Source organism: Colossoma macropomum, unplaced genomic scaffold (assembly GCF_904425465.1).
Source record: "Colossoma macropomum unplaced genomic scaffold, Colossoma_macropomum, whole genome shotgun sequence".
NCBI lineage: Eukaryota > Metazoa > Chordata > Actinopteri > Characiformes > Serrasalmidae > Colossoma > Colossoma macropomum.
In genome coordinates this window covers 34861067-34933155 of record NW_023494800.1, presented here as the reverse complement: position 1 = coordinate 34933155, position 72089 = coordinate 34861067, and the positions used below count along the sequence as shown (strand labels likewise).

Below are 72089 nucleotides of genomic sequence, written 5' to 3'. Positions count from 1 at the left end.
TGATAACTGTATTTTTAATTGTGTATTTTGTGGGCGGAGCCAGTTAGTATAAAACAAAGAGTGTAAAATGTCTTGAAATGGATCATAGAACAGGTACAGCATTTGTTTATACAATGTGCATTTGAAATAAATACATCCACCTTAGTACTGGATTGTCATGAACACATTATTAGTATTGTTATCCTTCATTTTTATTCTTATTATTGGTATTATAGATGCTACTGAATAGAGTTTTGGTTAATTAACTGCAAATCAAGTATCCTGTTCAGGAAGCTAAGCTATGACACTCAAATTGACCTTGCAGATCAAAGATGACGCTGATGAATAACAAAGCTTTCGGTTTTAGGATTTGGGATCTGATCCCACAACCATCCGGGTGCTGGCTTACCTCTGGCTACTGACCACCCTAATGCCTCTAAAAACTCCCTTACAGAAAGTTATTGCATGACATGTTTATGAATACACTGCCTGATGTCTGATACATTGTTTTACGGTACTTTTGAGAAGGTTTTGACCCAAAACCTATTTTTAATTTTATGTTTTTTTCAGATTTTTTACTATTTTACTATCATCAGCACTCCATATAAACTCAGAAGAATCGTGTAGGTTCACTGGTGGTTTTGGATAGTAAATAAAATGGCTATATTTGTGTTGTAGTCATGGCGACCCCTGGTTCCGATCACCACCACTGTAAAGAAATCTGAGCATTTCACACCAAACCACTCTGAATGACTCTGGTTACATCTTAGCTATTTAATTATGCAGACATTTTGAGAATCTCTGAAGTTCCTCTTTAATGCATGTAGCCTCCTGGGTTGAATGTGGGTAGCTGAATAGTTGCTGGCAGGTGTGTGTAACTGTGCAGTCGCTGGGAAAGCGAACATGCCAGGGTGTGTGCGCGTGGGCAAGTGACTCACTCCCTGACATTGCAAAACACAGGAAACGTCGTATCTCAGGTGCATTAGAAGATAACCGGGCATGATTATGGTTTTCTTCTCAGTGCAATGTGAATTTTGGTATTTTCCCCGCTCTATCAGGCAGGTGGGGGTGGGAGCTATTTCACAAAGCAGGATTCCTCAGTAAATAAAATGAATGATAAGACAAAATTGAAGGATTTCCAGTCAGACTTTCTCTGACCTTTTTTCTATGGGAAAAGTTCCCAGGTGATTACTAGGGCCTAATGTGGTCAATTGTTGGACAGCAGCAGTGGAAGTTATGCTGGTCACTAGCAAAACCAGTGTATGTTGTGTTTTGGGTTCTAGCATGCTGGTCAGCAGCAGTGGAAGCCATGCTGGTCACTAACAAGACCAGCCTATGTTGCGTTTTGGGTGCTAGTATTCTCGTCGGCAGCAGTGGAAGTTATGCTAATCACTAGCAAAACCAGCATATGTTGTGTTATGGGTGTTAGTATGCTGGTCAGCAGGGGTGGAAGCTATGCTGGTCACTAACAAAACCAGCATATGTCATGTTTTGGGTGCTAGTATGCTGGTCAGCAGGGATGGAAGTTATGGTGGTCACTAACAAAACCAGTGTATGTTGTGTTTTGGGTGCTAGCATGCTGGTCAGCAGCAGTGGAAGCCATGCTGGTCACTAACAAGACCAGCCTATGTTGCGTTTTGGGTGCTAGTATGCTGGTCACTATCAAAAGCAGCATATGTTGCATTTTGGGTGCTAGTATTCTCGTCGGCAGCAGTGGAAGCTATGCTAATCACTAGCAAAACCAGCATATGTCATGTTATGGGTGTTAGTATGCTGGTCAGCAGGGGTGGAAGCTATGCTGGTCACTAACAAAACCAGCATATGTTGTGTTTTGGGTGCTAGTATGCTGGTCAGCAGGGATGGAAGTTATGGTGGTCGCTAACAAAACCAGTGTATGTTGTGTTTTGGGTGCTAGCATGCTGGTCAGCAGCAGTGGAAGCCATGCTGGTCACTAACAAGACCAGCCTATGTTGCGTTTTGGGTGCTAGTATGCTGGTCACTATCAAAAGCAGCATATGTTGCATTTTGGGTGCTAGTATTCTCGTCGGCAGCAGTGGAAGCTATGCTAATCACTAGCAAAACCAGCATATGTTGTGTTATGGGTGTTAGTATGCTGGTCAGCAGGGGTGGAAGCTATGCTGGTCACTATCAAAAGCAGCATATGTCATGTTTTGGGTGCTAGGATGGTGGTCTACCACCATGACCAGCTAAGCCAGCACCAGACCAGGTGTGTTATTTTGTCAGCAGGGCAAGTAATGTAAACGTATGTCTATAAATTAGCATGGTGCTAACTGCACACCTAAATCATCACACACTTACCTCAAACTGTGTGGAGTTTGAGTTTGGAGGTACGTATCCTCATACAGACATCCTTACTTGGTTTCTGACACTCTATAACATTTTGTTATCAATAAAATGTCCCAAAATAGCACTAAAATTCAGGTTTCTATGGCTGCTAACGCTGTTTTTAGCTATGCTAATATGTTATGGTTCGGTTCTATAGACAGCAGTGTCAGAAACCACATATGTCTACTTGAGGTCACTTAAAAATAACATGGTTTGAGGCAAATATGTGATGATTTAGGCATTCAGTTAGCATAATGCTAACTGGTATTAGCTATTCGTACATGTCTTAGCTAATCAACTACTTATCAGGTAAGGATCAAAATCAAAATTTCCAGCTAGACCTTTCAAGAAAAGCCCACATTCCCAGCCACTTTTCCAGAAACCCCTCCCTTACAGCTCCACCTTGCTGGTGTACAGTTAGAGGCTGTAGCTCATCTGTTGATGCACAATTTGTGTTAGTCATCCTCTAGCCCTTCATCAGTGGTCATTTTCTGACCACAGCCCTTGAGAAAGTAAGGAGCAGTGCTGGGTTGGTCCAGGGCTGGGATGGAGAACTGCTACTCAGCACCTTCAATTTTGTAGTTGAGATCAAAGGGCCATTGCCATGTGCCTGACCACTGCAGTGACCCCAGCTGTTTAGATTTGAAACCCACAAATAAATGCTACGGGACTGTGTTTGTTGGTCTTGTGGGAATGACTCGTTGCGTTTAACAGTTTAACTCCGGCTTGCGGTCCACATCACAAACCCAGGGAAGGAGGAAAGTTCCAGCTCCAATGGACAGAAATGGACATGTTTGGAAAGTTACTGGAAAGGAAACACCTGATGAGGAGGAGGAAGAGGTGCTGGACACTGTTTCAAAGGCGTCAGATGAAGAAGCTGAACCTGTGGGTAACTTTCCTGATGCTAATATTTCCTCCAAGACTTCACAGTCCTAGATGGCCCGGAGATAAACTGGGGTAGTGTTAACATTCTTTCTGGCAAGTTGACTCTTTTGTCAGAAATGACGACATGATGACGTGAGGACACAATCAAGGCATTTTCTGAAGCCAAAACTATCATGGCTGAATCATGACTTCAGTGAGAAGCACAACAAGATAAGAAAGGTTGTTTTACTGTCTGCCTGTATTGTGTTTTAAAAGTAAGTATATTTGATTGGGACTTCAGAAATGTCTGATTGGGGCCTATTTTTGATTGATTTGATTGTATTACCTTATATTGTTTCATATTATTTATTTAATATATTATTACAATTAGATTACTCTATCATACAGCCCCTGGAAACATCCTGGATTGAGACTCTAGAAATGGCTTTAATTAGGGCCCTAGAAATATCTTTGATTGGCTTCCCAGAAATGTCTCTAATTAGGACAACAGAAATGTCTTTTACTGTGGCACAAGAACTGACTTGACTAAGGCCAAAGAAACATCATCAATTGAGATCCCAGAAATGACACTGACTGTGGCCCCAGAAATTAAATTAGTTAGGGCCCCCAGAATTTTTGAGACTCTAGAATGAATTTGATTTGGGTCCCACAGTATCATGTTCCCTAATTTTCTCCCCAGTTTAATCATATCCAATTCCACCCATTAGTTATGACTCCCTCAATCACACGATACCACCAGCGTTAGCAGGGTCAAAGCTGGCACAGGCTTCAGGATCTGTGAAGTGCCACCCTTATTTTTTCGAACTGCCGCTAACGCAACATCATTAGACAGCTGAATGTGCATGGAGGAGAACGTAAACTAACAGTTCTGTTACGTCAGCTAACAGACGGCTAACATGCTGGCTAGCATCGTGCTGGGTGATGGGGAAGGGTCGGGCCATCCTACCCACCCAGAGAGCGAGGCAAATTGTGCTGTCTTGGACTCCCGGCCATGGACGGCTGTAGCATCAGCAGGGATCAAATAGGGCCAATGCTAAGGAATCTCCTTGGACTATGAAGTTTCCCAGGCTGGCTGCTTGAGCTGTAACACACTGCAGCTGTGAACCTGCTTGGGTCGGCTGTTGAAGCCACATCTCAGCTACCTATACGGAAATGATATATGATTTTTTCAAACTCTAAGACACATTTTAAAATGTATTCCAAAGACTAAAGTACATTCACCTTTTTGGCCATTTTCATACATTTTCAATGTACATTTTACATAAATATCGCTGTTGTCAGAAGAAAACCTCGTATCTCCAAAATGATGACTTTACAGGAGAAGGAAAAAACATACCTTACTTTTAATGTAAGTCAATGGAACCAGAGTTTTTTCTGAGTCATCTTTGGTCATTTCTTTTAGTTCTTTCATCATGAAATTTACACACAACGTAAAGAGCAACCGGCATTTTCAAATTATGTAAAAAACTGAAAAACGACAAAAATGAAGATACAAGGTTTTCTTCCGACAACTGCGATATGTTTATGAGGCCTCCCAGACTGAGAGGGATCTTTTGCCCAACTAAGGCCTCTCTCCAGGCTACAAGGTTTCCCGGGCTGGCCACTGAAGCTAAACTACCCTACAGTAATGAAGCTGCCTGGAATAACCACTAGAGCTCACTAGCTACGAGGCCTCCAAGGTGAAGAGGGACCTTATCCCATGGCTAAGGACTCCTTCTGGGCCACAAGGTTTCCTGGGCTGACCACCCATGTGATGCCACACAGCATCTACGAGGCCTTCCAGGCTGAGAGTCTATTAAAGTATATATAAAACAGTATATGATAAATTGCGACAGTCACTTTTTTATCCAGTTTTTCCCCTAATTTTGTTGTGTCTAATTCCCACTCATTAGCTGGGCCTCCTCTTATTATACAGCGCTACCAAGCTGTGAAGTGACGAAGGCCAGCACATTCTTCCTACCGCTAATGCAACATTACTGAACAGCTCAACATGTTTGAGGGAAAGCGCTAACTGCTAATTACATCAGCTAACAGGCGCCCACATTGGCTAGCATCACGCGAGTGATGGGGCAGAGGGAGGACCGTCCTACTCATCCAGAGAGAACAAGGACAGTTATGCGCTCCTGGACCTGCACTTACAGATGGCTGTGGCATCACCAGGGATCGAACTTGGTGCCTTCAAACAATAGGGCCAGTGATTAGATGGTTGTGTGACATTGACTTTTTAATGCCAAAATAAGTTTGCAACGGCAAAAATGTTCGTACAGCAGCCCTCTAGTCTGGAATCCTGGTTAAATGTGCTTTGTCAGAAATCACAGCTATGCTGTTATTTACCGGCTTCAGTCTTCTGACGCTTCATTAAAGTTGAGAGAGGCTAAACTAGGCATGTGTGCTGTGCTGTTTACAGGCAGCTGGCTGCTCCATTTCACACCATGTTTCCTGTTAGCAGTCCGGCACTGGAGGCAAGTTTTACACTCACACATGTGCACACACCCACAGAAAAACATGCACCCAAAAGGCGCTCGAAAGCGCCGTCCCTTAGGCTGTTTTTCAGCGTTAGGTTTACACAAAAGCAGCTTTGTTTTCTTCCAAACAAGTATTGCAATTAGAGTTCAAAGAGGCCCACGAGGGGTCAGGCCCATAAGAACGCCAATGTTTCTGACGAAAAAAACCCTTTTCGAAGTGAGCCGAAATTCTCCCATATTCCGCACTGCTGTGGTTTGACCTTAGAGGAGATTCCTTCCATATTTTCCTCGTTCTTTCTTGCCGGCATCTTCTGGGGAGGAAGGTCCTTCAGGGTGAGGCCAAGGCCGGCGTGAGAGGAGTCTGCATAAATCAGGCTATGAGAAACTGTGTGTACAGCAGGAGATGAGTGGTGAATATCAAATGAGAAGAGAAACAGTCGGCGGTGTGTTTGACAAGGTGCAGAACAGCAGGGTTTAACAGTAGAGCCTCGCAGTGCTGCTGCTAAATGCATCCTTTCCATTGTAATGAATGTGTCTTTTCACATTATTAGAAACCCCAACTTTGCACTTCCACTCACTGGCCACTTTATTAGAAACACCTACCTTGTGCTTCTACTCACTGGCCACTTTATTAGAAACACCTACCTTGTGCTTCTACTCACTGGCCACTTTATTAGAAACCCCAACTTTGCACTTCCACTCACTGGCCACTTTATTAGAAACATCTACCTTGTGCTTCCACTTACTGGCCACTTTATTAGAAACACCTACCTTGTAATTCCACTCACTGGCCACTTTATTAGAAACATCTACCTTGTGCTTCCACTTACTGGCCACTTTATTAGAAACACCGACCTTGTAATTCCACTCACTGGCCACTTTATTAGAAACACCTACCTTGCACTTCCACTCACTGGCCACTTTATTAGAAACACCTACCTTGCAATTCCACTCACTGGCCACTTTATTAGAAACACCTACCTTGCGCTTCCACACACGGGCCACTTTATTAGAAACACTTACCCTGCGCTTCCATTCACTGGCCACTTTATTAGAAATACCTACCTTGCACTTTACACTCTCTGGCCACTTTATTAGAAACACCTACCATACACTTTTACTCACTGGCCTTTTTATTAGAAACACCTACCTTGCACTTTACACTCTATGGCCACTTTATTAGAAACACCTACCTTGCACTTTTACTCACTGGCCTTTTTATCAGAAACACCTACCTTGCACTTTACACTCTCTGGCCACTTTATTAGAAACACCTACCTTTTGTTTCTAGGCACTGGCCACTTTATTAGAAACACGTACCTTGCGCTTTTACTCACTGGCCTTTTTATTAGAAACACCTACCTTGCACTTTACACTCTATGGCCACTTTATTAGAAACACCTACCTTTCGTTTCTAGGCACTGGCCACTGGCTATAGAGCATTCTAGAGCTTCTCTTTTTACTACACATTGCAGTCTTATTGCACATCTGTTGCAGCACAGTTGCTCAGCCCCCCTTCTACTCATCACTGTTCAGTCTCTGACCACAGATCACTGCTGGCCAGATATTATTAGAGTGGTGGACCATTCTCAGCACAGCAGTGTAACATCTTAAAATATGTGTACTGGTCTAGAATCAGTTCCTCTGTCCACATAATCATGTTCATTAAGATAAACAAGTAGCAAAACCAAATTCTTGACCAGGTACCCTCCTCTAACGTCTCATACATGACAGATACCAACATGTTCATTAATGTACTGTTTCCTACCTGCTTGATAAAGAACCAATGCATATGACTTTCAACTATTTATATAATGCCTTTCATAAGACCTTCATAAACCATTAAATGAATGCCGTTACAGCTCATCAGACTGTTTCTAAATAAGATTTTGCAACGCGGCTCCAAAGCCAAATGTACCAAACTGCCACGAATGCAGTAATACGTTTTATTATAAACAGCATGCGCACCCAGACCAAACAGGAAGGACTGATTATGCAAGCTCAACCACTGCGTTGCGAGACGTTTAGCACGTAATATCAACATTAATAGCAGACTGTAGACGCAAAGGCCCCATTAAATTCACTGACTTTTAATCTTGTGTGTACCTCCTTTAATTACAGTAGGATGTATGTTCATACACTCACTGTCAACCAAAGATGTTCAAAGGTTGATTCAAAAGCCTCTGAGGTTCAAGTCCTAGTTGAGTCTCTTGTCTCTGAGCTGCGTGTCTGAGTCAAGTCTTATGTCTTTGCTAGTATAAGTCAAGCCTAGAGTATCTTAGGTGGGAGGCCTAGTCAAGTCTTGAATCTCTGAGGTATGAGTCTGAGTTGAATCTCTGAGGTTCAAGTCTGGGTTGATTCTTGAGTCTCTGAGGTGTGAATCTGAGTCAAGTGTTGACTCTCTGAGGTGTGAGTCTGAGCCAAGTCTGAAATTACTGAGATGTAAGTCTTAGTCGCAAGTCTCGAAGCTCTGAGGTGTGAGTCTGAGTCAAGTCTTGAGCCACTGAGGTGTGAGTCTGATCCAAGTCTTGAGTCTCTGAGGTGTGAGTCTGAGCCAAGTCTCAAATCTCTGAGGTGTGAGTCTGAGTTGAGTATCAAAGCTCTGAGGTGTGAGTCTGAATCGAGTCTCGAGTCTCTGATGTGTGAGTCCTAGTCAAGTCTCGGATCTCTGAGGTGTGAGTCTGAGCCAAGTCTCGAGTCTCTGATGTGTGTCCTAGTCAAGTCTCGGATCTCTGAGGCCCGAGTCTGAGTCAAGCCTCTAGTTTCTGAGGTCCGAATCAGAGTCAAGTCTCGAGTCTCTGAAGTGCAAGTCCTAGTTGAGTCTCAAGTCTCAAGTCTGTTCTGACTGGCTGGCTTGTATTGAGCTTCATTCAAAAATCGGTCAAAGCTGAAACACTCCTTATAACTTCAGCATGAGGGGGCGGGGCTAATCTAAATAGGTAGATACATGTAACTGGATTGTTTTCTGTAGCATCACAAAAAAAATAATTCAAAATGATTTTTTTCTGCAGCTTAGTTTTCATATATAGACTGAAATGGGGAGCAAACAATGACATACTGTACTACATCAAACTGCTTTATTTAAAAAAAGTGAGGAAAATTTGTTTTTCCAAGATAGGGCCCCTTTAACTCAAGTCACGAGTCAGTCAACATGTGACTCGAATGCGAGTCACTGACTTGAGTCAACATGTCTGCTGGGCCACTTTATTAGAAACCCATACGTTGTAACATCTACCGTATAGATCCAATATGGAGGAGTCTAATTGCAGACTATAGCACACCTGCACAATTCATCAACCCCCTCTACCCCGTCCATCATTGGTCAGTTTCTAAAACACATCACCACTGTTGTCCATACATCATTTAAGAGGTCAGAAAATGACCATTAATGAAGGGCTAGAGGATGGCTAACACAAACTGTGTATTAACAGGGCTACTGTCTTAAAGTATACACCAGCAAGGTGGAGCTAAAGGCTAGGTGTTTCTGAGTGGACAAAGTGGACAACGAATGTTTTGAGCTTTCCAATCATATCTGACTTTGACCTCTGACCTCTTTTCTCTCTGTGTTAGCCTGTGTTATCCAGGCCTGGCTCATCGTGTGGAGACTTCGCATAGCTTGCATGCCCGGCTGTCAGAGTCTCTCCACCAACGCCACCCTGCTGCTGGGTAGAGTGCGCTGGGTGTGGAGGGGCATGAGCATAAGCAGATCAGTATTTCTTAAAGAGACAGCGCACCAATTGCAAAGCTGTGAGACTTAGCATGCTGCACTGGCTTTGAATGGGCCTTATGATGGTGAATTAACCTTGCTGTTTTGGAAATGATAGAGTTTGTATAAATTGTGTAATAAGTAGATTTTTATTTTTCATTTTAAGTTTTAATAATACCCTTAACCCTGCCCAGACTGATGCCTCATCCATATTTCTGGATAATTTAAAAAACTTTTCTAAATCTTTATCCATACCAGAGGTGATTTTGAAAATTCTTACGTCCATACGAACACAGAAACAACTTGAAAATGCTCACATGAGCCTGCTAGCCCAGTAGGGGGTGATACTGTGCAAAATATACAGCCGCGAAGCTAAACAGGGAGTTTCTAGCAATGTGATGGCAGCGTATTACAAACACAGTAGACTTTGATGGGCAGGGAGTCTTAATCTGATACACAGGTCGATTCCTGCCAGAAAATAAAAGCTTCAAAAAGCATAAGAAATCTGCCTCCTGCCGTGGGGATTTTGTATTTCCATGGCTCCACCACTATTTATGAAACCTCCACATGGTCTTGATCAGGCAGAGAAGCCTTTTTTAGATTTTCACCCCCATTTGAATTATAAAGTTAGGACATATTTCACTTCTGACTTGGTTAATGACCATTAAGTCATATATCTTTAGAATTATTGAGGTACTTTTTAGTTTTGCAGTCAAGGTGGCACCTCATTTAAAACTGAGCGCTGTCCATTCTGACACCTCTGCACTGCAGTTTAATAAAAAAGTAAAGCCGAATTCAATTATAAACATGATTATAACTTCAAAATCAACCCTAAACTGCTGAGCGCACAGAAACCTCCCAGTCTGCAGTCATATTTCAGATAGAGTTCTGCAGACTTAATAATTGAAAACAGCTAAAGACCTGTGAAAGTTAACACCATGAGTTTTCAAAAGTCCCCACCCGCAGAGCATTTTCAAAAAAAAATCCAGTTTCTATAAACAAAACCAGTGTTTTGTGACGACAAAACACAGAGAAAAAACTATGTTTTCAAAAATATCCAGATATGTCTGGATGGAGCCTAAGTAGCAAAACAGTCTGTTTTTAAATCATTATGCAGTCACCACTGTTGTGATGTCACAGCCATGACCAAATGTGACACAGTACTGTGCAAAAGTTACAGACCCTTCATTTGTTTAATTTAACAACAACTAAATATAACATCAACTTTTCAGTATTTTCCAGTATTTCTTTTCTAGAGACTCACTTTCAGTTTTTCAAAGAAATCTGCAGGGATATTTTTCCACACCTGCAATTTTCAGTCTTAGAAGTGTTGCACTTTCTGCTTCTCATGATCCAAACAATCCCAATTAAATACGGTTGCATTTTAAAGTGTTACCAGCAGATTAAACAGTTCAAATTTCCTTAGTTCCATGAATTAAAGTATGTTTTTATATCTTTTTATATTGTACTTGTATTTATTTGGCTGCTTTCATGCAACGTTGCTAATATTGCTACTCAGGTATATTAGTGAGCATAGTGGTCAGTTTTCACTGTTTTAATGTCATTTAACATTTAGTTCCTAAATCCCTTATTTTGGGTGTATTTTCATTTGCTTGTGTTGGTCCAGCTCCTGAACTGCTTTACTGACCAAAGGGATCCAAAAAAGAGAGAAACAGAGCACAACAAACTTCAGTGAACCAGAGCAAGTGGCAGCCACCACACAGCCCCCCAACCAAAATTCAGGCATCCGAGTGACCCAACACAGTCTGACCCCAAGTCCCAGAGGTGCACAGAGTCCCAGCCAGCACTAGTGCCACGGGGCTCTCGCTCCTCAGCACCTTCCAGCCATCCACCTTAAAGTACTTTGAAGCCCCTTTCCACTCCCTGCTGCAGAGGGGGGCGCTATCCCACTTCTGACACCAAGTGTAGCATCTCGGTGACACAGAAGAGGCCATAATTTCTGCTACGAGAAGTGCTTTTTATTTCTACCAGCAGAAAAGGCACATAACAACAGCGAACTGGAGCAAGTGGCAGCCACTAAAATACTTAAGTACATTAATAGTATACTTGAAGTACACAGAGAATACTAAAAGTACACTTATCTTAATAGATTTAAAATCTAAAAACTAAGCATCAATTTAACGTAACTCATTTTAAATAACACTTTAATGTTTTTAATATTTAAGTGTCATTATCTTGAGTGTGTTATTTAAAGTATTATTTAAAATTATGACCTAGTAATGACTTAAAATAATAACTAGTTATGAAACATGGTTATCAGCACACCTGAGCGTAATAATTTTAAGAATTTGAAATAATATGTTTCAAATGTAGTAGAATTTGTGTAGTAAAACCTGGTTAACTTCATTGCAACATAAATTGTTCCAATTTAGAACAGAAAAAACAGGTATAGATCTCGGTATAGAAGAGGTATTTCAACATTACCTAAACATAATTTAAGTACATATAAATTGTGGTTATTTATTCCAAAATACTACATTTAAATGTATGCTTAATTATGTTTCACAAAATACACTTAATGTATGTTTTATTTTTGTTTATTAGATGTATATAAACGCATTAAAATCTAATTTAAAATGCATTTAAGTGCATTTTCGGCAAGTGAATCCAGCAGTACATTTATAATGTATTCCAAGTGTAATAATAATTATGTCTATGAATCACGTACTTATATCTATTTAATCTACTTAAAAAAGTGCTAAAAGCACAACTAAATGCATTTAGTATATATGTAATCTTAGCCTAATTATAATTTAAATATTCCAAAATAATACATTTACCATGTTTTGAAGTTCATTTGAAGTGTAAACACTAGATCTATGTATTTTTCATATTAAAAACACTTAAACGCGTTTGTTTTTCGCAAGCGTGTTTTGCACACATTGTGTTTTTTTTAGTAGCTTCCTTTACTTCTGCTTAAGTCATTGTTTAATTGCAGTTTCAACACTTGTTGTGGTTTTAGCTCCTCCACCCACCTCTGGCATTTCATTACGACAGCTCTTCGTGATATTCCTTTACGACACATAAAAGGCAGACATTGCTGCTGTGGTTAGTGTGAAATCTCAGGCAGTGGAGAAAGTCTCTTAAACGTGTGTGAAGAAGTTTACAATTGTTGTCTGGCAACCGCAAAAGCCTGCCGAATCCTTTCAAGTAGGCCGAGATGGTGGGATGTTGACCTTTGGGCATTTTCTGTATGCTTAGTAATCTGGGTTATGAATAAGTGAGCAAAGTCCTCAGAGTGGTGAGTCACAGATCAGCGTGCTGGACCGTAACTTTTCCATCCTGACCCCAACCTGCTCACAAAAACAAAGAGCAATAACTCCTGTTAATATTTAAATATTAAACGAAATAGTCTTTGTCGTCAGTCATCAGCATTTAGGCTCCATGCAATACATAACAGCAAAACGAGTGCACAATATACACCAATCAGCAATAACAGTAAACCCACCTGCTTCTATATACACTCATCAGCCATCGGCTCCACTGACCATATAGGAGCACTATGTAGTTCAACAGTTACAGACTGTAGGCCATCTGTTTCTCTGCATCTGTTTTTTAATGGTCAGGACCCCCACAGGACCCCCTCAGAGCAGGTACCATTTGGGTGGTGGATCATTCTCAGCACTGCAGTGACACTGACGTGGTGGTGGTGTGTTAGTGTGTGTTGCGCTGGTACGAGTGGATCAGATACAGCAGTGCTGCTGGAGTCTTTAAACACTGTGTCCACTCACTGTCCACTCTATTAGACACTCCTACCTTGTCGGTCCACCTTGTAGATGTAAAGTCAGAGACGATAGCTCATCTGCTGCTGCACAGTTTGTGTTGGTCATCCTCTAGTCCTTCATCAGTGGTCACAGGACGCTGCCCACAGGACGCTGCTGAATGGTTCTCAGTCCAGCAGCAACACTGAGGTGTTTAAAAACTCCAGCAGCACTGCTGTGTGTGATCCACTCGCAACAGCACAACACACACTAACACACCACCACCACATAAGAGTCACTGAGAATGATCCACCACTCAAATTATACCTGCTCTGTGGTGGTCCTGGGGGTCCTGACCATTGAGGAACAGATGCAGAGAAACAGATGGACTACAGTCTGTAACTGTAGAACTACAAAGTGCTCCTATATGGTCAATGCAGCTGATAAAATGGACAATGAGTGTAGAAATGAGGAGGTGGGTTTAATGTTATGGCTGATGGAGATCTGAGATCTGATTGAGATCTGAGTCGAGTCCCCAAACAGGGAGATATTTAGTTCAGGGAAGGATCAGATTTATTGCCGTCTGCAGGTAAAGGAGCAGCAGCGATGTTGCAGTGAGAGGGAATCAGAGGTGATACAGCAGGTTTGACTAGTTAAACCTTTACCCTCATTATTTCACAGGCCACATGCTCAAACTACAGGTAACCAGCTATTGTTCTTATCATTAAGTGTCGTCAACAGCAGTTGTAAATCACGTCATCGTGCTCTTGTTTTTCACCTGAGCAATAAAGAACATTCAGATTGTGGCCTTGTAGGGTCATAACTGTGGAAGCCCCTTCCATGCCAGGTGGAAAAGAAAAACATGACCTAGGTCTCTGGCAGCAGTACTTCTAAATATTAATGTAATATCTCAAAATAATCTCTTATTTTCTCAAAACATTTACTTTATATCTTGAAATATGGACTTAATATCACAATACTGACTTACTCTGAAAATAATGACTTATTTTCTCAACATACTGACTTACTATCTCATAAAAATAACTTATTTTCTTGAAATATTTACTCGTAATCTCAAAGTAATGACTAATTTTCTAAACAAAAAATGATTTATGATCTTGAAATAATTATCTATTTTCTCAAAGTTTTGACTTGTAATAAAATAATGACTCACAAAATATTGATTTAGTATCTTAAAGTACTGGTTTATTTGCTGAAAATTTCGACTTTGATTTCAGACCTCAAAATAAGGACTTATTTACATGATGTATTTATTTATTATCTCAAAATATTGAATATTATACTAATAATAATATTAACTTAATATCTGAAATGTTGAATATTCTTCTCCAAATTTTTAATATCTTGAAATAATGACATTTTCTCTCAAATCTTTGACTTGATATCTCAGAAAATTACTTATTTTCCCAAGACTTTCAGACACTAATTAAAAATAATGAGGTTTAAATTTCAAAAAAGTATGTAATAATCTTGGACAAAAAGTCAATATTATGGGATATGAAATCTTTATTTTGACATAGAAAGTCAGCAATTTGAGAGAATGAGTCATCATTTCAACATAGGAAGTCATTTTTTGTCATTCACAATTATTTAAGTTGTTGTTTTTTGTTGCTTTGTTGTTGCAATAAAAGTACGTTAGTATCAATATGATGAAATGCTGTCAGTGTGTTGAAACAATATTGAGATAAACCTTGATAGTCTTGGTCACTGAAGTCCTGCTCATACTTTTTTCTAACCCCCAATTTGAACCACTTCAGTAGAATGACCCATTTACTGCCTGCCAGATGCCTCAACTGCATATGCATGAGGCTGAACGCACCTATACAGACAAATGAAGCGGAGTGCCACGCCCCAGGTCACGCGGTCTTGATTTCACAACCTCTAAGCATTGCATCATAGCCAAGGCATGAAGGATTAACCAGTGGCTTCTCTCCTAACTCAGGAAATCCCCTCTATACATACAAACCCCCTTCATTCTCATATCCAAACTCAAAAATGCAATGCGTCCACCTATGAAATCGTCACTGGGAGGTGGATCCAACCCCCAGTCGCTTACTCCCCAAACACAGAACTGGACAGCGGCACTCACTGAAGGAAAAAAAGGTACATCAGTTAATAAGCTCTTCATATTTGCAAGGCCAGAGGCCTAAATAAGATTACAGTGATTAAATTAGACTAATAAGTATAATAGTCAGGGTAAGGTTCGGTAATTATAGTGACCTTAAACTCACTCCAGGCTCACTGGAGACACTTGGGGACAGCAATTTGTCTATAAAAAAATAGCCTGAAACACAACCCCACCCCCCAGTCCATTTTATCAGAAAGTACTTCCACTTATTGGTCACTTTATTATAAACACCTACCTTGTACTTCCACTCACTGGCCGCTTTATTAGAAACACTCACCTTGTACTTCTACTCACTGGCCACTTTATTAGAAACACCCACCTTGTGCTTCCACTCACTGGCCCCTTTATTCTGCGGTGGACTGTAGTGGTCAGTTAATGATAGGACAGCTAAAGATCACCCTGTTCACATTCAGTGTGGCAGTTTGAATCTGGGGCTGGTTGACACAACAGGTTGTGTTTTTGTATCACTTACTGATGTGGCTGTTTTGAATCATATGAAGATGGACAGCAAGAAAAAAAGAAGGATTCAGTGACATAAATAAAAATATTAGATATATCTGAGCACATGGACTGTGAGAAATGCTGACAGGACCTTAGCAAGCTAACATTAGTTTGTAGCATATTGATTGTCATGATTATGTCACATTCAAAACAAAAGTTTTCTGCAGTATCCATTTTATCACTAGGTGGCCAGTTTGGTTACATCAGTATAGAAAATAAATGGGAGCAAGAAATGAAGAAGATAAAACGCCCAGATTTGAAAAAAGGCAGTTTGGAAACCTAATTTTTGATTTTTAGAAATGAAAGGAAGTGGGTGGATTTAGTGTAAGCCTTTCACACATCTTTGTTTTTGTAGAATATAGGGGGGGGCTGGTCTGCATCATGTAACAAGTCCCACTGCGGCCCTGGCTGCTACTGTTACACCTGTACCAGCACCACACACACTACCATGTCACTGTGACTGTACTGAGAATGATCCACCACCCAGGTAATATCTGTTTAACACAAGTCCTGTGGTCAGAAACTGACCAGTGATGAATGAGGTTGATGGGTATGGAGCCCTTAAGGTGACATGATGATTATATTCTAATAAGGCATGGCCACAAATTAATATATTGAGGCCACAATTTGCTATGTTAAGGCCACAAATTACCATATTGAGGCCACAAATGAATATACTGAGGCCAGAATTTACTATATTGAGACTACAAATCAAAATATTAAGGCCACAATTGACTATAATGAGGCCACAAATTACTATATTGAGGCCACAAATTAATGTATTAAGGCCACAAATTACTATACTGAGGCCAGAATTTACTATATTGAGGCCACAAATTAATATATTAAGGCCACAATTGACTATAATGAGGCCACAAATTATTATTTTGAGGCCAGTATTTACTAGATTGAGGCCAAAATTTGCTATATGGAGGCCACAAATTAAAATATTGTGGCCACATTTGACTATATTGTGGTCACAAAATAATATATTCAGGCCACATTTTACTAAATTGAAGCCACACATTAATATACTGAGGCCAGAATTTACTATATTGTGGCCACAAATGAATACACTGAGGCCATGAATTACTACACTGAAGCCACCAGTTTTGAGAAACTTGAACTCGTGTCCTCAACATATTAATTCGTGGCCAAACCTTATTAAAAAATAATCACCATGTGACCTTGGGGGTCCGTAGATGGGGGCTGATCAGCTGCGCACAGAAGGAAAACAGTCTGTAACTGCAGCGTATACAGTTTCTAATACAGCAGATGGGGAATGGGGGGATCTCAGTGTAAAATCACTGCGCTGTCACTGCCGAGATTTCACTGATTGGACGTCTCTTTGACGTCATATGACGCAAGAGCGCGAAGCTCCTCCCACTAAAAGTTTTCCCTGCATTGTAACTTACTCACTGGCTTGTTCGGCGTGTTGGAGAAAGAAGCGCCTCAGGTTTCCGGCGACTGAATTACTGTAAACTAACTGAAATGATGAAAACGGAATAGTCGAGACAATCAGAAGAAGCTTTGGATGTGCTTTTGAAAACAGCCGCGTTCATTCTGTGTGTTTTTTCCCACGACAAAAAGCGAGAAACTTTGGGAATCTTTGGAAAAACATTGGGCTCGAGCCGCAGGAGGAGAGCAGGATGGGCAAGTCCTTCGTCATGAGGCTCACGGTAAGAAACATTAGAAACATTTTAACCAACTTTATACGCCTTTCTCCGACCAGAGAGCGCTAGAAAGTGACAAGCGACAAAAAGTCTTACTTTTATTTCCATTTCGCCTCGTTATGGACCTCTTTATTACTGATATTGGGTTTATTAGGGTACCGAACAGAAACGTCTGGTCTGAGGTAAACTGAGTCTTAGGGTAACCGTTGGAAAATTCCCACATTGTAGCTTATTTTAGCTTTTTTAACGTCCTAATTTGCTTCTTTTAACCTCTGTATTCTAAATACAGGTTGTTATATCCATTTTAATCCCAATAGTCTTTCAAAAATAGGCTTTCTATTCGACGGTGTCCATATTTTACCTCAGTGAAAAGCTCTCAGCTCTGTCCCATATCCCGTATACTCAGTATTTTCCCACATTAAGGTGAGTTCTGAAGGCTGTTTTGCTCTTTTAGGCTAAAACTCGCCAAAAAAAGAGGAATAAGGAATAAGAAAAGGCGGTTAAATTGAGCTCAGCAAGTGGTCAACTGGTTAAAGTCTCTGCTGGGTCCGTTTCTCAACATGTCTGAGGCCTGTGGAAGTCACTGAAAGGCATGTGCGCTGGAGAAATCACAGTTTGGTGACATTTGACAGTTTGTTCAAATTCAAATGCACCTGACACAACTTCAGTCTCAAATGGTTCAGTGCTCCATATATGGTCCACTGCATAGGTCATAAAACTAGACCTGGACTCAGACAGTGGTCTGCATGTTAGATATGGAGTCGTACATCCCCTGACGACTTTCTGGTTGAAATTTAATGCACTTTTTGGGTGTAGAAGCTGTTGTTTCATATCTAGTGCGCTAAGTAGGGAGCAGTTCATTTGTGCATTTGGGATTCAGCCCAAGTGTAGTGTGTTTGGGCAGGAAATTGACCAAATTGTGCTGGACTTTGGCCGTCCAGGAGGGAGGTTGGATCCCCCCTGGCTGTGCTATGGATCCTGTGCCTCTTAAAGGTGAATGCCACCAAAATTGCTGTGTAAATCAGTGGTTGAGGTGTAAACAAAGTCACTGAGATTGGTTCAATGTGAAGTGGTTCATTTTCAGAGAAACTTACAGACTCAGATTTCTTTACAGTGGTGGTGGTTGGAACCAAGGGGGGGGGCACAAATCCCAAATATAGCTATCCAGAACCATTGGTGAACCTGCACATGTCTTCTGAGTCTATATATGATGGTAAAATAGTGATAACTCTGGGGGGAAAAAAAAGTTTTCTTCAGGAACTGTTTTGCCTTAGAACACCCCCCATGTATCCCTTCACCATGAATGGATTGAATTAATGTGATTAAAAGACCAAAACATTGTCACAAAACTATCATAAAACAGTGTCTCAGTCATCAGGCAGTGAATTCATAACCATTTCATGTAGGAACTTTCTGTGAGGGAGCTTTTAGAGGTGGACGTCTGGTTCCTATCACCACCGCTGTGAACAGTTCTGACTCCAAGTATCTCTAGAATGGAGCATTTCATACGAAACCTTTCTGCACAACAGTTCAACAGTTAAATTTCTGAGTTTCTGACAAATATTTTGTACTTTTTTGGACTTATTTTAAGCCCTGGTGATTTGTTTGGAGTTGCTATAAGAAAAGCCTCACTGTGCTTCCTTGTGGTCACTTTGGACAGGAATCATCCACACATACCTGGGATGACCACACTGTGCTGCGGCATCTTTTTCTTCTTCTTCTTTTTCTTTCATTCAAGCCCTTCCATGACAAACTAACTGGCCCCAGCCTGCTCCTTTCACACACCTCAGACGGAGAGGGTGCGTTTTTTTTGTTTTTTAGGAGAAAGGATGCCAGTGTGAGCTTTATTCACCGCTGAAAGAGCCATTCACGGCTCCTCTGTTGGTTTTTCCAGCCCCGCTCTGCCAAAAGCCACCACCATAAATACACTCCACACACCGAATCCTACCGCGCACCTTCACAGGTTCCCGTGGGCCGGAGCCATCGTCTGCTTTCTACACATGCCACCTTAAAGGAATAGCTCAGGCAAGAGTGTGGATACAGTACAGGCTTCAGGATGGCTGCTGTGCTAATGTGCTTTTGTCTGATTTAAGTGTGTCATGCAGTGCTAGAAAGTCTTTTCAAGATGACTTAAAGTGGAATTGCACAGATTTTCAACATTTCTTCTTAATTCCCTGGTTGAGATTGAGTCTTTCAGAGTGGTTTGGTGTGAAATGGTTCAGATTTCTTCACAGTTGTGGTGATGGGAACCAGGGGTCGCCATGACTACAACACAAATATAGACATTTTATTTACTATCTAAAACCACTGGTGAACCCAGATGTGTCTTCTGAGCTTTTATATGTAACATTGAACATTGAAGATGGTTCTGAGATACCTCTGAAAATGCCCTGCATGCCACCCAGCATATATTTAAAAATGTATTTAGGCCAAAACCTCATCGCAGAGCCATCATAAAACAGTGTCTCAGTCATCAGGCAGTGAATTCATAACCACTTCATGTAGTAACTTTCTGTGAGGGAGCTTTTAGAGCTGGACATCTGGTTCCTATCACCACCACTGTGAACAATTCTAACTTGGTAAGTTTCTCTAGAACAGAGTGTTTCACACCAAACCACTCTCAATGACTTTGTTTACGTCTTAAGCATTTCATTATGCAGAAATTGTAGAAAATTGGTGGAATTCCACGTCAGTGTGAGTGCCAACTGGTGCCATAATTAAAAGGATGTGAAATGCGACAAGTACCAAAACACGCTCAAGACATTTTACGATAGTTAATGGCCCTAAAAAGTATTTTTACTTTTACTTTTTGGGCCTAGGGGGTAGGTTGTCCCGACTGTTATTGAGATAGAGGGGTAGGTTGAAGTGTTAGGGCTACATAGCCCTCCAAATGGAGGTTTTTCAGAGACTCCAAACTGAGTGATATGAGAAAAAAAAGAAAAACCGGCAAGACGGCTGAACAAGAGACCAAAGAAACCCACAAATGTGAAAATTTTCTCTGTTAAAAATTACGATAACCATCATATTACCTTAGATTAATGTCGTTTCAATGTATTATGGTCCTTTTCTTCATAACAAGCATAAAAAATAACCAGTACTATGCTGATGTCTCAATTCCACCTTAAGTGGTGCAGCAGTTCTGACGCCTGTACTACCAGAATGTAACTGCTGCCATTTAAGGTGGAACGGGAAAATTCAAACAAGAAGCTGGTGAATATCTGACTTCAGCTTCATATCACTGAAGAGTCAGGGGTGGGTGATAATAAATAATTGCCCCCCTCTCTGAAGGCATAGGAGTCCCTAAATGTAACTAAAGCCCAGCAGTGAGGAGCTGAACTTTACCCTCCTCTGCTGTCACTGCAGACTGGCAGGGTCGCCTACAGAGCAGCGCTGGTAGCTGTTAATGAAGTGATGCTCTTTTTATTTGAGGGTCCCATTTCAGAGAGGAAGATTTCAACCACTTCCCCTCATAACTCAGTTCTAAGGGGCGAGGAAGCACTCGAAAACAAGGGGTAGGGGTAAAAATAAGAACTGGGACTGGGCCTTGGTGAGGAGCTCCTCAGAACTATTAAAAGTTTTAATAATAAAAACAATAAAACAGAATGGTTTATTTCTATTGTTCCATTTATGACTTTATAAAAACTTATAAGACATGTAGGTTCACTGGTTGTTTTCGAGCCTGTAAGCTTCTCTACAATGAACCATTTCACATCAGATCATTCTGAATGACTGTTTACATTTCAAGTTCTGGAGAAATTTTGAAAAATCACTGGAGTGTCCCTGCAGCTACATGTAAGATAAGGGTCAAAAGAAACGTGTAAGTTCGAGTTGTCGCCCAAGCTGTTCCATTAAAGCTTATCACTGGGTATTAGCGCTGGATATTAGCCACTTCTGTGGAGTTTCCTCTCTCTGATGTGGCTCCAGAGTGGTTAGATCATTTTCCTCTGCGCTTAAAGCCTCAGAACCGGCCCTGGTTGCTCACCGCCGCTCATCCCACGCTGTTTATTGAAACGGAATAGCTGGGATTGTTTGCCATGTCCGTGTTTATGCTCCGTGTAAACTGTGCTAGGTTATGCGTCGGTCGGTTGCTGTGATGGAAGGTCCATCCCGGCCAGGCCGCATCGCTCACACATTCCCAAGCGGATGAGGAGGGAGGAGAGGGGGGAAAGAGGGAGGGGGAGCCGGGGCTGCAGCACTGTGCCGCTCCTATTGTAAACTTCCTGTCAGCGCAGATGTTAGTGACAGGAATCAGAGCTCTGTATACAGTTCCCACCCACACAGACGCTGCCTCACGGTGCAATCAGGGGCAGAATCTCCAAACGCTCGCATGCGTCTCTCTTTCTCACCGCTTTATTATTCCCTCTCCCTCTTTCTCCCTCTCTCTGTCTCTGTCTCTCTCCCATCTCTCTCACTCTCTCTCTGTTTATCCCTTTCTCTCTCCCTCTTTCTCCCTCTTTCCACACAAACACGGACACTATGTCTCTCTCACGCTCTCTCTGTCTCAGTCTCTCACCCATCACTTTCTCTCTCTCTCTTTTCTTAAACTCTGTTGCACTCTATTGTTCTCTCTTTCTCCTTTCTCTCTTTTCTCCTCTCTCTTTCTCACCTATCTCTCTCCCTGTCTTTTGCCCTCTCATCCTTTTCTCTATCTCTCTTTCTCTTGTGCTCTCTATGAATATCGTTTTGTCTCTCTCTTTCCTTTCTTTCTGTTCGTCTCCCTCGTCTTTCTCTCTCTTTCTCTGTCTCTCTCCCCACCGCCCTCCCTCTCACTCTTACTTTTTCTCACTCATCTCTCTCTCTCTTTCTCCCCTGCACAGCTGTTTTCTCTCTCTCTCTCTCTCTCTGTCTTTCTCTTCTCTCATTTTTTCTTTGTCTTTTCTGTCTGTCTTTCTGTCTTTCTATGTATATCTTTTTCTCCCTCTCTCTCTCTCTCTCTCTCTCTCTCTCTCTCTCTCTCTCTCCTGCCCCCCTCTTGCTCTCACTCACTTTATCTTTTTCTCACCCATCTTTCTCTCTCCCCCTGCACAGCTGTTCTCTCTCTGTTTTTTTCTCCTCCGTTTTGTTCTCAGCTCTTTCGCACGCGGTCTCTGAGCCGATCTTATCGGTGTCTCTCTCCAGGGTGTGGGCATGGACAGGAAGTGTGTTCTGTATCTCTTGAATCCAAACAGAGCGAACGTTTTCGCTGCTTAGGATTCCACAAGAAAGCCCTCCGGAGCGGCCTGGGCGCCCCCCCGGCTCGTTAACAGCCTTTCAAGCCTTATTTCTGCCTTCCAATGTTTATAAAGCCGCGGCCGGGAGCAGAGGAGATGTGTATGATGCAATCTGGCGCAACATCCATTATCAGCGCGGTCAGGTGTTCGAGTGCGTGTGCGCCGGAGAGAGTTTGTGCCATGACACAGTTTCTAAAGGCAGCGGCGAGTACGTGACCCGCAGCGGAATAAGGAGCAATTTTGGGCCATTAGTGGTGTTTACAGAGAGAGGATGCCTCACCCAGGCTGAGCTCTTATCTGACTGCATAATACTCTCTCCCTCGTTTTCTCCCCCCACGGGGTTCAAACACATTTGTAGTGTCTTGTACACAGACGTCTCTGAGCTGTTTATGGCCAGCTCTGGTAGGGGGCGGAGCCTGACCGGTATCAAAGTTGTCACCAGTACTGTACCAGGGCTGGAACCACCTTATCAGTTTATCAGTGATTGTTAATAATGGCCGTGAATCGGGTGCGCAAACTTTTACACACAGTTGTAAATATAGTTGTGGAGGCGGAGCATCCAGGAGTTTTTAGTGGTTTTGTTGTTTACGGTTAATTAGCTCTTATGTGAAGAGAACTGGTGAAACATAAGGTTGAATGCAAAAGTTTTGGCGCCCCTGGTCAAGTGTCGTTTTTGTTGATTTTCTAAGTGTAAATAAATACAGAGAACACACTACAGCTCATTTTAATACACAGTTACTGTTTATTTGATGAATTTAATATATTGGACAAAAAAACATAAAATGTGGCCCGTGCACTTTTATATTTAATGTTTAATTTTTTTTTCAACTATGTCAAACTCATATACAAATATACATAAAAACACTGCTAATTTTTGTATATGAGTTCAACATATTAAAAAAATTAAATATAACACGAGGTCTGTGCAAAACTTATGGCATGTTTAATATTTGTTTTATTTTTTTCAAATATGTTAAACTCAAATAACTTAAAACTAAATTTATTTTTGTATATGAATTTAAAATATAAAAAAACAAATATAACATGAGGTCTGCAAAAATTCTGGCATATTTTTTTTTTTTAAATGTTAAACTCAAAAATAAATTAAAACTAAACAATTAAAATTTGTATATGAGTTTAAAATATAAAAAAACATTAAATATAACCCAATGTCTGTGCAAAAGTTATGGCATATTTAATGTTTTATTTTTTTTTCAAATATGTTAAATTCATACAAAAATACAACTGACGTTTATTTTTTGTATAGGAGTTTCACATATTTGGAAATAAATAAAACATTAAATACGAACTGTGGTCTGTTCAGAAGTTAAGGCATGTTATACATGTAACTTTTTTCAAATGTGTTAAACTCATAAAAAATTATAGTATTCATTTATTTTAACTCAGAAAATCAACTAGACGTAATTTGAGCAAGGGTGTGCAAACTTTTGCATATGACTATCTTTTGTTTTCTTCATTTTTTTGTTGTTATTTTAACCATGATCGTCCTTATTTTAGAGCAGTAAGTTAATTGCATTGTGAACCAAACCATTTTATTAATAGTGTTTTATCAACCAATACAAATAAATCCATGTGTCCTTTGTATCGTTGAAGTGTTGTTAGAGTTCAGGGTGCAGTGAGAAGCGCTCGGTAGCTCTGCAGCTTTGAAATGGCCGTAACTCTAGAACGGAGCTCTATAACATTTGGCTTTTGTCCTGTTCAAAGCGTCAGGCGGAGGAGGGGATTGTCTGTCTGAGTTTGTCATAAAGACAGGACCACACCCTTCACATAGCTTTATGTTGTGCGGAGGGGTGTATTACATGTGTGGATGGTGCACCTGTTGTTCAGGTAGTCTGATACTCAGGTTGAGTGTGTGTGTTTTAGTAAGAGAGAGTGTGTGAGATAAAACGTTCCATCCTGATTCATCATTTCCTCTGTTTCTTAAAAATATGAAGCCTCTCTCTTCTCTCTGTTTTCCTGTTGTTGAAGTGAGCTGTGGATTAAGTGGATAACATCCCTCAGAATCAGAGCAGGACTGTGGTAGGAAAGCGTTTAGGGTGAGTCATGAAGTGCAGGTGGTAAACTTGTGTGGCAGGTTTAATAGAGCTGAATGGAATGGAAAGATGTTAGCCGCTAACAATTTCCTGATTTCAGAAATAAAAATGTCATTAGTGCCCTGTATTGGTGTTTAAACGTAGAGGGAATTCCACCAAGATTTCTTTAAAGTGGTGGTGATAGGAACCAGGGGTTGCCATGACTACAACACAAATGTAGACAGTTTATCTACTATCCAGAACCACCAGTTAGGGCTGAAAAATTGTTCAACTTAAGTGCATGCGTTTACATGCACTTAATAGTCAGATTTTGTCAGTAATTTACATGCACTTGAGTAATCAGATAATGGGGAAACTCCAGGTCTACATGAGTCAGACACTAATCAGATTTCTGCTTTACAACCAGCCGATAAACTCACAGAAGAAGTCGGGACGTAACGTAACGTAAAACTCAAACTTCATGACGCAGCTTTTTTTTTTTAAACATCGACCCACTTTACCTGAAAACATGAACACACATCATCTAGAAGATGAAGAATATCTAAATCCTTAATCTCGTTAAAAATGTATTTGGTTTCAGCATTGCTTCAAAAGTGTTTTGCTCACTTATTTCTGGTACCGCAGTCTGTTTTCGCACATGCTCAGACTGAGAAATCTGAAAGAAATCAGAGTAAGAGTTTACATGCACTGAGAAATCTGATTACTGAGCTAAAATCCAGCTCTCTTTATCAGATTTCTGAATCGGATTTCTAGACCTTTCTCTGATCTAAGAAATCAGAGTGTGATGTTTACACGACCGTTTGAATAATCAGATAACTGCAAAAATCCGATTATGATCGGATTATTGAGTGCATGTAAACACACTCATTAACTAATGTGTTTTCTTAAGTGGGGAACATTAACCCCTTAAAATCCCAGACTTAATACATACTACGGCTTGTTATTCAGTAACTACAGGGACCGGCTGAGCTATATTTAGGTCATAGAAGTGTATAATAAACTTTGGGCCCAGCTTCGACCCTGGCCATTTAAGGAGTTAACCTAATATAAACTGCCTAATGTAACTAATGTAAACTAGTTGTATCACTATACTCACTAAGATACACGATAAGTAGCTTTTCTGAGATTTGATAAGTTGATGGTACCTGTAGTTCCACCTAACAAATAACTATAATAATAAACCTACAACCTGAATGATTTTTATTCAGTCTTTTACAAACTGCACTGCACTAGATTCAATTAAACAGGCCTAATTTTGCTCAGTTTATAATGAAATGTAATTAGTCCGTGCTCTTTAAGTACTGATGATATCCATGATATGCTCAGAAAAGCATATCGTGACCTAATTTATCACAATATTGATTAAATACCATCATATTGCCCACCCCTACTGAAGATACAGGATTTTGTTTCGACAACAGCGATCAGTTGATCAAATCTTTTAATCATTCAAGTTTTCACAAGTGTAGAAATTTTAAACATGTTAGAATTTGAATTACTACACATTAAAAGTCAAAAATTGATAGTAGTGGAAACTTGGTCCGGGTTATATAAAACTTGGTTCGGGTTATATAAAACTTGGTTCGGGTTATATAAAACTTGGTTTGGGTTATATGAAACTTGGTCCGGGTTATATTCGAACACACAGTTCAAATTTAACTAAAAAATTAATTCAGACTTCTAATAGAAGTAAATAAAATGTCTCCATTTCTTTTTTACTTATACAATTTGTGGTTTAATTTCTAGTAGTAAAATTGCTTCTTCCATTAAAATGCATTGAGAAGAGCTATGAATTCTTAATAGTGGTAAGTGTAATACTACATGCATAAATGTTAATAGTTAGTTTTGTTAAAAGTTAATATTTGAACTTTAGAATTTCATTTTTTACCCCAGTATTTTTTGCCCTATTACTAAACATTTTTGAAAGTTTTACTTGTTTATGACAAAGAACTGTGGATTAAACCAGCTTGCCATAAAATGGCATTTAATTCTTGATATCAGAAGTTTCATAAGGACGTAGTGTAAAGTTATCTCTTTATCAAAGATTTATCCAAAGGCACAAACTGAAAACCGGCTCTCTGTGGTTCATCAGGGCGGCTTTAGGGCCTCAACCATGACTTTGCATATGTTGGAGGTTTCCTCGCTGAGGGTCATTTTCCTCTAATTTGTTTGTCTAAAACTTTTTTTTTTGCTTTCTCTTCTCACTGTTTACACAGTTCTCACGTGTTACCTTATGCAGCTGAAACAGATTAATCCTGTCAATAGTGTGACTAATCCGGTCACTATGGATGCTGTTGACTCCTTATATTAGAGATTACTCCACCTCATTCCAGTGGGATTTGTTTTATTCTTATTCTGCTTAAACTAAGCTGTGGAACACATTCCCTGTGTTCAACGTCAAGCCTCCACCTTGTGTGAGAGATGGGAATGGTATGTAGCACAAAGGTCGAGGCCGTCTGATCCCGAGTCAGTAGCTAATGGTATGTGGTAGGATGGCACATTATGGCTCAACTTGGTCTGCATTATTGAGACCAAAATAATGTATATTTTTAATGCCTTGATTCATCAGAACACCCACAGAAACTCCTTTAGGAGCTCTGATTGATCTGGATACTCACAGTTCACAGTGAAAAGCACTGATTAGAGGGCTCATTTGATGTGACTGTGTGGTTCTAGATCAGCGGCTAATCGGGAGGCAGCTGCTGCCCATCTAATGCCAGTTTGGTGGTTAATGGAATTGATATGTAGTACGAAGTCCTACAGGAAGGCTATACAGCGATATTCATCTTTGTTATGATTAATTACATCATTACATCACTGTAGTAAACTGACGAGATCAGCGGTAATGACTAACTGCATGTTTCATTACACAGACAGCAGAATTAGTCCTGATTTAATTGGATTAAGTACAATAAATGAAACAGTAAGGGCGGCTTCCCAGACAGGGATTAAGCCTAGTCATGGACTATATTTTCCTTTTATTGGAAAATCTCTATTCGGAATCCTATGTAATCCTGAACTGGGCTTAATCACTGTCCTAAACATAATTGTATTGAAATCACTGTGTGTTTAGTTTTTGGTCATATTTTGGTATATTCGATATTTTTCATGTAAATACATACATGCACGACAATGCATACATACATACATACAATGTAGAAATCAGAACTACATCCACATGGATTATCACTATAGAGAAATATACTATTTATCTGATATAAATGGAAAAAATACAGATATTTTAGTACAGTAGCCCATGATCACCAAAATATTGTGCTCTGCAATGAATAAGACTTTCATGGTCATGAAATTGTAGCTGCTATGCAAATAAGTGTGATAAACTAATACATTTTTTTTGTTCATTGTGTGCAACAACTAAAGCATAAAACTATAGTGGCTGATTAGCTTTCTCGCTTTCGATACTTCACATTGCTCACTGCTGCCCTCTAAAGGTGTCAAAGCACCAGTTAGATGTTAGATTCTTGATCTTGTTTGAACTTTTTCATGATGTGTCTCAGATGCGTTTTCTGCTTTCTTTTATTTACATAGTTGGTTCAACCAATGAAAAACCAGATGAAAACCTGCCAAATTCACCATCTGTTTGTTGCATCATAAACATATGATTGTAAAACATAACTTTACAAAGTAAATGCGATCAGATTTCTGTTGTCGGAAGAAAACCTTGTATCTACAAAATGGTAACTTTACAGGAGAAGGAAAAAACATACTTCACTTTTAACGTACGTCAGTGGAACCAGACTATTTTCCATGCCATTATGGGTTGTTTCTCTCGGTCTGTTCATCATGAAATTTACACACAATGTAAAGGACAACAGGTATTTTCAGATTTATGTCAAATATATATATATATATGTATGTATGTGTGTGTGTGTGTGTGTGTGTGTGTGTGTATATATATATATATATATATGTGTGTGTATGTATATACACATACATATATGTATTTATGTATATATTTGTACTTATATGTGTATTTTTTTCCATAATATCGTCCCTAGAAAGTATTTCCTGGTCAGCAGCCAATGCTGAAGGTTAGTAGCAAGAAGCCTTTTGCTGTCTGACCCCGGGCCAGTAGCTAAAGTAAGAGTAATTACTGTGCGACTTCATGCCAGTGGCTAACACGGAAGGTATGTAGCACAAGGTCCCGAACTGTGTGATCCTAAATCAATAACCGCGGGTGAAGCTGTGCAGCGCAGAGCATGTAGCTCAGACGCTAATGAGCGACCTGACCCAGCGTGGCACTGCAGTAATGCCACAAGAATGAGTTAAGTGTTTTCGTGCTCTCATTTGAACAAATATCTGTCAAACATCTTGAGCGAGTTGTTTGTGTTTCTGTTGCTAAGGTGCTAAAGGCGAGTGAAGCAGAGAGAACCAAAAAGGAAAGTGTCATTAGAGTGCTTTTCTTCTGAGCCGTCGGTCTGATCAGTAAGCAGCGCAAGTTCTTCGAGTTTGTTTCTTGTGAAGCTCTTTTGAAAGCCATTGAACGTGCGAGTCTTTTGTGAGGCTGCGGTGTCATTAACCCCGGTGAAGAAGCTGACTTTGATCCCTCACTCATCCTGGGAGTATTTACCCCCTCATGCCTCTATGGAGACGCTCATAAACACTGCAGGATTTCAAGGAGCTGATTTTTTTATAGCAGTTCAATTGGTGACTGTTCCCTATAAGTCAAGGTTTCCAGCACGATGGCCTGCTTTGTTTTTTTCTTTTTTTTTTTCCCTTTCGGACTCTCTCCCAGTGTCTGATCTCATCAGCCTAACATGTTTTTGTCTCACCTAATGAAGTTTCCACTCCTTTCCAAAAAAAACTGCTTCAGCAAATTTAATGTTCTTCTGCTAAGTGAGTTTGCTGCTTTGGGTTGTGTTTGGTGCCGTACAGGTTTGAACTAGATTTAATAAGCCACGTAGAACGGGCTATCTAGGTTCATCAGAGAAAGTGTGGCTTGGAGAGTAAAAAGTAAAGGAATTTAAATTGAAATGAAAGAAATGGCATTAGCTGCCCACTTTAGGACAGATGGGTCAGTTTTTAAGGCTGCTTGGAAAGACTAGAAGCTGATACCACAATAGGTTTTCACTGCTTTTGTGCACCTGCTGTTTATGAACAGTTTGGCCAAAAATGGCAGGGTGGCAAATGCTAGAGCATGCCCCAAAGGTGGGGTTAACTCGAAAAGATGGCCTAGTTGTAACATTTGTTGGGGTAAATTGATTCAAAACACAATTACTTCAAAACAATCCAACGTTATTTGAGCTTAGTGATCTTTCAAGCCTAAATGCTTCATATATTCAATATATTCATCAAAATTAATGTAAGTAGTAAAAAAAGAGGCTTCCAAACATCTGCAAATCAATTTTGAGCACAAATATCAGCAATATCATTTAAATCTGGGATAAGTATAATATCACGATACTTTAGTAAGTTTTCACAATACTTGATGTGTCGCAATATATATTTTTTCTTTCATCTGACTGAAAAAGACAAAGAATACACACAATAAGAAACACGAAAAACAATGAAAAATGTATAGAGTGGTTTATTTATAAAACAGGGCTAATTATGCTCTGTTTGGAGTTGGGAAGTCTTTAAGAACTGACAATATTGACGATATGATAAAAATACAAGCATATAATCTGTAAACAATCCGATTAATCACTCAATCAGAATAGAATACGTCCATGTAAACACCGCAATTTGAATAGTCTAGTCTGATTGAGGCCATTCAGAATACAGTTTCTATCCGACTGTACGAGGTGGGTAATCCTGTAAATAATCTGTTAAATAGAAGAATAATATCTGTGTAAACGCCTGTATCTGATTACGTTCCCTATCGGAAAGTTTAAGTCCGTTCTGATCATGTTCGTCGCGTCATAGTGAAAGTTTATACCGTTCAACATGGCGGAGCAGAAACTGGTCTGCAGAGGAGACGAAGTTTATGCTCTGATCTTTAAAAGACGGCGGTGGGACGGACGTCCAGCTTATGTGTCTCAGAACACGACGTCTTCCTCTCGGCCTTCTTAAATAAGGACATGTGAAGGACGTTTTCCTGAGTCTGACATAATTTTAAAGTAATGAAAAACACAAGCGCTGCTCACTGCTGCTCATCTCACTCTGACTGGACTCACGTGATGCTGGTTGTCATGGTAACGTCTACACTAAGAGGTACTTTGTGTGTAATTTTGGATCTGATTATTTGTAGTGAGGATGTAAACGGAGATTTTCGTCAGACTGTTGAGTAGAGTGAGAATAAACACCTCAGTCTTAATCTATAATCGGAATTAATTCAATCGGATTGGCAAAGATCTTTGCATGTAAACACAGACAATGTGATGTAATTTATCCTAATAATGAGAACTGTTATCATATTTGTCTGCACTACATTTCTGAGGAATAAAAGCATCCAAAATATTGACTGTTTTATATTTATATAGAGTTCTCTCATTGTTTTGGGAGGCTTGTGTTAAAACTAACCAAACTGGGAGGCTGTACTTTAGTTCTCACTGTGAGTTGTTGAGGCCTGTATGCTTCAAAAGATGCTAAATTTCAGCCATGACCTGTAATATTTCATCAAGTGTTTCTTTACTCAATAGTCTAAACACTTTTCAGGGAAAAGATCGTTCATTTTATGATACAGAAGCTTTTAGAGTGAATTTATACAAAATTTTTGACTGATATTTTGTAAGTGATGTTGCTATCAATTACATACACATTTAACCTCGCATTAGGTTGTTCCCTGTGCTCCCTTGCTTGTTGTAATGGCTTGGACATCTTCTTGCTGTGAGATCTTTCTATCAACACAGTGGTGTGGGTTCTCTCTTCTCTGCTTTCCCCCTTTTTTTCCTTCTCTACCCAGTTACGTATTGTGCTGCAATTGTGGTTTTACACAGGAAGCGCACTGTAAATCATCTGGGTGTCTGAGTTTCTCTGTCTCTCCCCCTCAGACGCTGTTTTTTTTAGTCTCTTTCTTTCTGTCTTTCTTTCTTATTTTCCACCACGCTCCTCCTGTGACAGTCGGGCTTATCTAGATGGACTGCAGTCAGACGCCAGTCGTCTAAAGCTGAGAAGAGGTGGGGTTGCGATGTGGAAGGCCTGTGAAACTGTGGCTTCTCAGCGCTATTAATATCCTCCCACGCGTGCTGGAGGACAGCAGACTGCCTGCCCGCACCCTCTCACACTCCACACGCACTCCCACAGCACCTCTGTGGAACCCACACGCCATGGGCCTCGGCGCGCGGCTCGCTGAGGGGGCCCAGGCCTCAGGGTAATTAAGCTGCACAGCTGGTTTATAATAGCCGAAAGTGCTCTCAGATGCATCAATTAGCTTATGTGTAAAATGTTTATTAACTATATTTATACTTAAAAGCTCCTTGTCTTAAAGTTGTAGCATTGTTGTTACTGCATACCATATGGCACTGTTGGTTACTTAAGACCTTTAATGTTTCCACTTGTTTTATAGCATCAGATTCAGCACAAACTCAGTTTCTCAGTAACACGTTATTGAACACAATTGCTAAAGATGAAAATAGTATGCAAATCGCTGCTGTCGGAGCAAAACCTCGTATCTCCAAAATGCTAAATTTACAGGAGAAGGAAAAAATGTACTTTACTCTTATTTAAGTCTATGGAACTAGAATTCTCAGAAGTAAGTTTGGGCCATTTCTTTTGGTCCTTTCATCATGAAATTTAAACACAATATAAAAAGTAACAGACACTTTCAAATGATGTCAAAAACTGAAAAACGACAAAAATGGGGATACAAGGTTTTGTTTCCCGACAGCAGCAAAATATATTGGTTAATATTGGTTACTTTTCTACCAAAAACACAACAAAAACATGCAGAACAAAGCAATTTGAATTCCTACTCAGGGCTGGGTTTCCCAAAAGTGTCCCAGCATAAAGATGATTCCTAAATGGTAGAGCGAGCATCACACTAAACACTGTCTCTACCAGTTAAGATGATCCTAACACTAAGATGCTTTTGAGAAACTGGGAACTTTTCTCAAGTGTCTCCAGCCTCCTCAGCGCTGTGTTTGAAAGGCATTTGTACTTTGATTGGATCTGCTGGAGGGTCCTCTGATTGGCTGCCAAGTGATGACTGTACAAAAAAAAAGTCTAGTAAAGAATGTTGATATGCATACGCTGGTCTAATGGACAGATGAGTGAAGATCAGATCAGGCCTGGGATTTCACAGAGAAATACGACATACAGGACTGCATATAACGTGCTGTCGGAAAGCTCAGCTTATCTGCTTTACGGTGGAGTTTGAAGTTTGATATCTTGAATGGCTGTAATGTTCTTTAAGGTTAAACACACCGTGTCCTGAGCACACTGGCTTTATGTTAATGCTTACAGGGCTAAAGTAATAGGTTTGAGGCGTAAGTGATGATTTAGGCGTGCAGTTAACATCATGTTCATTACAGTTGGCACCAGATATATGGGATGTTTCACATTATATATGTAAAGTGAGTGAATAGTTTGAACATGATGGCTTATCTTTAGATGATCAACTGCATTGAAGTGCTTCAGTAAAAAACAGCTCATTTTAAACAGGAAGTATCAGATTGGTGATACATGGTGATACTGAAGGTTTCAGTATCAGTATAGTGAAAAAAAGTGGTATTGAACCATCTCTGATGGTAATCTTTGGGGTATAGCTTTTGCTGTTTTGCAGAACTGTTACTGTAAAGGTCTTGACCTCGAATTGAGCCCCCGGCATGAGGTGTATTGACTCAGCCGCAAACGCTGGTCCTCACTGTGCTGCTCATAGGCAGCTTTTAGCCTGTAGATTGTATTCTTTAACCCTGTTTAAGCTGTTTAGTCAAGTCATTTGACCTACTTTTCCTTGTTAAAAGTGTGATTTCTTAGTGCTGTTGCTGCATTTATAAAGAATTTTATTTAGTTTGTCACCATTTTAACAAGAAAACACATGAAGAATCACCTATCAGTAATCAGATTGTTATTGTGGTTAAACAAATCAATAATACATGTCTATTGATCTGAACTGCACTCTGAGTGAGCTTAGGAGCTCAAATGACCACACGCCAAACAATAAAGGAAGCTTTGTGTATCTTTTACACAGTGATAGGAAACACAGTAACCAACAGAAAGCACAGATTCTACATGCCAACATGTCTAATGTCAAAACACTTAGTTCAGTAGGGATTAATCAGATTTGGCTTTGGTCTATATCTGTTCAGATTCCTACATCAGGCAGTTTGTTGTTTGTTAGAGAAGTACATTCTGGCTATCTGAGTACCTGTGAGAGTTAAAGACCGCATATCTGCTTAACTGTGGAGAAGGAAAAAGCAACAACACCAAAAAATAGACCAAATTTAGCATAGCATTTTTAGATGTTGACACTGGAGGTTAAAATTTGAAGACTTTAATTTTTCAGAAATAACTGTGAGAAACTGGTAGGTTTTCATGTCAAGGCTGCCTCTTCAGATGAGCTAATGCGCTAAGGCTAACTGGTACAATGGTGGATGCTGATGCGCTGTTTTCACTACAAGGTCTCTTCTCCTCAGTAGATGATGTACCAACATTTATTAGTCAGAGAAATATCTTCACACTGTTCCTGGGGCTGGCTAACATCTGTTAGGAACAGCTTAGCATAGTTAGCGTAGTTAGCAGAGTTAGTGTCGTAAGCCAAATCCGGCCGCACTGTCTCTGCCTAACATAACATATGCCGGCTTACGCAATTATCCGTTTTACAGTCATGTAAAAACAATTTTTTTCTGAATGGTTAGCCCATTCTTCCTGCTATGAACTGTAGTTATACACCTGGATAGTGATTTCAGTATCTGAATACTGGCACCTCAAGCGGTTAACCGAGTGCTCGGGTACCCGTGCGCATCCCTAATGTTTATCAATCAGAACTGAAAACATCTGGCAGATATAATAGGGTCTTTTTATCTCTAAGAATCTTCAGTTGTAGCTGATTCATTTCAGTCCTGACAGTCAAAATATGATGTGTAGACACCTACATGATGTAGCTGTGTATGTGCGTGTGAGTGTGTATGTGTATTTGTGTGTTTGTGTATGTTTGTTTTGTGTACTGGTTTTAAATGGAGGTTGTTTGGTGACCGGGTGCTTGGCCCCTTCGCGAAGCCTCTGCATTGTCTCAGGACTTCCTGTGTTCCCCGAGAGGACACATTTGCAAGTTTTCACACGCTCCTCCAGAGAGACATTGGTGGGGGGTTGTGTGTGTGTGTGTGTGTGTGTGTGTGTGTGTGTGTGTGTGTGTGTGTGTTGCAGAGTTTGTATGTGCATGTGTTATAAGCATCTGTGTGTGTGATGTGTGTGGTTTTGTGTACGCACTGCACATGATCTGCGGTTAGGCTGAGGTCATGTGTTTCACTGTGTGTGTGTGTGTGTGTGTGTCTGTGGGGTTGCTGGAAAGGGCACAGAGGCCCAACAACTTCTCTTACTAATTTCTGAACTTCTAGCAATGCCGCCTGCCGCTCTCTGTGACATTTGAATGCGCGTGTGTTTGTTTTTGTATGTTTTTTTCAGGACAGAAATGACTCAAAGCCAGAGGACTGACATACAGAAGCGCAGGGATCCAGAGTTTTTACAAAAGCTCTGTGTTTCATTTTTTTGGTTCCCAAGGTCAAAGTTAAGGGTTATGCTTGGAAAAAATCCTGCTACTATACATACAGATACACACACATATTTAATACATACTGAATTATAATTATTACATAAAAGTACTTATGTGTATTAAACATATGGGACATTTATTATGTACAGGAACCACATTTCGCTGCTGTCGGAACAAAACCTCGTAAAAAGGCAACTTTACAGGACGAGGAAAAACGTTCTCAACTTTGAATGGAAGTAAATGGTTAAATAATTTTTCCCAAGTAATTTTGCACCATTTCTGTTGGTTTTATATACATATATAATACATTATGGATTTAATTATACTTTAAAAAATTATACATTACTTCCTTATACATTAAGGGACTTAATACATATATATGTACACATAATACATGTACGACATTATTATTACATACAGTTACTTACACATAATACATATGGAATATATTATTACATAAAAGTAGTTACATATATAAAATATATGGGATATATTATGTTACATATATCCACGTATATAAATGTATATGTATCTACGTATATAACTATACAATATATGTCATTATTATTATTATTATTATTAGTAGTATTATATAGGTGCTAACATGTATATATAATATATATGGAACATACTGTTACGTTAAAAGTAGTTGCATATATGTGTGTATATATAACATAGGGGTTGTTGTTGTTGTTGTTGTTGTTGTTATTATTATTATTATTATTATTATTATTATTATTATTATTATTATTATTACCCTGAAATTTTCCCAATACAGATGTGACAATATATTTTTTTCTGACATCTGATATGTTGGCACAGACAAAAAAAAATAAAAACTCTTAGTACAAACGATTTTTATTCAACTTTTCACATACAGCGCTGCACTAATTCTGACTGACATGGCCTAATTATGCTCTCTTTGTAATGATCTCTGCAGTTAGTCAGAACTACTGACTGTATCCACAATAATGGTCAATATTGTGAATGTTAGCAGGGCTTTTCAGTGGACGTTATATGAGCTGTGAGTGCGGCTGAAAGCCTGTAAGCAATAGGACCACCTTAGAGGAGGTAAACCGCCCATCCCTAATGACTCCCCTCACAGTCTGATAAGGGTCTATTCAGGGTCCGGCCTACTGTACGACTGATAAGAATCTGTCTCTCATTGCAGGTCTGTGTGTGTTTTCCCCATCTCAGGGACATCCTGTGTGAACAGTGTAAGAGAATAGGGGTGGTGCGCTAAGTGGAGGCACATGATTGAAAGAGGGACGTTCCTGTTCCGTTCATTAGTAATGAAGCACGGTGTGTCTCTGCTTATCTGAACGCTCAGATAGAAACCAGCTGTTCTAAATCATACATCCTTCCTCTGCTCCAATACGTCTCTGTCACTCACAATAACGCTCACTGTACGGTGCTCACTGCAGGATGGATCAGATCGTAATTGGACACAAAATGTACTGTATGGAATAATGAATGCCTAACGGGTGTATCCAAATTCAATTCAGTACAGTAAGCCAGTATGAGTGACCCTGTTCTTTGTGCGGCAGTAGAGCGGTGTGTGGAATGTAATAGGGATGTGCCAAGTTAACGTTTTCTTCTTAAAGGGGAATTCCACCGATTTTTTTGAAATATTCTGCAGAATTCAGTGGCTGAGAGGTAAACAAAGCCATTCAGAGTGGTTTGATGAAATGGTTTACAGTGGTGGTGATAAGAATCAGGCGTCACAGTATCCAAAACATAAATGTTAGTTTCATTTACCACCAAGTTTTTGTATGTAATGTTGATGGTAAATGTAGTAAATGTGAAAAAAGGTGCCTTTGGGGACTATTTTGCCTCATAACGCCCTCATTGTGGACCCAAACCTCTCTAACATAAAACAGTGTCTCAGACACGAGTTGCATATTCACAACAATTTCATGTAGTAACTTTCTGTGAGGGAGCTTTTAGAGGTGGGCATCTGGTTCCTATCACCACCACTGTGAACAATCCTGACTCTTTCACACCACGAAACAGACTGACTAATAGAATGGGTGCTCCAGAGCAGCCGCACATGAGCCTGAGGTCACCTGCCCAATGCCTAGCGGCTGTGGAGCAGAACTGTGTTCTCTGGAGTGATGGAGCTCCTTTCAGTACCTTTGGGATGAGTTAGGATCCAGAACTGACCATCCAACATCAGTACCTGACCTCACTAATGCTCTGTCAAATCCTCACAGCAATGTTCCAACATCTAGAGCCTTCCCAGAACAGTAGAGGCTGTTACTGCAGTGTTAATACCCCTCATTTCAGAGGAAACATCTGCAAATGTTTGGATGTGTTAGCAGACACTGTAGGCCTCACAGGCTATGTTCACATTACAAGCCTCATTGCTGAAATCAGATTTTTTGCTCAAATCCGATCTCTCTTACTCGATGGTTCACACTCGTTCAGATAAGTGACTCAAATCTGTCATTAATGTGACGAACCGGCATCATGAAATGACCCTCATGATCACATCCTACTCAGTAACGTCACCTGAATGAATCACGTTCATCATCAGCACAAACTAACGAGCAGAACGAGCTTCGCTGAGAAGATAATTAACTCTGATCAGCTCTCAGCTTCATTATTAGAGCGAGACGAAGGAGAAAAGGTGAGATGAGCTGCTTTCCCACCGTTTACAGGCTTCAACTTCTGTTCGGCGCTGCTGCCATGGTAACGCTGAATGATGGCGCAGTGGAAAAAAAAAGCACAAGAAAGTGACTCAGGTCGGATTTGAAGAGATCAGATTTGCGTGTCCACACAGCCCTGAAAACATCCGATCTGAGTCACATTAGGGCAGAAAATCGGATTTGTGCCACTTCAGCCTGGTAAAGTGAGTGTAGCCGTATGGCGAATCAAATCATCTTCTGTTTGTGAAAGTGCTCAACAGCTCAGTTCACTGTTTAAATGCGTGATTATTCATACTCCTAGTGTGCGAGCATGCGAGTGTGTGTGTGTGTGTGTGTGTGTGTGTGTGTTCAGACGAGTGCAGTCAGTTTATCCTACAGCTGTAATGTGGAAGTGGAGCATTTGCAAACAATCTCCATTTCCACCGATGTGCGTGTGTTAGTGTTTGTGTGTGTGTGCGTGTGTGTGTGTGTGTGTGCGTGTGTGTGTGTGCTGGTCCTTCACCGCTCAGGCTTCCTGCTCTCAGGCTGAAAACAGCACAGGAAGTGAGGCCGGTTCTCCTCAGGGTCAGTGTTCTGGACCTGCGCTGTCTCTCTGAATCCTTTCGCCCAGTAGCTTCTCCTGTTTAGGAGCAGAGGGTCTGTGCTTGTGTAGTTGAGCAGTTTTTGTTCAAAGGCTCCAGTCATGCTGTGTGTCTGTGTGTCTGTGTGTGTGTGTCTGTGTGTGTCTGTGTGTGTGTGTGTGTGTGTGTGTGAGTGTGTGTGAGTGTGTGTGAGTGTGTGTGAGTGTGTGTGAGTGTGTGTGTGTGTGTGTGTGTGTGTGAGTAAGTGTGTGTGTGTGTGTGTGTGTGTCTGTGTGTGTGTGTCTGTGTGTGTGTGTGTGTGTGTGTGTGTGTGTGTGTGTGAGTGTGTGTGAGTGTGTGTGAGTGTGTGTGTGTGTGTGTGAGTAAGTGTGTGTGTGTGTGTGTGTGTGTCTGTGTGTGTGTTTGTTTGTTAAACTCGTGTTTGTTTAGTAAAAGTGGTTTAGAATTGTGTTCACAAGCCGCTTGATTGATTTTTGTTTCGCTCTCCTTTTTCTTTCTCTCCTCCTTTTTCTCTGTTTGCTTCCTATTTTTTCCTTTTTTTCCCTTTTCAGTCTTAGTCACTCGTTCACTTTATTCTTTTTCACTTCTTTCCTTTGTCTCTCTCCTTATTCTTTTACTCCCTGTCCCTTTGACCTATCTCTCCCTTTTCTTCTCCCTCTGCTGTTTCTATCTTTTGATCTTTCTTTCTTTACTTTCTGCTCTCTCTCTGTTCTTATTCTTTTTCTTTTTTGCTCTGTATGTCATTCTTTCTTTTTCCTGTTTCTCTTGCACTCCTGCGCTCTCTCTCTCTTTATCCCCCCCCTTTACTCTCACACTCTTTCCCTCTCTTTGTTCTTTCTCTCCTCTTCATTTCTGTTACTTTTTTCTGTGCTCCCTTTCTTTCTTTACACTTTATACTTTTTCTTTTTCCTTTCTTTTTCTTTCTTTCTTTCTTTCTTTCTTTCTTTCACTATACTCTCACTCTCTCTGTCTGCTCTCTCCTTTCTCTTTTTCGCTCTGTCTCTCTCATGTCTTTACTCTCACACTCCTTCCCTCTCTCTGTTCTTTCTCACCTTTTCTTTTCTGTTACTTCTATGCTTCCTCTTCTCTCCCTCTGTCTCTCTTTCTTTTTCTTTCTTTCTTCTTACACTGTACTCTCACTGTCTCTCTCTGTCTGTACTCTCTCTCTCTCTTTTTCTCTCTTATTCTTTTTATCTCTTTATTCTCAAACTCTTTTCCTCTCTGTTCTTTCTCGCCTTTCCTTCCCTTTTCTATTTTCTCTATGCTCTCTCTACTTCCCTCTCTCTCTTTACGCTTTATGCTTTCTCTTTCTTTCTTTTCCTTTCACTCCTTTCACTCTGTACTTGCTCTCTTTCTTCTCTGTTTGCACTCTCTTCTCTCTTGCTCTCTCTCTCTCTCTCTCTCCCTCCCTCCCTCCCTTTCTCTTTAATACTGAAGTGGTTTAGTGATGTGTCTTGCATTGTTGTGTAGGAGGGAGAGGGAGAGGGAGAGAGAGAGAGAGAGAGAGAGAGAGACAGAGAGAGAGAGAGCTGACAGTTCTCTCATTCACAGCGTCGTGTCCATCAGCACAGAGATAAACTCTGAGATGCAGTGAAAAGGCCGGTCAGTCCGGCCTGCTGGAGGGGGCAGTAAAGCTTTTGTGCCTTTTTCTCTTTTCTGTCACTACTTTCCTCCAAACACTGAGAGAGAACCCACAGCCCTCTGGAGTTAAGTGAGTTTGAGTAGTAGCCGGTTTTATGTGCCGTGTCATCCTCAGTAATGGCGCTCATGCTGGAATGTATTAGAGTAACTCTACCTGATTACTCAGTAACTCTTTCTTTGAGGAACAACATTAAAGCGCACTAAAAATAGGAGCTGGATGATTCATGGAGCCAGTAGGCCTTCTCTCCTGGGGGGGGGGACCCTGAGGCTTCTAGCCCTTCAGAGAGAGCTTAACGAGTCTGTGGCCTAAGAAATACATGCTTCTGATTTTTAGTTTATTTTTATTTCATGGATTTATTCTGATTATAATATAAAGTCTCTGCCCAAGTGAAAACTGTCCATTCAGTACATTGTTTTTCTCTGTGGTGTCATGGTAGATACTCATTGCTTGGCACTTCAGGAACTGGACAGAAGGCCCTAAACATCAGGGTGGTTTGATGTGACATGGTTGATTGTAGAGATTTTTTTACAGTGGTGGTGATAGGAACCAGGGGAACCATGACTACAACACAAATATAGACATTTTATTTTCTATCTAAAACCACCAGCTTTTATACGTGTGTGTGTGTGTGTGTATATATATATATATTACTGTGAGTTTCTCTAGAATGGCATTTCACACCAAACCACTCTGAACCCACTCTCTGTTTACAACTTAATGATTTAATTACACAGGAATTTCCAAAAATTGGTGGAATTCTCCTTTAACCACCTCTGTAATCATTGAATGGTAGTAAAATCTACTGATCATGTTTTTGATCACAATGGGTGGGTCAAATTTCTCAAAAGTAACGTAACTGGATCACATTAAATCATGATTAAATGTAACATTTCCCGACGTGTTGAATCGTAATCGAGTCTGTGCGTCTCATGTATTAAGTCTAGTGGATGAGTACGATGTGAGGGAAAGTGCCGAACTCCAGCTCTGTGTGGTGTGCACTACTTGAGTGTGTGTACTGTGGTTCAGCGGTTCGCTGCGATGCGTTGGAGGAGTGTGTGTTTGGAGTGCGCTGGTGAGCTGCCAGTGTGAAGTGATTGTGGCTTTGGAGAGCTCTCGTCAGTGAGGTTAAGGTTACCACGCTGGTCTGCACCCTGACCACCTATTACAGCCTCCCTGCACCGCAGTCTGCCCAGAGTGTGTGTTCGTTTCCTCGCGCAACACAACTGTCTGTCATTCCGTTCAGCTTTCTGACATTCGTTTACTTACTTGAACCAGGTTGGCATTTTTCTAATGTAATTCTGTGTGCAGTATTACTAGAGGATCGGTTTTTGGTACAGTTGTATATCAGTTATAAGGCTAAGCAACATCTTATGACGGTTACTATATGGAAAATATGCAGAATAAATCAGTTATAGTTGCAGCACTGAAGCTAAAAGCACAAACATCTCTGAGAACTCACATGTGGGACCACCTTAAATTGTTGGACAGTGATGCTCAATGCAGAATGTACCAAAAGGTTGGTATGGAAACACGACCAGTTTGATGAATCGTCTCAAATATGTAGCCGTAATGATAATTGAATGATGCTGCTAGTCTCTGTGAGGGTGGCGCTAAACCCAGCGACACTAAAGCCTGTTTGTTGTGGTGAGTTCTGGCAGCGGGTGAGGAGGGGAGCCCTGGCGCTGCATCTTCCAGGGTGGTCCTCCTCATCTTCAGATGTGCTTCCAAAGGCTTCTCAATCTTCTGCTACTCTCTCAGTAGCTCGGCTAATGATTAAGCTCGATTTGAGAAGCAGCCCCTCACTGCTGCTTACCATGATAAACCATGGTGGTGATAATTAAAGCAATATGGTATAATTCTGTTTGGACACCTCTGGTTTTTAAAAACACTGGTTTTATCACATATTAGAGAACACATTAGAGATGATACTGGTCCAAAATCAGGAACTGGTTTTGTGCTGAAAAGCTGGATAGGATATTATATGCTGAATGAACTAAATTATTAATTTTATATTTTGCTGCTGTCGGAAGAAAACCCTTTTTGAAAATGCCAGTTGGCCTTTACACTGGGTGCTTTTACATGCACTCAGTAATCCAATCATTATCGAATTTCTGCAGTTATCTGATTATTCAAAAGGTGATGTAAACAGCATACTCCAGTCTGGAAATCTGATCTAGAAATCCAATGAAGAAAGCTGGATTTTAGCTCAGTAATCAGATTTCTCAGTGCATGTAAACTCTTACTCTGATTTCTTTCGGATTTCTCAGTCTGAGCACGTGTGAAAACAGACACCGGTACCGGAAATAAGTGAGCAGCGTCGCCGAGAGACGCAGCAAACACTTGGAGCGGCACTGAAACCAAATATTTTCGACAAAATGAAGGATTAAAATATTCTTCATCTTCTAGATGATTTATGTTCATATTTTCAGTAAAATTGGCTCAATATTTTAAAAAAAAAGCAGTGGCATGAAGTTTGAGTTTTACATTATGTTTACGCCACGTCTTCTTCTGTGAGTTTATTGGCTGGTTGCAAAGACACAACTGAGCTGACAGTAAATAAATAGGCTTATTTAATCTTTTGTATGCACCAACATTTTCATCCTTTTTTTCTCTTTCGGTCAAAACCGGAAGAGCAACTTTCGACCATTTTTTTTTTCCATAGTTGTTTCTCAGTTTCGGTGGCCGAAATTTTGTTGCGTCCCTGTTAACAATAATTTTGCCGATGAAATCTATCTTACACTACACTCTTAAAGATGGTGCTTCAAGGGTTCTTTAGGAAACAAAGTGGCTTTCGATAGGGTTCTTTGCATCATTAAATGGTTCTTGAGATTAATGAGAATGTGCTGTAGATGGTTCTATATAAAACCTTTGTGAAAAGGGTTCTATATAGCACCAAAAAGGGTTTCTCCTCTTATTACAAGCTTGACTTTGTAACAATAGAAGAACACGTTTTGATGCTACACAGCACATTCTCAATCGATCTGAAGAACCATTTCACAATGCAAAGAACCCTTAATCATGCCAGTGGTTCTTTGAGTGTATTTAGACCCATTTTCTTCACTGAGGAACCCTTGAAGAAATGTCTGTTTTAAGTGTGTACCGTTTTTTTTGTGGCTTAGAAAAACCAAGCGTCCAGATTCTCAACAGGGAAACGAATACCAACATAACGAATACACAACATTCACAACATTCACGAGCAGCCGCTCACGTAGGTTTGCCTTCGGTCATCCTCAGGTCTGCTTCTCTCGTTTCAGTGAAGATGATGATAGATCACACGTATATACCTTTTCTGCATATGGAAGGCAGCCAGAGTGGCTGGGCTGCATGGGAAAGCAGGAAGCGTGTGGATCTCGGTGCTGTCTTATCTGGTTTGCTCCCAGTCGTGCCTGCTGGCTGAACTGCATCCCTCATCCACTGAGAGACTTTCCTCGTGCTTCACACTCACACACACACTCACTCACACACTGCATAAGAACGTTCATCTTTCCGATGATCTTTTATAAATAAAACCTCTTCACGGCAAAATAACAGCTCTGTTTGTCAAGAGAAACAGATTTCAGATGTGTTCTTTTGGAAGGAGGTACACAGGGTTTATGCTAATAGCGATAGTGTTAGTGTCTGAGGAGCTTTAAAGGAACCTTCTAGCATTTTTCAACCTGGTCACTATCTTATGCAGCTGTAGAATACAGTCGATTAGCATGTATAATAATTTCAGTGTGTTTAGCAGTGCTTGGAAAAAAAGAGAAAAACCATTGGCTAGAAAGACACTTCTATTAGAAGCCAATGGGCAGCTGCTGAAGCGTAAGTAAATGCCCATAGGCTTCCATTAAACGTTTTTGGGAGTCATGCAGGGTAATCAGCCACATTCTATAGATGCTAAAGGCTGAAAAACGCTGGTGTATTATTTTAAGTAAGACTGAGCTCACCAGTTGGCCCTCAGGTGTTACTCCTGTTGTTAGAGACTGCATGTTCTTTTCCTGTGACGTTTTTATGAGAATTGATAAAATACTTGCTAGTGGAAGATCCTTTGGAAAAAAGCAGGTGATAAGTCATGTGTATTGATTCCAACCAGCTTTTGACCTCCTGGTGACTTTAAAACGTAATCCTACCTGCTGGAGGGGGTTTAATGAGGTCGAATTAGAATCAGACTTAACAGATTACCCCAAATGTAGTCGTCCACCAAGGTATGTTTGGTGAATGAAGTTTATTTCTTTAGTTTTGCGCTGGAGCTACAAGGCTAGTAATGGATATGACGTTCACACTTATTATATAATCGTCTTATCGCAATGATTTGAGCCGACCACAGCCATTTTCCATGGTTCTTAGCTTTACGCATGTCACACAAAACAGAAAATGAAGTGGGTACGTTTTCGTTTGTCAGTTTCAGGCAAATACATATCGTCGCTGTCCAATAAAAAAATGTTTACTTCCTGTCCTTTACATTGTGCGAAATTTCATGATGATTGGACCAACAGAAATGCTCCAAAATTGCTTAGAATAAAATGTCTTTTCATTGACTTACTTTGAAAGTATAGGACGTTTTTGCCTTCTCCTGTAAAGTTACCATTTTGCCGAGAAACACGCCAGTGGTCCCTGTCCGTCAGTTTTGTCCTTCAGCCACAATTCTACTGAGAATTTCCTCTAGACTGGAATTTCTGCCACTGCTGGTCAACCCGTATGACTGTATGCTTTGATACACCTGCAAATTCAGCTACTTCCTTCACACTGTGGCCTTTGGCACAGCCTAAATACGATCACTCCTTTTTGCCAATCATTAACATCACTCACTGCACTGTACCACCTTTTCTCAATCTATGAACTCCGTCGCACAGTCCACAGGTATTTATAGCCGAAGGAGGAGGAGTCTGAAGTCACTAACACCTTAAACATGCAAGGTGACTATTTTTTTGGTCCGGGGAGCTTAAGTACTAATATTGGTCATAATTCAATTTATTTCTCTTTAAAAATTAAACAGGCTGTTTTTAGTTTGATCAGCTACTAAGACTGATGTATGTAGAAAAGATCTGTTCTGACTGTCTGTCCTGTATTGCGCCTCATTCAAACAACAGTTTCTTATATCTTCTTATGTCTTAATGGGCGAAGCTAAACCTCTCTAGGGGGAATGGTTTGGTATGTGAAAATTTGTTGGTTTTCGTGGCATCACAAAAACAGTGAATTCACAGTGGGCTGTGTTAAAGCTCAGTTTCCATTTATGGACTTGGAAGTGAATGTTTTCAAACTGTAACAGTTTTACACGCTGTATCAAACTCATTTAAAGCAAGTAAGGAAAACTTCCCTTTAGTACGATTGAATTTTTTGCTCTGAATGCTCTGAAACTTTCACTAATAGGGACCTACTTGTTAACTCCTCAAATCACCACTGTGTTAAGATCATCAGTTCAAACTCCTGCTGCTTCACCTGCATTGATCCTCCAGCAAATCACTCTTGTTTTGCCCTTGATTCAATGAAACTGTCAGAATTGACTGCTTCATTGTTTTTCTCCTTCCATAAGGAAAAGACATGGATGTATTTTTCAGTCAAAGCACCTGCAGAAAATGCCAGACAGAAACATTCCTGCGTTGTCTAGCTGGTCTGGCGTTTGCTATATGCATCACGCATACCGTCTGAGAGTTTTACGTTTGGGAAACCTTTACATTATGGAAAGCTGTTTGAGAAGGCAGACCTTGGGTAGAACCCAGTGTATTTAAATCACAAAAACAAACTCTTTCAGAAAGTTTTGACTTGATGGTCAGCAAGCTGGTGCTGACCTGTGTAAAATCTGCATCCAAACTCAAACTCAAGTGCTCCCAAACGAGAAGTTTAGACCTGACCACAGCAATATACCCATTTGCTCTTTGTTAATGTAAAGACATTTAAGTCAGATGGTCTTTCGCAATGTCGGACATCCTTTTGAGATTGTCAGTCTTGGCTGGGATAACTGGGTCTGCGCAGCGTTTTTGAAATGGGAAAATGTTATGCTCCTCATTTAAGCTTGAGGGTTCATTGTTTTGAGGTTTTGAGTTGTTATATTGGACTCATCGTTCAGATCCTAGCCAGGGTTTGTCTAAAAGCAAAACAATTGATGCTGTTAGTAATTTTCTTCACATTTTCCCAGCTGACTTTGCATGTCACTTTTCCCCCATATAAGTGTCACAAAAGTGCTGTATAATGTTCATATGATCCACACAGTCATTCTGACAGACTGTAATACACTACAGGATGTGTAGGGGGCGATATGGCTTCTACTGTTTCATTTAAAAAGCCTCTATAATGTTCATATGATCCACACAGTCACTCTGACAGACTGTAACACACTACAGGAAGCGTAGGGGGCGATATGGCTTCTACTGTTTCATTTAAAAAGCCTCTATAATGTTCATATGATCCACACAGTCCCTCTGACAGACTGTAATACACTACAGGAAGTGTAGGGGGCGATATGGCTTCTACTGTTTCATTTAAAAAGCCTCTATAATGTTCATATGATCCACACAGTCATTCTGAGAGACTGTAATACACTACAGGAAGTGTAGGGGGCGATATGGCTTCTACTGTTTCATTTAAAATGCCTCTATAATGTTCATATGATCCACACAGTCATTCTGACAGACTGTAATACACTACAGGAAGTGTAGGGGGCGATATGGCTTCTATTGTTTCAATTAAAAAGCGCTCTATAATGTTCTCTCTATATAGAATAGCCTGTTCTCCATAAAAGAAGAAATTGCTTGTCACATGGACGTCCGAACGATGGCTGCAGCATACGAGAACTTGTCAAGATTGGATTAGTCGATTAATCGAATAATAACCAGTAGATTCATCGATTATAGCCATTAGTTGCAGCCCTAGTGACCATCATCAGATTTGATCTGTATTAACCTACAACATATGCACACAGTGGTGTTTTCACAAAGCAGCCCCTCTTTTCCACAGCTTTGTGTGAGAATCTGAGTTTCCTCATAGTTCTCTGGCTCGCCTGCTGCGAGCCTGTTGTTTTAGGCAGCAGGGCGGTTCAGCGCCTCTGAGTTAGACAGCTAAACCGTCCGTGTGGAATCCACTGATTCACCCACCCTGGAATGCGCCAGCCAGGCACAGGAAGTGGCGTCATTTCCCCCACTGTCTCCCGCCGCTCCACTCTCTGTGGAGAAGAGACGCCACCTGTCCCCAGCGCCACGGAGACGACAGTTTTCCGTGGTTTTAGCCCAAAGCTAACTCTCAATGTGGAATAGGGATCAGTCCTCGACTTTGTGTGCCTGCAGTTTCTAATACTTTCCTACTGCAGCGCCGTGCAAACAATACACGGGCCAAAGCACTGCTGCAAATGAAGAGTAGGGAGAGCAGACTGCAAAAATTGGGGCTTTTTAAATGTATCAAGGCTTTGTTAGAATGCAAATCCTTTGTATTTACCTTCAGAGTGTCTTATTTGGTATAAACAGCTTTATTTGCAAACTATGGTTACAAAAAGGACACATACACTGTTAGAAATAAAGGTACTATTCAGGTACATTTTTCTTTCATCAAGGTACAAACAATGTAAATGTTCCCTCAAAGGTCCAACAGTGGTTTTAAGGTCTGATTGTGAACCTTAAATTAGTTTTTCCAGGTGAAAAGTTTTTCATAACCGAATGTTGTAAAACAGGACAGTAAAATAAAAGCCTGGAGACGAGACGGGGTGTGTGGAGTCAGTACAGCTTAGAGAATATCATTTCAGTGGATTATGGTTCAGTTATGTTCCCTGACTAAAGGTACTGAGATGGACCCTTGAGAGGTTCCACCCCAGTGACAAGAAGGGAACAGTGACAGTTTAGTACCTTTATTTCTCACAGTGTAGTTGTATGCAAAAAATTGAGCATATCTGCTCGAATGACATTTTCTTGAGTTTCTAGGTGAAAATAAGTGAACATATTCTCTACAGAGAACACAGTTCTGCACATTTAAATGCACAAATTAGTGTTTACTTGCGGAATTTAACATACTGGGGGGAATTAAAGATAACATTTAAGTTGTGTGTTTTTTGTTTTTTTTTTAACCGTTTTCTGCCAAATTTTTTGTTGTGCGAAGTTTCAGTGGATCCCAAATACGATCTACACACTATACAGTATGTTCTGTAGTTTACAGACGACCTGTCCAATATACAAGCTCTTTATTAAAACCATTTTTCCCCAGTTTAGTCGTTTCCAGTTCTACCCACTAGTTAAGACTCCGCCAGTCACACGATACCACCAGCACTAGGAGGGCGAAGGCTAACATAGGCTTTCTCCGAGTCCTGTGAAGCGCCACTGCATCTTTTTGAACTGCTGTTAATGCAGCGTCCCTGGACAGCCGAACTCGCTCGGAGGAGAACACTAACCACCAGATATGCTACGTCAGCTAACAGATGGCTGACATGCTGGCTAGCATCACGCTGGGTGATGAGGGGAGACGGGGGCCATCATACCCACCCAGAGAGAGCGAGGCCAGTTGTGCTCTCTTGGACTCCCGGCTACGGACGACTGTAGCATCACCAGGGATCGATCTCGTGATCTGATGATGGGGTCAGCGCTTAGACGCTGCGCCACTCGGGAGCCCCATTAAAACCATTTTGAAAAGCTCAGCGTCCCAGAACTTTTGGTGGCTGTAGTAAGTTTGTTGCGTTTGGTCCAATCGTTTCAGCATTCTTGCTCTGAGTGACAGCAATGGTGCATAAGCAGCAGTGACCTTTGACCCAGATGGCTCTGTAAGGACTGAGGCCCATATGCAGCACAACAGGTGCGGCCAGTTAACACCACTAATTCCTCCGTCTCCACTGCAGCCGGACCAGCGCGGAGGCCGGACATGTGCTCTGGTGAATGTGGAGCGTTCAGCATTTAGCCTCAGCCGACTGTCTGGAGAAACACTTTAAGAGCTGAGAGCGAGTGTGTGTGTGTGCGTGCGCGTGCGTGTGTGCGTGCGTGCGTGCGTGCGTGCGTGTGTGTGCGTGCGTGCGCGTGTGTGCGTGTGTGTGCGTGCGTGTGTGTGTGTGCGTGCGTGTGTGCGTGCGTGTGTGTGCGTGCGTGTGTGTGTGTGTGTGTGTGTGTGTGTGTGTGTGTTTGAGACTTTTACAGTCTTTCAGCTGAATGGTTACAGTGTGTTGGTGAAGAGAGGAATCTGCTCCCTGCCTTTTTTTTTCTCTCTCTTCCGCTTTCTCTCACCCTCTCTCTGTCTCTTTCCCCTCTTTCTTTCTTTCTTTCTTTCTTTCTTGCTTTTGTTTTCTGGGTCTCCTTATTTCTCTCTCTCTCTCTCTCTCTCTCTCTCTCTCTCTCTCTCTCTCTCTCTCTCTCTTTCTTTCTTTCTTTCTTTCTTTCTTTCTTTCTTTCCTTCCTTTTCTGGGTCTCATTATTTCCTCTCTCTCTCTCTCTCTCTCTCTCTCTCTCTCTTTTAAGGGGTCTCTTACTTTATTTCATCTCTCTCTCTCACTCTCTCTCTCTTTCTCTGTCTGTCTCATGCCTTTTCTCACACTTCCATCCTCTCACACTCTGTCTTTTGTATGCGTTTTCTCTCCGTCTTGTTTCTCTCCGTCTTGTTTCTCTCCGTCATTTCTTCACTCTGCAGTAGCTGCCTCTCTTAATGCTGCAATTGTGTGTGTGTGAGTGTGTGAGAGAGAGAGAGAGAGTGATACTGTGGAAACTCTGACGTGAGCGAGCGAGCGAGCGAGTGAGTGAGAGAGGAGAGGAGAGTGTGTCTCGACAGCGCTCCTCAGTCCAGGAAACTCCCTTAGAACAACAAGGCATGGCTGCTGTCCAGAGAGCTGCTCTGGAGCCGAGCTCAGCTCAGTCTTCACACCACGCCGCTCTCACTCTTATAATGTCTTACACATGAGCCTGTCTCTCTCTCTCTGTCTCTCTCTCTCTCTCCCCCACTCCCTCACACGCTCAACAAGCTCAGTGCTTAAACTTCGATTATATTACTGTTTGAGGGTGATATCGATTATTTTGACAGCTAACAGTAAAAATTAAAGACACTTACAGTGGAATGAACTGAACAGTAATAAACCGTAGACAGTAGACAAGCACTGAAATTAAAGTTACCGAATTTTTTTGCTGAAAATGGTCAAAAATGGCACTTTGCTTTTTGGACGAAAAATAAAAAAGGCAGAAAATTTGGAATATTCTTTTTTTTTTAAATGGATCTATTGAGTTTAGTAGACTTTAAAAATAATTTGAATAGCAATAAAAAATAAGAAACAGTGAACTGAAAACACTACCGAGAGCAGATAAACAGTGAAACATCAGCCATGAGGAACCATGTCACAGTTTCTCAGAGGGATATCCATGTTTTTGAAATGACCAATAAAAATCATAAACAGTAATGCAATAATAAAGATTGCAAAATATAACTAAAAATAAGTCATTCGAAAGCATAAATAAAAAGGCCAATTTAAAAAAAACACAGCGACCAATAAATGAATGTAAGTCACTGTCTGTCTATCAGGCTGTAGGGAAATTTAAAGGGCTCATATCCTGCATTTGTTTTGTATTTTATTTTTTAACCCTCAGGTCCATTTATGACATGTATTTGCTTTTTATGTACCAAAAACAGTCATAATTCCTTTGAACTCTCTTTAATCTTTAGAAATAAACCGGCTGCTTTTGTTGCTGCGCCTTTAAGACTAATATATGCAAATAAGTGTTTTCTGATTGGGTGCTCTTTCAAAAAGCAGTCTGAACTGAAACAGTCCCTTTTAAATTAAATGTAAATAGGCAGAGCTAAACTGCTGTAAGCTGAAACAGGCGGATATAAAAATGCATTTTTGTGACATGAATTCACAACTGGCTGTTTTTGCAGCTTAGTTTCCATATATGGTGCGTTTTAAAACTTTAACAATGTTTACATACTAAATTAAACTAAAAGTGAGTGAAATTCATTTTTTTGAATTGATATGGGCCCTTTAAAACATGCATTGTGATCCGTCTAATCGCTGCTTAGTTTACAAGCCTCACATTCACATCCTGTAGACTTACTCTCACAGTCAGTGGGATTTCTGACAGTCTTAAAGCTCATTCACTCTTATACTGCAAGACCAGGGTTCACTAGCTTGTGTATAATGTGCAGTCTAGTATTTGTTTATTTTGTTATAAAGCAGTGGAAGAGCCTGCAGCACTGTGGGAAGCCCTAATCTGCAATGGGAACAGCATTACTGGCTCCATTACATCGTTTCATGCACGCTAATGCTTCCAGCATTGTGCAGCTGTTTCTGCTAAACCCCAGCCTCTTTTAGCAACGTTGTTTCCAGGGACGGAGCGATATGGGAAGGTCTCTGCCAGTACAGGAATCAGATATAGCAGATGCCATCTCGGATTTACTTACGTGGGTTCTGACACTGTGTGACATACCGAAAATGGGCAGTTACGGAATTTAGGCTTCAAGACGGCTATTACTGTTTTGAGTGAGGCAGTGTAATTTTGCGTGTTTTCATATTTTTCTTTTTTTAATATCAGTTTTTCAGGCCTGTGGATGACGTGCTTAACATCAGCAGATCAAACCTGTGAGCTCACAGGGCTGCAAGCTTACGGTCATATGCAAAAATGTGAACATTCCTGGTTAAATTAGGTTTTGTTTGATTTTCTAAACTAAGTTAATACATCTACTGATTTGCAGATGCACCTTAGCAACCACCTGGGCTAACATAGCAACATCTTAGCAACTACCTAGGATAACATAGTAACAGCTCAGCAACCACCTGGGATACCATAGCAAAGGCTTAGCAACACCTCAACAACCACCTGGGATAACATAGAAGCGGCCTAGCAACACCTTAACAACAATCTGGAATGACATAGCAACACCTCAGCAACCACCTAGGATACCATAGCAGTGGCCTGGCAACACCTTAGGAACCACCTGGGTTACCATAGCAAAAGCTTAGCAACACCTTAGCAACCACCTAGGATACCATAGCAGTGGCCTGGCAACACCTTAGCAACCACCTGGGTTACCATAACAGTGGCCTAGCAACACCTTAACAATCCCTTGGGATACCAAAGCAACAGCCTAGCAACACCTTAACAGCTGCCTGGGATATCATAACAAATGGCTTAGCAACCACTTGGAATATCACTGCAAATGGCTTAGCAACACCTTAGCAACCACCTGGGCTAAACTGGATTAACATAGCAACACCTTAGCAACCACGTAAGAGTGCCACCTGGGTTAGCGATGGCGTTGTCTGTTTAATTATTATTATTATTATTATTATTATTATTATTATTGCTATTATTGTTATTATTTGCCTGTTTTGTTTGTTTCATCACAATTCACTCTACTTTCTACAAGCAAAGACTGCAGATGGCTGCATCCCAAGCAGCCCTCACTGGAAGTTTGTGTAAAATTGATTTTTACATTTTTAACGAGTGAATCAGGTGTGAATGATCAGTTTAGGCTGTTTCATCTTAACCGTGTCTCCGTTTTAAACGTTTGCAGAGTGCTGGGCCGATAATGCGGCCTGTTGTTCTGGTGGACGGCCGGTCCCCCTGCCTGCGCGCCTTTGTGCCGGAGGATAAAGGGGAATGTAGGCCGTTAGCGTTAGCGGCGGTGTAGCGTTTCTGCCCAGGTGTCCGGTGGCCGGGAGAATGTGGGTCATTTGAAGTGGCGGCTCTGAGGCGTGTTGTTTAGCCGTAAATGAGGCCGTCTCATTGTGCCCGGCTGAAAGGAGCGGAGAATAAAGAGAAGCGCCTGAGGGAGCGAGCGAAGCGCTCAACTACAGCTAAAGCTTTATACACATTGGCCATTATCCTCACTCTGCGCGCACACACACACACCCACACACACACCCACTCACACACCCACACACACTCCATAAACCTGCTGTTCTTTCTCAAGCTTACACACTCTTTCACACACTCCATGAAGCTGCTCTTCTGTCTAGCACAGAATAAAATTCATACTCTATTCCGTTCACCACAAATGAAGTTGATCAGCCAAGATGTTCGATGTCTGAAGTTTAGTGCTGATTAGCTGATGTTGCTAACAAGCACTAGAATCCAATAGTCACCCAAATCATTTTTGCAAATACTAGGGATGTGTGTTGAGACTTACTTAATGTTTGAAGTTCCATGAGAGTTAATGAATGGATATCCGGATAGCGTAGGGTACAATTCCTGGAAATTTTTGACCAAATTCATCGGATGATGGTGTTGAAGTGCTGCCTAAACATGTCACCAGCAGTGTACCTTCCCAAACAGTCCCAACGTTGAGGGTAATCTGAACTAATCCACCCCATTCTTGGTATACAAATGGTTTGACTGCGTAAAAAAGAAGGTTAAACTTCATAAGAAACACAAGAGAATGCTTGAATGTCCTGAAATGGAGTTTTTATTTTTCCTGGACAGTCCAGGGGAATCCTGAACAGGTGGAAACTACAGGCTAACTGTGAATAAAGGGGAAAAAAAAGATTTCAGAAATGCTGAAATGAATGTAGAGCTGTAGGCTTTGTTTTGTATTATGTGAAAATAGACAAGGGGAAATTGGTAGTTTTTGGGTTCGATGAGTAACATAACCGAGGCTGCCTCTTCAGATGAGCTAACACTACAGCTAACCGCTGCAACACTGGATGCTGTTGGAGACTCGTCGTCTTATACAGGTGTTCTTCCTCTTTGGTGGACGACGTGCCAACATGTTAGTTTGTCATGGAAATATACTTTACTGTTTCTGAACCAAACATTAGCTAGCGTAGTTAGCAATAAAATCCACCCTAACTCTGCCTTTTCAGCCACGTCCTTAACAGCTGGTAAAGCCCTCGTGTTAAGGCGCTCACGTTCAAATACGAGCACAGCCTTCACATTCTGTTAGAACCTAAAATCAGTGTGTCACTGAATTTCGCCAGTATATTTTCTCAGATTTCTCGTGATGAAACACCACTTAAAGAGCTCCTTGCATGACAAAAGAGTTCTTCAAATTGATATAGAATGTACTGCAGCACCAAAATGGGTTCTTGTTAATAGAAAAACCCTTTTTGGTGCTGTATAGAACCCTTTTCAAAAAGTTTCTACATAGAACCATCTACAGCACATTATCAATCTAAAGAACCCTTTAATCATGCAAAGGGTCATTTGAGTGTTCTTAGTTCTACATAGGACCATTTTCTTTACTAAAGAACCCTTGAAGAACCATCTTTTTTAAGTATACAGCTTATAATTAATTGCAATCTTTTGTATCCAGTTTTGAACTAACCATAAATTAGAATATCAGCCCTTCTATAAGTTAGTTATAGCCATATTTGATGTCATTTAAGGCCCAAGGCTGGCGCGCGGTATAATGATATTTATTGTGATAGTGATAAATTGACAGACGGCTGCTGCTGTTTTTAGCGAAGTATTTTTTTGTCCACGTTTGTCCACACAGTTTGATACGGGAGGGTCATAACTGAGGCATTCAGTTAGCACCATACTAATTGGTGGAGTATGAGCTACATTAGCCTCATGGCTCCAGGGCAATTCCAAAGAAGCAGACTTCAGACACCAAACATGTCTTTGGTAGATTAGATTTGGTGTAATGGGAGAAAACTGTGAATTAGATTTTACACCAAACTGTTCTTTGCTCCAAAAGCATGAAGTCGTTGCTGGGTTGGACTTGTGGGGCCGTTTGGCCGCTGTTGGGCGATCTCTCGTCTTTTTTCATTAAAGCTATAGTCAGTAGGCCCATGTGAAGCGTTTCTGAATGTCTTTGAACTCCTCAGAAATGCCTCAGATACAGTTGCCAAGGACCCCACTCCATATCAGCGGAGTATGTGTGCATGTGCATGTGTGCGCGGGGGCGTGTGTGACCATGGTAACCCCGCGCCCCGTACGAGTTTTGGTTCTGTTTTGCCCGGCTACAGGAGAGTCTCTGCTAATTTGCTTTGCTCTGCAGCTGCTCTCATCAGATGGTTCGAATTAAAGGGCAGAATGCTCACACGAGGTCCACTAAGAGAAAAGCTGACCGCTCCTCTGCTGTCCCCGTGAGCCTCCGCACGTCTGAAAAACAGACAAAGAACTTTGTGTGTGAGTGAGGGAGGGAGAAGAGAGACGAGAGATGGATGAGTAGAGCTGCGGTGATACTGCAGTTCTCACAGTTTTGCATTTGATATCTGCCTCTCAGTCTGTCCGTCCACTTGTCTGTCTGTTAGTCTGTCTGTCTGTCTGTCTGTCAGTTCATAAGCTTTGCGTTTTGACTTTGAATGATGTAGGATATGATTAAAATTGCAACTGGAGTTTGAAAATTGCTTTCTTTGAAAATGTGTTTGTGATATAAAAACAATCATTCAGCCCTACTTTCTCTCTGTCGGTCTGTCTGTCTCTCTCTCTCTGTTAAATAATCACAAAATTCACTACAAAGGAAATTATTTAATCATGTTTGACAGTCAGTAAACTTTTTTTTTTTTTTTGGCTAAATTCTACAATACTGAACCAGCTAAATATCACCCAACACTATCTTGTCTGTGTATTCATACCTATTGCTATAGTTTAATCAGTGTGGATGCAGTACTCATTTAACACCTACAGGTGGCAGTAGCAAGAAAACTCTTTGCAAGTAACTCCTGCAGTGCTATGTACAGACATACCCATACAAAAATCTGATATATGGCAATATTTGAAATCCATATAAGTGACATAAATTGGCATAAATAGATGTCACTTATACCAAACTCATAAAATATGCCAGCTTATCTAAAATTGGCCGTTTTCAAATATGGGACATATATATATATATAACAATAGTAATAGTTCTAATAAACACCATTAGAACATTAATCAGAACCACACCGGAACAATGTTAGTACACATAGTCTCATTGTGCTGAATAGTCAGTCGCCTCTTACTTTTGATATGATTCATTTCAGCTGATTTTTCATTTAAGAGCAAATAACGGTATTTATATTGTCACTTTGGCTTATAAGATTTGACTAAACAAATCATCAGTCGGCCAATTTGGCTGTAATAAATATGAATCGGACTTTGTGAGCAGTTCACCTCTGCTAGAGAGGAAAGAGAGAAGCGAAGACTTTATGCCTCCTTGTGTCGGCATGTTCAGACAGTTCCTCTTGTTCTGATTAAACTGTTTTATTGAGTTTGTGAAAGTACCTGAGCACCCAGCATCTCGGCCTGTGCTGATCCTGCACACGTTCAGAGCTGTGTGGATAGACTGACTCTCTCACTCCTCCTCCAGCTTTTATTTCCTTATTATTTTTATTGGTTGGTTTAGTTCTGTTTTATGGCCTTAGACTCTGGAATAAGTTTACTGAATTAACTTAAATGGATCTGCTCTCTCTCTCTCTCTCCAGGTGCTTCTCATCATGCTGCTGCTGATTGTGGTGAGCAGGGGAACGTCCGGAGAACCGTTGCAGAATCGGACAGCCCGGCAGCAAGCGTGCCTGGAAAACCAGGAGTACCCACACATGGGCTTCTGCTGCAAGAACTGCGAGGCTGGTAAGTGTCGGAGAAACTACAGAGATGGATAGATCAGATCACAGCCCGAATTCTGCAAAGCGTTTCAGATTTTACTTTTTTTAATGACAAATCTCTGATGCACTGAGGCAGAAAAGAATGAGAGGGGTCCCAGAGTGTTCCCAGAGAGTAAGGGCCCAATCACATTTCTTATTTTTACTCCTACCCCTTGTTTTCGAGCGCCTCCTCGCCCCTTGGAACTGAGTTACAGGGTAGTGGTTGAAATCTTCCCTCTGAAATGGGACCCTCAAATAAAAAGAGCATCACTTCATTAACAGCTACCAGCGCTGCTCTGTAGGCGACCCTGCCAGTCTGCAGTGACAGCAGAGGAGGGTAAAGTTCAGCTCCTCACTGCTGGGCTTTAGTTACATTTAGGGAATTATATGATCTTCATAGAGGGGGGCAATTATTTATTATCACCCTCCCCTAATTCTTCAGTTTTATGAAAAACACCTCATTTACATATATGCACCTCAGCCTATGGTAGTTTAGCCCCGTCCACGCACCCGCAAGTTATAAGGAGTGTTTCAGCCTCGATTGCTTTTTGGAATGAGACACGATACAGGGCAGCCAATCAGAGCAGAGCTCATTTATATATCAGTCTTAAAGGAGCCGTAACAAAAACAAAGGTTTTCAGCGTCTTTAAAGTGGCATCGGCCACAGTTTTCATATCAGTTGAGCTCTAATAATTATAAAATAATAAGTATAAAATAATTGCTTCACAGGTCAAGATCTTTAACGAAAAGCATCTGACCAGTTACAGACTGTTGCTGTGTGAAGCCTGGCCATGGCATGCTCCAAAAAACTTACTGCCAGACTGTAAAACTGGATGTCTGGCACAAACCAACCTTTCAAGATGGATTTGTTGCAAAGCTGCCATTAATACCAGCCATTCTAGTGACGATCTTTGTGCTTAGACTCCTAAAACTTGCCCCAGGGACTGATTTGGCTTCTGCATTTGATTTAGAAGCTGAAACTAGTCTCACTCATCCACTGTTTTTAAGGATTTACTATCATCAAGAAGCTACAGTCCATTAAAACCAGAAGAATATGTGGTTTCAGTCAGTTGTAAACAACCCAGAAATGACCTTCCAAATTAATAAATTCCACTGTACCGTTTTTTGAAAGCTCATTAAGAATGATTGCGCTCTTCTTTATCAGCACTCCCAGAGTAAACACTGCACATGGTTTTAAAGCTGATAGGATGAGAAGACACTGAAGCACCCATTTTCCCCCATCGTAGTGAGTTCGTGTGTTATTTTGGACATGAATAGGAAGGCAGAATGAAGTGAGACAAAGCAGCAGTAACTGGATACCAGCGTTTAGTGTTTTTGGAGCACAGAGGGTCACATTAAGCCTCAGTGCATTGTTCAGGAGTGCAGAAAGAAATGCCATTAATAGAACAAATGTGGCCCCGTTTACTCCAGCGCTAAAGGAGCGTTCTATAACGTTTAGCTCTACTGCAATATTTGTTACGTTTAATATATCACTTTTTTTTCCCCCAAATGGAATGTCAAACTTTTTATAGTTTTGCACTGCAGCTGCGAAGCTAATGTGCCTCATTGCATGTCTAAATCACCATGCACTCACCTCGAACTGTGTGGAATTGTTCAGTATCTCTAATAGACTTGATTATGGTTTCTGACACTGTATGATCTACTGTTATCTAGAAATAAGAACTAATGCACATTAGCTTAGCTAAAACCAGTGCAGCAGCCATCCAGAAACCCATACTTTCTGTACTTTTGGCTATTTTACTCTGAATTACTCAGTAGCTACTGTGTAATTTGCAAGTTCTGTAGTTATGAGAGTTTGGACGCAGAGTTTAAGATGTAATCAGAGCATGTTCCTTTAACAGGCACCTACGTGAAGGAGAAGTGCAGCGCAGATCAGCAGCAAGGCAAATGTGCTGTATGTGAGCCGGGCACCTACGCAGAGCATCCAACCGGCATGGAGCAGTGCCTTCAGTGCAGCCAGTGCCACATGGGTAATGTAGTTTTTTCCAATCGTAGAAAGCTTCATATACTGTGTAGTAATGAGAGGCTACGGATGGTGACGCAGGGGTAGCATAGCTGTTCAATGGTCTCCCAAAACCTCACTTATAAGCAAATGATAAAGGTGGTGCCGCATGGGTCATATAATTTTTTTGGTATTTGTTTACGTTCTAATCAGAGGTTACAGGTGATGCCACATGGGTAACATAGTTTTTCACTGGTCCCCCAAAACCTTATATATAATCAGATAACACAGGTGGTGTCACGTGAGCGATGTGGCTTTTCAGTGGCCTTCCAGAAACGTCACAAATAAGCCAAGGCTACAGGTGGTGCCACATGGGCAATGTAGTTTTTTCAACAGACACCTAAAACCCTAAATCAAAGGGTACAGGTGATGCAAGATGGGTAACGTAGTTTTTCAGTGATCTTTCAAAAACATGTATAATCCAAGGTTACAGGTGGTGCCACATGGGTAATGTAGTTTTTTTAACAGACACCCAAAACCTCAAATTTAAGGGTACAGGTGGTGATATATGGGTAATGTACATTTTCATTGGTGTACTTTGTAGTCAGATGTCACATGGGTAATGTAGTTCTTTAGCGGTCTTCCAAAACTACATACATAATGAGAACACAGATGGTGCTGAAAGTCATACGTAGTGATTATATTATTACATAGTAAGACTATATTATTACTATTACTGTGGTTGTAAATGGTGTTTGGAAACGCTAAATGGACAAAAAACAATGCTGATGTAATAGATTAGTTTTCCAGCAACAAACTGGACCCCCCACCCCCTAAGTGGAATGTCTTAAAAGTCTGTATAGCCTAAAATGACTAATGCCACTCAGCATGCTCTGAAAGCGTTGATGTAACCATGTACAGAGCCAGTTGTTGAGTTAGTGGTACATATTTGAATGACTAAAGGGCTGTGTTTTCTTATTTAACGTAGCGAGAGCTAATTTAAGTAAAGAAATGGTCATTTAACTCTGCATCATAATTCCTATTACGTCTAGCATTCCACTCTCACTCTCCGGCTCTTTCTGGTTGTTATGAAGCGGAGGCCATCCGTCCGGGCTATGTTTATTATGAGAGCGCTCTGTGTTCGTAGTCTGAATGCGAATCTCTCTGCTTTTCCCTCCGGATTGCGTGTTCGAGGCCCGACTCTGCTGTAAACAACGCGCGCTCTTATAAACACGCCACTGCCCGTCAGCTTAGACAAGCGCTTCTCCCACAGGAGCGTCATAGGATTCCCATGGACGCTGGAGCGAAAGGACAGGGAAGAGATGCTGAATAGGCCTGAGTTTAGAGTTTCCTCTGGTGGAGGCCTCACTCATGGGAATCTGATCTGCTAGGGTTACACGGTCAGGGTGTGGCTATCTCCTGTGCTCTTTTTGTGGCCTTTTGTATGCGTGTATATGAGTGGATGAGAAAGTTGCAGGGTGTGTTGCGCAGGATTATTTTCTCGTTTGGGTTTCAGGCCTCATTATGAACGTTGTTGCTGATTCATCAAGGTGTGCGGATCAGGACTTTGTTGGCAATTAAAATCAGCATCTCATTGTGTTGGACAGCCGAGAAAATTAGAGCTAAAAAGCTATTTCTCTAGGAGGTAGCTGTTAATTTGCTCAGGAAAACACTATTATTAGAATACATACCAAACATGCAAGCTCACTGCCTTTCAGTGTTTTCAGTGCTAATTGTGAATCATATAGATCTAAAGCGTTTTTTTTTTTTAATTTAGGACAATCAGAAGTAAGATATATTACTGAAACTATTTCCATATATTCACATTTTTTTGGCGAGTTGTTTCAACTGATGTGTTAAAAAAAGGTTACTGTGATTAAATTTCCGTTGTCAACCAGCTACCATTTAGTTTGCGTTTGCAGTTCATGTGGAACCGTCTAGAAATTACATTGCAAGTGGCAATCTTCGGGGTCCAAGCACTGTAGCATTATGGAGCCAGTAGAAGCAAAGTTTTTAGAATGTCTTGTTATTTTTAGTAATTATTTATTTGCATTTACTCTAAAAGTATGGTAATTTTACAAGCACAAACTCACTGCCAAGATAAATGGTTTTAAACGGTGTTCTTAGGTGCCCAAGCCTGTAGATCTGATTTAGCTTCAAAACTGAGGCCTGACTTCTTCTCTCTCTTGATCCCACGGCCCCTCTTCACCCTCCCCTTTCTTCTCCCTCCCACAGACCAGAACGAGACGCAGCCATGTACGAGCAGTAGGAACACTCAGTGCGAGTGCAAGTCTGGTCTCTTCTGCCTGCCTGACGAGCCCTGCGAAGTGTGCAAGAAATGCACCAGGTGAGCTCCAGAGTTCCTCAGTTCCTCAGTTCCAGGCCTCTCTTATGCCTCCTGCAAGGCCAGACATGATGTTGTTACATGTTGAAAAACATCTGAGTGCAGCTTAGAAGTTCAGGAATAAATGTGGGTGGGAATGCAGACCTATTAAGATGGGGATTGATTAGTAGTTGATTATCCAGGACATGTTTGTTGTCTTAAGTTTGCTTATTTAGTTCTGGACTGAAGTCTAATGTGACTAACAAGTTATGGATGTTTACACCCTACCAGTGAGCATGGTGCTAACTGCCTGCCTCAATCGCTGCAGATAAAATAGAACTAGAAATAAAATAGAAATGGAAATTGTGCATTAACATCTGCAGAAAAACAGGATATTTGCTTATTTCATGTAGAGGAACCTCAAGGAAATGTATTCTGACTGGGTTTGACCAAACTTTTGCATAAGACTTGATGTATGTCTGGTATGTAGTGTATGAGTGAGCTAGTAGAAACATTAATGCCCACCATATTAAGCCAATTTCAATTTGGCTCCTTAAGGTGAACCCTATCAGCTAGTTCAGAGGAACCCATAAATCCTTTTTCCTCAGTGGAGATGTGATACGTTTGTACCTGTTGTTCGGCCTCAAAACCTTCACTCCTTATAACTATGACTCAGATCTATTAGTCAGGTTCTCCATCTAATCCCTCCCTCTTACCCAAGAGAGCAGCTATGGAACATCTCCATTGTCTGTCCTAACAATAAGGCTGCTCTGCTTTTGTAACTCCTTTCTGGTTTTAAAGGCCTCACTATTGTCTGCTTTTTGGCTCTCGCTTTGCAGGTGTAAGGCGGACGAAATCGAGGAGCATAAGTGCACACCCACCTCCAACACCAAGTGCAGGAAACGCCCTCCTTCGCCCTACGACCCCACCGTCAGACCCACACTGCCATCTGAACCTTCGAAGAGTAATACGGTTACAGTAGGTACGGTCAAACGCTCCTACAGATCTTCATACGGCATAAAGACACTCGTGTACAGTATCGCACGCATTGAATCTGCACTTGTCCCTAAATCTGCTGCGTCATAAGGGTAAACAGATGCATTTTGCTGTCATCAGAACAAAACCTTGTATCTCCAAAATGGTAACTTTACAGGAGAGGGAAAAAACCTACTTTACATTTATTGTAGGTCAATGGAACCAGATGTCTTTCCAAGTCATTCTGGGCCGTTTCTTTTGGTTCATTCATCATAAAAATTACACACAATGTAAAGGGCAACAAGCATTTTCCCAATTTTGTTACACACTGCAAAACGACAAAAATGGATTTGAAAAAAAAATGGTTTTGTTCTGACAGCAATAACAAATTATATGTGGATGTAAACGTGTTTTGTTTCTGTTTTTTGGCAGTGCTTGTATTTTTCTTAATCATCATTGTTGTTGCTGTGGTGGCTGCAGCAGTCTGGTTTTGGAAGAAGAAGCCTTCATGTGGAAGACAAGGTACATTTAAACTGCTGTAATATATATAGGTGTGTGTGTATATATATATATATATATATATATGTATGTTAGGATGGAGTTCCCAACCTTTCATAAGCTGCAAGCAAAATAATATAATAACCAGTATAGCCTGTTGAACTTCACATATATATGTATAAGCACACATCATAAACTCCAGAGAAAACTTTTCTAGCTGGTTATGTTATGCATTTTGTACTGCACTCAACCTGTATATTTAGATCTTTTAATATTTGATTTAAATAAATACCACAACATTATTATTTGTCATATACACAATTACTGGTTTGGTTTTTGTCTTTGCATTGTAATGCTTTGCATAAAAATGAATAAATGCATTACCGTCACAGCCCACCAGGGGTGCTGCAACTCAAAGATCAAAAACCACTGTGTTTTTTTTTTGTTTTGTTTTTTTTCTTCCCCCTCAAACTTATGATACATATTATGACGACTTATTTGCACAAATTTGTCTTATGGTTGTTTTAGCAAATAAAGTGTTTAAACCCAGCTCCTATATAAAATTTAACTGCGATATTTATGATAATTAATTATTTATTAACATTATTTTCTCTTTTTCAGGGAGCCCAGTTGCTCCGAATGATGAGGTCAAGATCCCGATAGTAAGTCACTTGGCTCATTTCGTAACACCAACATAGCATAGATAGCTGAACATCTTATAATGGACACTGAGCTTTTATGTTAAACCATGATTGACATCGCCCTACTTGTCGCTCAGGACGGAGTGTGTGCCCCCTCTGTGGAGGAGAAGGAGAACTGCCGCAACGCGGATTTAGAGGAAGCGGAGGAACCCCGCCCAGAGTCCCGCCCCCTGCTCCAGGAAACTCAGGGACTGAGCACTAAAAGCATGCCGGTGGAAGACGAGGACCGGGGACTGGGCGATAGCCTGCCCAACACCACCAGCTCTTCCCAGACCAGCCTGTCTGCACTGCCCATCACAGTGCCCTCTGTGGGTGAATCCCCCCGCCACAGCCCCCGCACACAGAGGCCGACGCTGAACGGGGAACGAGAGCCAGAGACGTGGGCAAGGGTCAGTATAGCGTCCCTGCGCAGCATCTAAAACTACAGTATGAGGCAAAAGTTTGGACACAGCAATCTATGAAATGCATTGACAGCAAATTATGCATTTATATGTAGTCATGTAGCCGACGCTCTCATTCATAGTGACTTATACGAACGTATAACCTAAGAGACACAAACCTACCATAGCTTGATGCAGCTAAGTGCAGCTAAGTATATGAGTTTAGACACAGAGGATAGTGAACAAGGTTTTATGGTCACATAATAAACCCCACTATATACAGACGTATGCAAAAGTTTGGGCACCCTATCCAAACAACGTTTTGTTGATTTTCTATGTAAAAATAAGTTAAGACGTCAGAGAACACACTTAAATATGACATTTTTCTGCAGATTTTTGTGTTTTAGAGCAAGTTCTAGGAAGAGATTTTTCTCTTTATTTGCTGACTTTAACGCAATTGAATTTTTGTTTGTTTGTTTTTGTTTTCCCCCAACCCTGCAAGTCAGCAACTGTTCTCTGTAGAGGGTGTTTACATTAACTTGTTAATATATTTATGATTAAAAAAATAATATGACCAGGTTAGGACTAATTTTAGATTAAAAAAAAAATAAATAAAATATATATTATTTATTTATTTTATTCCACATTTTAGAATAATAGTGAAGACATTAAAACTGTGAAATAACTCATGGAATTATGCATTGACCAAAAAAGTGTTCAGGTGTGTTACAATATAATCACAATGGACTGTATTGTAGTAAATTCTCATTATAGGTGAGTCATAGCCGTGATCTTGCCTGATCTTGTCGTGCAGATCTGTAGAATTTAGTCCACACCTCTGGACAACATTCAGACATTCCTGAAGACCTTGATTATCTGGATCAGGCGTATTACATAAGTGTTTTTACAGAAGCAGGGTTGGGCAGGGCTGTGCTTTAGATTAGCGTAGGTAGAGACATGCAGTTTGCTTGTTCAAACTTGATTGATTGTCAGGAACTCAACATTCTCTGAGCCAGTAATAATTCAGAAGAAGTGCTAATGATGAGTCATAGTAAAGTCAGCAAACCCTTTCAACACTGTGATCTTTTCAAGACGAAAAAGCTAATATTGTCCTTCTTTCACAGGACGACTGCCCTCCCAGAAAGCTTGTCCCATTACATGGTAAGTAACATCTACAAATGCTGTCAACCAGCATCACTCATCGAGGATACGCTGGAGAGCTCATAGCAAGTCTGGCAAACATGGCTGTTTTAGGAACCTTGATATTTAATTCTATTTCATTAATTTTACTCATTTTTTTGTCACGTGGAAAGAAAAGCAAGCATAGTTCTTCTCTTGTTGATTAACCTGTATATTTTTGTTATGTATTGTTTTTATATGTATTATATTTAGTAAGTGTTGGATGAATGTGACTGACGTGTCTCCCTGCTCTTGCCTTTCCTCAGACAACGAGACGTCTCTGAGCAAGAGCTTCGACTTGTTCGACTCGCTGGACATGCGCATGCACAACAAATTCTTCCGCAGCATCGGCCTGAGCGACAACGCCATCAAGCTGGCCGAGTCGCAGAACGCTGGAGACAAGGTCTACGAGCTGCTGCGCATCTGGATGCAGCGGGAGGGCCTCCGGGCCAACATCAACGACCTGCTGCAAGCCCTGTTGGAGCTGGACCAGCGCTACACTGCCGAGCAGATCGCCTCCAGAGCCGTGGATCGGGGCTACTACAAGTACGAGTGAAGATGTTCAGTCGGAACGGCATTCTTACGAACTCGTGAAAAGGGTAAAACCATGACGAGGAGAAGAAAGTGGTATTAAGAGACTGGATTTGAAATAGGGGAGTGGAACCAGACTCATTTTTAGCTTGGCTCCCTCCCTCCCCGGCCTATTGGCCAGACATGGACTGACGTTTCTAGCCAAACAGGCTTTAGCAACCACAAGCGGCTTTAAAAGCCAACACTGGACTTGGCGAAGACCAGCGCCGGATAACGGGGCGGCTTTTATGTAGCTCCACCCTAAACCGGGCTGGCTTTGCCTCAAGCAATGCACTGGCCACAGGCTTTTTAAACTACAGGTTGGTCTGAAGCCTACGTAGAGATTTCAGTATGCCTTTGGTTATGCCAAACGTAGCTGTATCAATGTGGGCCAGCGGCCTAAGCCTTTTTATTGCGTTTTGACTACATATTGGCAAGTTTTGTGCACATTGATGGTTGAAACTACAGGTAGTTGAAGCCCCAGCCTACACTACATGCAAAGCTGAGTCAGGTTTTCTCTTGGTAGTTGATTGTTGACTTTGGATGCTTTAAAGTTAAAATGGGGACAAAAAAATTAAAGAAAAAGTATAAAGATTTGCGAGAGCTGGCAGACTGTCTGCCATAAGCTTAAACAGCAAAGACAGCGACTTTAGTTGAAACGGTGATACAGTCAGTTTCACTGCTACAATAACTAACATACTGTATTTGCTAAGGAAATGTCGAGAGCTCTAGGGCAGGTTCTGCTGCTCCTCATAGCTCAGCAGCGTTACGACAAACACTTTCTCGGCTGACGTGAGCCTTTCCGAACAGCACACTGTTCTGCCGCCTCATGAAAGGTTTCGTTTTCTCATTCAGAGCGAATTTTGTGTCTGCTTGGCTGAGCGACTGCGTTGGTGATGTTACATATACACCCCTCAGTGTCCTCCCAGCCGTCGGCTTCTTCCATTTCCTTATTTATATAAAGACGTGACGTATTTATTGCCGTAACGCGATTGCGTATAATTATTTATACCTCTTAACAATACTTTTCGTTAAGTTTGCGATGTGACCGAGAGCGTGTGGGGCTTTGTGGCTCATTTCAAGACGCCAAAGCTTCATTCGGCTTAAAGCTCTCTTTCTCTGGAGCTCCACATTTCTTAGCAGACACCTCGCGTCGCTCACGATGGATGAGCTCTGTTCATAACGCTTATCATGAGCACAAAGTGCATCCCCTTTATTAAACAAGGACATGCCAGCATCACTAGGCTCATCGTCTGAGGATGAGAAACAGAATGCCGTGTCCAGCTTCCCCACCACCTCCTGCTTCAGAACAGATCTCGGGAGGCCTCGCTGGCCTCGCCATCTCCTGCTAACCGCTACAAGATGGATGTGCTGCCGTGCACTGGTACGTTCGTGTTCGTGTTCTTCAGGGTTCTCATGGAAAGATGAAGGAAAGCTTCATACGTCCAAATTTGTTCTCAGCCTCAGTTGTACATAGTCAGATAGTGAAGCCCTGTTAGGACAAAGATAGATTTATTGTATATTTATAGAAACACTTATTAAACAAAATGAAGTATAGTCAACTGAACAAACTGAAGGAACAAATTGATTGACAGAATAATTTATAGAGTTATGTTGACATAGGTTAGGCCCCTATTGGCTCATCTGGATAGCAGTACAATATCAGTCAAAAGTTGATCATGGAAGGGATTTTTCTTTGTTTAGTATTACAGTTTTACAAAATTGAGAAATGAAAATCAGAAATATTGGCCTTTTAGCCAATACAGATATTTAGGCTCCAACACCTGATTGGCTTGAAGACATGCATCCCACTAAGCGTGTTTAAATAAATGAAATCTGACCATCAGCTCAGAATGTCGTCAGGATTGTGCTTGTGATTGTCCAAACTTTTGACTGATGCTGTAAATGATCTTTGCTTTTTGACTCAGCTATATGACTCTAGTGTTGTTGTTATGGCTGTATGGATTGATCCTCATTTTATTTTCAGTTGTGAGGCAGATCCTGTCTATATAGGTTTTTTTTTTTTTTTTAAACACATGGTTTTGCAATATGCCTAAAGAAACCAGACCAGCGCAAAAACAAAAGGCACTCGGCGCGATTCAAATACAGTGCAGGCACTGCCACCTAGTGACCAAGAGTGAAATGACAGGAGAAAAGATACCTGCATCAGTTTCAAGGGACCTGTTTCTTTTGCTTTTTATTCAGTCCTCTCCCTTCTACTGAATCTCTCTCTTTTGCACATTCTGCGTAGTTTGCTCCACACCAGAACACATCAGTGTTCTACAGATGAGCTCACCGTGAACTCTTTTCTCGTATAAATTACGTCCCAGAACTTCAGCCTTCTCATTTAATGTTTTTCTCTCTGCACTAGCTCATCCACCTTTAGCTCTGTTTAGAAATTAATCCTTTTTTTCCCCTTAGATTGTTTGCTCAATAATGGATTTATGTTTGCTGTTGCAAATGTATTTGTAGATTTTTTTAAAAAATAAAAGATTCATACTACGTTTTGTGTTGTTTCTAAATGTGACCAGTAAAAGCTCCTCAAAGTCCAGTGTGAGAGCTTGTCAACGTGCACTGTATATTTGATGGCTCTGGATCCAAGTTGAAGGGAACACCTTGTTTTGAGCTACTGTTCAAGTCAAGTTTTCACTGCATCATTCAGAAGACGTGTTTGTCTTTTGTCCTCTTCCATCAAAATCATCCCTCAAAGACCCATGTCTTCTGATTTTTGACAGTCATTGTGCACCAGCAGAGTAAAATAATGTTAAATGATAATATCTAGTCCTGTCACAATTATTACATACTGCACTTTTTACAAGTTCATTCAACATCATTTGTTTATATCGGGTTTACATTCCAACATCATCGCTTGGTTTGAGCAAGACATCTGGCCCCATGGCCTTTAGACTTGAATTTCTACACAATTTTAGTGTCTTTCAACAAAAGAACAATTAAATTGTTAATTGCAATTATTTATACAGCAATCAATCATCAGCTAAAAGGTGGCAGCCTGATAGTACAGCAATCAATCATCAGCTAAAAGTGGCAGCCTGGTAAACTGTACAGCAGCAGATGTAATCATACAATAACCTATGTAGTGGACAATAATGCTGGTGTTTCTAATAAAGTGGCCAGTGAGTGGAAGTACAAGGTGTTTATAATAAATTGGCCAACAAATAGTATTTTATGCAGTTAGGGCAGTTGTTGCATGTGGGCAGCTGGTTTCAGAGGTAACTCAAAAAAATAAAAAGTAACATTAACTGACTTTTTTAATTGTAAAGTTTGGACTAATATACCAGAGACAACTGCTGAATTCCTTTCATGGTCAGTCGTATTGAGAGTGTCAGCAGTTCAGGAAACAGTCATGATAATGGTTACAGTGAAGTTATATTCAGGTCACTCGTCTTATTATTATTCTACATTTAATTTACCAAAGAAATTGGCCTCCTGTCAAAAGTCCATGGATGTGAACACAATTCATGAAATGACTAGAATGTTCTGCTCCATTCACACTAGTTCGTTTGGTTCATCGGTTCTTATTAGGGAACTGTGTAAGTCGTCTGTCAGCATCAGAATATTGGTGTTTGGTTCTGCTGGGTCAGTGTGTCGTGACCTTATGTATGAGGTGGCATTCTAAGAAGTCATAATGATGACCTCATAATGCAGTTCTACAGGCTGAAGTAACAGAGCTCTCTCCAGTAACCACCCTCTTCACAGAAGTGTGGGAGAGACTGTTCTCTGTTTCTTCCCCCACCCTCGTTGTCCGGGAGCAGCCAATATGGTGCGGAAGAGCGGGGCGTTCGACTTGAACCGCTGCACGGTGAGGCAGCTTGTCCAGCTCTCAGGGATTCCACTGGACAATGCCCGCAAGCTGGTGCGCTTCCGTGAGAGACAGCGGCGCAAGGCCAGGAGGATGGAAGAGCAGCGGCAGGCAAGGCTGCAGAGGACACATACTCTCAGGGAGGAGCTCCGAGAGAAGGCCCAGCCCAGAAGGAGGAGGAAGCCCAGTCCCACAGCAGAGCTCTGTGAGGGGGCCCAACCCATGGTAGGGAGATCTTCGCAAAGGTGGATACAGGACACAGGGGCTCCTGAAAGTGGCAGTTCCAGTGCTGGTTCACAACAGGTCACAAGCATAAATGGAGAGGTTGAAGAACCGCAATTGAGCCAGAGGAACTCTCATGCTCCGAGAAAGCCAGAAAAAGAGAAGGAGAGCATGCAATTTACCACAAGCAGTTTGAGGACCGTCGACCCTGTGAGCCATGCTATAATAGTCGTCGAGATCAAATGTCCACAAGGGAAGGTGCTTAAAGATCAAGGAACAAGCATGATGTGCAACAACGAGTGCCCATTCAACGAGGACACTTTGTGTGCTCCCATCAAACAGAGTCCCTCAGTGAAGGAGCAGATTGCGCAACAGCTGCATCATGACCTGATTGTGAACGAATCAGCACCGCAACAGGACAAGGGATTCACCCCCGCCCCACTCGCATCGAAAACACAAGCGTGGGATTCTCTTCAGTACCCTGCAACGGCCAGTTCAAGCCATCAACTCCAACAAGACGCACAGGAACCTCTTCAGGACCCTCCTCACCAGTGTGCGCCCAATCAGGAGACTCCAGGTTTGGGTCACTCTACGCAGGAGCCCTGTCTTGTTGATGGTTCATGCTGTAGGATCTGCGGCAGACAAAGGAAAAACCACTCCCACTCTCAATCACACAGCACGCAGAGAGGAGCTCTTGAAAGGAACCACCACCACCTCCTTGAGATGATGGCAGAAAATCGGAGGAGGTGCAGAAGGAGAGAGGGGATGCAACAGAACACTAGTGAATCTGGAAACCACTGCATTGTTAGCTAGGTTTTCAAAAAGGTGATTCCTCCAAACTGCTTAATAAATGGCTTAATAGATGCAAATTAGTATACTGTTATTTCTTTGCAAGGTGCAAAGTAAAGAGATGCTACTCCCTGCTTTTTAGGGATGTTTGATTTTAGGTCACACTTTTTATAACTTAAAATCCACTGGCATCAGTTTCAGACTGATATTCCTCCATTCTATTTTAAGAAGAACTGTTTTTCCCCAAAGAGAGTTCACCTTATTTTCCACATTATTACTTAATAATAATATTTAAGAGTTTAAGAGGCTAAGAAGTCTAGCCTCAGAAGACTAAACTCTAGTGCAGCTGTGCCCAATCCTGGTCCTTGAAATGTACCACCCTGTAGAGTTTATCTCCCACCCTAATCTAGCATACAGAGTTACTGAAGCCCAAGATCTGCACCAGGCTGACCAGCAAAAACTCAGAGTCCAGGTCCAGATCCAATTTACCTGGAAGGTGGGAAATAGAGTTGTTAGACAATGGAGGTAACTGTGGTATTCTTTTGTGATTATTGTTAGTAAACAGTCAGAAGGGCCATTTCGATTTTGCTACATTATTATGTTATGAATTATGTTTGCATTTGGCAGGGCAGCACAATATCTTTCCATCCAAGCGCATTTTAGTGGCCAGTCCACTTTCCAAAAACTCACTCCCACAACGTTTTCTCACGAGATGAAATTCAAATGTTTGTGAATGACAGCCACAACAAATTCAACATGTCCAAAATATATTTATTTTGGGGCCTTAAAGTCATACATACAGCCAACAATGATTTTAGATTTTACCGCCTAAACATCAATGTCAATCCAAAACAATATATGTTGGTTTGGATTGACATAACACTATGTACCATTATGTCCAAAGCAATATATATATGTTGTACCTATTGTCATTGCTACCTTTAGCATATATCCTTTGTCAGAATTAACAGATTAAATAAATAAAAAAAAAAATAATAAATAAATCATATAATAACTTATTACCTGAATGTTAAGAGCCAGGTGTGTTGGCTCTGAACTCTCCAGGGTGGTAGATCTCCAGGACCAGGATTGAGCACCTCTGCTCTAGTGTTTTACCATTTACATTGTTGTTTAAATGTAATTATGTATTTACATAATTAGACAGGCAACAGATTACATTTCATTCTGCATCAACAGATTTGGATAGAAAGTAAGAAAAACCACAGCAATAACTCAATTCAATTCAAATTTAAAACATAATGTAGTTCATCTGTTGCCCCACAGTTTGTTAGTTCCCCTCTATCCCATTCATTAAATGGTCAGTTTCTGACCAGAGGAGCGCTGGTGCCCAGATATTATTTGGCTGGTGGCACTGACCATTATGACATGTTTTTTTTTAGGTTGAGACCAGTCCACCACCCAAAAAACATCCATCCAACAGTCCTTCAGTATGACCTTGCTGTCCAGCTTTTGTGAAATATCTTTCCTTAATCATATGTGCTCTCCTGTATCTCTGAGGAACTAACAAGACATTTAGTTTCGTCTGCACAGCATGTAATTTGGTGACAAACAAAATTATGTTCTTGAGTCAGCGCTGATATCCTTGTGACGCGCTAAATTACATCTCTCTAAATCATCTTGTAATTTCTTGCAAGCACCACAGCAAAAGATACACTTCAATTTCTGCCTTTGCAGTGAATTCACACTGATTACAGAATTTATTTTTTTGCCATCAAAAGTACTCAAAACAGGTACTTACAGAATGAGGTAGAAACAATAGTGCCCGTAACAATACATAAACTACTGAGCGTATTCTCACATACATCGTCAGTCCTTACCTTTTTTCACAGCTAAGACTCCAGTCGCTATTATGTCGATAATATTTGTTGAGCAATGGTCAGACCGGTTCAGTACATGGATACACCTCTCACGGCCATGTGAGGGTGCTCAGCTGCTATATTTTGTACCTGCCTAAAATTCTTCAGAAATGAGTAGAGTCTTCTTTCCATTTATCTTGGAATCAGGCCTGAGGGCTACGGCAAAATATTGCAATGACCAAGA

The 72089-nt window shown here is 41.0% G+C and overlaps 1 protein-coding gene across 1 annotated transcript; it reads left to right on the top strand.

Annotated features, from left to right (window-relative positions):
- Nucleotides 1-17152: 17152 nt before the first annotated feature.
- On the top strand, nucleotides 17153-67699 carry tnfrsfa (tumor necrosis factor receptor superfamily, member a). Its single transcript, XM_036587691.1, has 10 exons — nucleotides 17153-17432; nucleotides 56450-56594; nucleotides 58471-58599; nucleotides 60807-60918; nucleotides 61734-61876; nucleotides 62302-62391; nucleotides 62989-63029; nucleotides 63146-63457; nucleotides 64573-64609; nucleotides 64894-67699. The coding sequence occupies exons 1-10, from the start codon at nucleotides 17403-17405 to the stop codon at nucleotides 65181-65183; spliced, it is 1329 nt and encodes a 442-aa protein (XP_036443584.1). The 5' UTR covers nucleotides 17153-17402; the 3' UTR covers nucleotides 65184-67699.
- The last annotated feature ends 4390 nt before the right edge of the window (nucleotides 67700-72089 follow it).

Excerpts from the sequence above, each read along its gene's own strand:
- tnfrsfa (XM_036587691.1), top strand. The coding sequence starts at position 17,403 with ATGGGCAAGTCCTTCGTCATGAGGCTCACG. Across the intron at positions 63,030-63,145 it reads ATGAGGTCAAGATCCCGATA|GACGGAGTGTGTGCCCCCTC; the intron begins GTAAGTCACTTG and ends CTTGTCGCTCAG. Across the intron at positions 64,610-64,893 it reads AAAGCTTGTCCCATTACATG|ACAACGAGACGTCTCTGAGC; the intron begins GTAAGTAACATC and ends GCCTTTCCTCAG.